The 72,089-nt window shown below is 38.1% G+C and overlaps 3 protein-coding genes across 13 annotated transcripts; 2 read left to right on the forward strand and 1 right to left on the reverse strand.

Moving 5' to 3' along the window:
* Positions 1-3,102: 3,102 nt before the first annotated feature.
* Positions 3,103-12,755, forward strand: LOC103716660 (probable methyltransferase PMT21). 5 transcript variants are annotated; one of them, XM_039118882.1, is made up of 8 exons: positions 3,103-3,319; positions 5,661-5,952; positions 6,740-6,888; positions 7,051-7,246; positions 8,228-8,438; positions 9,257-9,929; positions 11,096-11,173; positions 12,045-12,755. In XM_039118882.1, the coding sequence occupies exons 2-8, from the start codon at positions 5,683-5,685 to the stop codon at positions 12,256-12,258; spliced, it is 1,791 nt and encodes a 596-aa protein (XP_038974810.1). In that variant the 5' UTR covers positions 3,103-3,319; positions 5,661-5,682; the 3' UTR covers positions 12,259-12,755. The 5 variants fall into 5 exon arrangements, with proteins under 5 accessions (XP_038974810.1, XP_008802979.1, XP_038974809.1 ...); XM_008804757.4 differs by lacking the exon at positions 3,103-3,319 and adding an exon at positions 3,340-4,613; XM_039118881.1 differs by lacking the exon at positions 3,103-3,319 and adding an exon at positions 3,340-3,650.
* A 4,021-nt stretch (positions 12,756-16,776) lies between these two features.
* On the forward strand, positions 16,777-35,689 carry LOC103716659 (cyclin-dependent kinase F-4-like). Of its 5 annotated transcripts, none has more exons than XM_008804752.3 (19): positions 16,777-16,905; positions 27,000-27,235; positions 27,314-27,389; positions 27,502-28,088; positions 28,172-28,250; positions 28,340-28,408; positions 28,494-28,583; positions 28,664-28,802; positions 30,852-30,954; positions 31,036-31,088; positions 31,174-31,240; positions 31,852-31,960; positions 33,957-34,022; positions 34,142-34,210; positions 34,335-34,401; positions 34,490-34,609; positions 34,679-34,719; positions 34,792-34,870; positions 35,104-35,689. In XM_008804752.3, exons 4-19 carry the CDS (start codon positions 28,078-28,080, stop codon positions 35,352-35,354), a joined length of 1,413 nt encoding a protein of 470 aa, XP_008802974.1. In that variant the 5' UTR covers positions 16,777-16,905; positions 27,000-27,235; positions 27,314-27,389; positions 27,502-28,077; the 3' UTR covers positions 35,355-35,689. The 5 variants fall into 5 exon arrangements, with proteins under 5 accessions (XP_008802974.1, XP_017700575.1, XP_008802973.1 ...); XM_017845086.3 differs by having other exon boundaries at positions 16,781-16,905; positions 26,987-27,235; positions 27,314-27,400; XM_008804751.3 differs by having other exon boundaries at positions 16,781-16,905; positions 26,987-27,235.
* An 18,174-nt stretch (positions 35,690-53,863) lies between these two features.
* On the reverse strand, positions 53,864-63,508 carry LOC103699982 (protein Brevis radix-like 2). Of its 3 annotated transcripts, XM_039118883.1 has the most exons (8): positions 63,209-63,508; positions 62,936-63,024; positions 61,423-61,569; positions 58,682-59,118; positions 58,455-58,587; positions 56,818-57,233; positions 54,727-56,338; positions 53,864-54,654 (listed from the first exon to the last, which is right to left on the reverse strand). In XM_039118883.1, the coding sequence occupies exons 3-7, from the start codon at positions 61,531-61,533 to the stop codon at positions 56,260-56,262; spliced, it is 1,176 nt and encodes a 391-aa protein (XP_038974811.1). In that variant the 5' UTR covers positions 61,534-61,569; positions 62,936-63,024; positions 63,209-63,508; the 3' UTR covers positions 53,864-54,654; positions 54,727-56,259. The 3 variants fall into 3 exon arrangements, with proteins under 3 accessions (XP_038974811.1, XP_038974813.1, XP_038974812.1); XM_039118885.1 differs by lacking the exon at positions 62,936-63,024; XM_039118884.1 differs by lacking the exon at positions 63,209-63,508 and having other exon boundaries at positions 62,936-63,193.
* Between the last annotated feature and the right edge of the window lie 8,581 nt (positions 63,509-72,089).

Raw genomic sequence — 72,089 nt, forward strand, 5'->3', positions numbered from 1 at the left:
CATCTGATAATTTTTACAAGCGGCAAGTAATCTTAACCTTTTTTGAATCCTGGTAATCTAACATAAATGCTTTATAACACTGCTTTGCATAAAAAAAACTGTTATTTATTATTTATTCTGTTTTTGGTACTTGAATCTCCTGCCTCTTGGTATATTTTGGCATGCAGCCAATGAGAACGGTTGCTATATTGAGCTATTAAAAATAGACTACTATTTGACTTAGGTGTAAGCGTACTGTTTCAAGTGAAGTCATTGCTCCGAGTCTTGATGAACGTAAGACATATTCAGATAAAAATTAGACTAGAGGCCAATAATTGTATTTTTTGAGGAAAAAATAACAGCTACTAGTTTATTAGTCATTTTATTTCAAAAAAAGTGCAATTCACAAGAAAAGAAACCCATCGTCAATGCCTAAAGTTGTGTCACAATTATTCTAATCTAAATTACAATTTTTGTACGGACAATATCATTGCTTATAATGCCAAAATGGTGTTGTATCAAATAATAAATAATTTTATAAAATAAATTATTTTTTTAGATTTATATTTATTATACTTATATTGATGGTTTGTAAAACCTATATACTTCTGTACTTAATTAAATTAACAAAATTAGTGAAATCACTTACCTCATATAAAAGGTCGAAATTATTTTTGGACCAAAAAAATACACATATTTCCTTGAGTGTTTGGCTGATTGTTATATCACTTAAAATTATTTTAATTATTTTTAATTTTTTTCAGCCTACATTTAAGCTTAACGTTTTGATTAATATTTTATTAAGTTATAAATTAAAAAATTAGATAAAAATATATTTTAAAAGTACGAATATAAATTTTTTAAATTATTAAGTATAAATATATTTTAATTTACTCTCGACTGGCTCTAACCTGGTAGTTAATCTATATTTAGCATCCACCATCAGATTAATCGTGAAGTTTGGTACTTTTCATGCCGTTTTCGACGTGATCGCCGTCCAAGCGGCTTTCGCGGAAAGCGATGAACCTTTGATCAGACGGCCGAGATCGATATCCTTTATGATCATTTTACGTGCTTTGACGTGAAAACCATGCAGAGAGTGGGCCCCACACGGTAAGCTGACGCAAGATTTGCGGTCGCGAGCTCGAAGCGTTGCAACCGTCCAAGGAAGGGAGCGTTGGAAGCGTCGCGCTCGGTCTCCTGGAATTCCAAACGGAAATTATTGCCAGCGAGAGGGCGTGGACCATGGTTTATTTGTTCGTATTTTTTTAACGTATTGGATTTGCCGAGAATATGAAAAGAATTAAAGTATAGTTGATATCATCAAATATTATTTTAATTTGAAATTTTGTATTGATAAACTGCTTGACTTTGTTTGAGATACACGAAAAATGTCATTAAACTATACCGCACCTTTATGCAACGTAGTGTATCTTGGCTCAGTTGGTTGCACTCACCTTAGATTAATGTAAAGAACTATTGTACTTAAAAAAAAATCATAGAATTATTTTTTTTGAAAAGTACTAGAAGGTGTTACTAGGGATGTCAAAAAGAATAGATTCAATGTGGTTAACCAAAATCTAAATTAAATAATTTTTAAAATAAAAATTTACAACTACAACTGAAAAAAATCGCAAAAACGAAACTAAAAATCTAAAATTTTTATTTATTTTAAAATTTTTATATACAAATATTTAAATTAAAAAAATTATCTATAATTGTTATATAATTCATACCAACTCAACTAATAAATATGTCGAAAATAATAATACAGCTATCCAACAAACTCAATAATTCTAAAATAATAATATAACCATTCAACAAATATAATAATTCAAGTTAAAAACAAGTTCAACTACATCAAAAAAAATAAGTCCAACAATACAATAATCGTGAAGAAGAACCGAGGAGAGGAAAAAAACCACCTCTTTAGCATTTAGGGTTTTTCGATTTAGTCATTTACCCATCGATGGTCTATGAACAGTTTAGATTTAATGAGATGAGAGGGCTAGGTTTATGTTAAATGCAAATGATGCTAAAAAATATCAGTTATGTTCAGTTTTGAATTCGATATCCTGTTTGGTTCTGTTTGGTTCGAGTTCAGTTTCGCATTAGAGGCTTTAGTAGAACCAAAATGCAAAACTAAAACTAAACGGTTTTTGATTTTTAAAACAATAACTAAAACCTTCCTCATTTAATTTCGGTTAAAATCGCTCCATTCGATTCGAGTAAAATATTTGAATATCTATTTTTTATTAACATTCTTGGATGCTACATAACTTTTAGAAATTTTACGATCCTAAAGAATGAATTGTATTAATTGAATGGATTTTCGTTAAAAAAAAAAAATTGCACAATTGTTAATCCTTTATTAGCACTCATCATATAAATATTTTTTTTTAGTCAAAAGCAATAACATTTGATCATTATTTTGAATCTAAGAATTATTGGTTTAGTTGAATAGGACACAAAAGCAGAGCTTGCATTTAAATAATGTCCTCGGTTCAATTTATAGATATTGTTTAAATACTTTATAAAACTTTATAAATAGTTAAAAATATAAAAAAGTTTTCATGGTACATATTTGATTAATTTATTATTATTATTTTTTTGATTTTTGAATGAAAATCAAAAAAAGTAAAAAAAAATATGTTGCAGAAACATTGAGTAGATAGGGAGGCCAACCAGACTACAAATTGGGGCCTCATATATAGTCAATTACTATAGAGATATTCTATAAACCGAAAGAAAAAGCTGTTCGTTGGAATTTATTATTTTTTATTTTTTTTGGTTGCATCAATACTATAGAGTCGTCCGTTTTATATATATATATATATATATTGAGTTGTTCGGACTTAGGGCTCAGGAGGTGGCCCTGTGGGTGCGCTCAGAGGTCCGTGAGTTCATTGCTACTATTTTATCCGTAAACTTACGTCAATATTATTATTATTATTCCCCAAGTTTCCGCGTTGCTACCTTCTCTTTTAACCCGTCTGCATGACCGCGGTAGCTTCCCTCTTCCCTTCGCAATTTAACGCGGGAGAGAGGGTGGGAGCGGGGAGGGGGGCCGCACCGCCAAATGCCAGCTATAAAAGGAGAGAGAGAGAGAGGGAGCGCGCGCTAAAATTCTCGTTCCTTCAATCGATTTAGTTGAGATCTCTCGTTTTACCAGCCCTCATCTCCTCTCATCCCTCTATAACTACTGCTGCGGGCTGTGCCATCTTCTTATCTCAACCTCTCTCTCCCTTAGCTCTCCTCTTTTCTTATCCATTGATTGATTGATTGAGAGAGAGAGAGAGAGAGCGAGAGAGAGAGAGAGAGAGAGAGAGAGATCTTGGAGGTATTGTCTCTCGTCCAAAGTGCTCCTGCTGCTGCTGTTCCGCTGTTGTTTCATTACCTTGTTCTCGTTCTTGGTCTACTTCTCTCATAGATCTGGACTCGAACGATTTCGGAGTTCTGTTTTTAGTTTAATTCGGAACGGGAAAGAGATTTATAGCCAGGATCTCTGATTGATTGGAGATTTCTCATTTTGTCTGGTTCTTTTGAAGGATTTATTGGATTTAGTGTTATATTTTGAGTGGGTTCGTGGATTTTCTGGGGTTCTGTATGTGTGACGAGGGATTTCCTTGGATCATAATCGATTGCGTCACCGGGGTTCATTCGACAATCGGGTCGGCTGGATTTTTTTTTTTAATTTTCTGATTGTTAATCGAAGATGGGTTTTAGAATCGGTTTTTGAGTTCGAATGGGCTTTTATAAGATTTTCTTGTTTGAGTTTAATTCGTGAAAGGACGCAGCGATTCAGAGCTGGGAGCTATGATCGGACGGGAATTTCTTGTTTGCTCAATTTCTTTTGATGCATTTACTGCGTTGTAGCGTTATTTCTAGTGGATTTGTGGAGTTTTGAGTGGGAATTGGATTGGTTGGGTTTTTTCACTCGTATTTTCTTCCGATCTGGCTTTCCAAACTCGGTGCTCTCTTGCGGAAGTTGATGTCCGGAAATGATTAACTTTTTTATATTAGTTTGGCCGATCTTTTCCCTGAATCATTCACTTTAATATTTAGAAATATAATAATAGTCGAGCTTTGGTCTGAAGTTTTTGATTTGACTGGTGTCTGTGACTATGGTTCATTTCCTCTCTAATCTGGGGTAGGTGTTATTTCTGCAGAGTTTCTTGTTGCTTCTTTGTCTGTAGCATTTCTTAGTTTAGTGAGTCACAGTGTTGTTGACTTTTAGTACCTTTTAGGTCACAGTGGATAATTTACCTGTCATAGCATTTATGATCTTCTCGTGGTTGAGATAAAAGGAGGACCAGTAAGTTCAGTGACTATCGGTGTTGGAGTTTTGCTCCAAAGTCGGATCCCTTGACCAACCATCATTGCTGTCTACTCTGCTTTAATCACCAAACTGTTCAACCTTGTTGACAATTTCTGTAGACTAATTCTTAATTCTATAAATATTCTGTTGAAGCACTGATCATCATCTGATATTTATCGTTTTGGAGTGTCAAGTTCTCTGCTTCTAGATTCAGATTTGCGATAATTAGATCTATTGTTATTGGATCGCAACTCTGCTGTGGGATGGTCAGATCCATCCATGGATATATATATTGCTATTTTCTTCAACATAAAAGGTAGTAATTTTTTACTACATCTTTCATTATCTTAATGAATCGGAAGGCAACCCTTCCCTTATTTTGGAAAAAAAAAAGAACTGAAAAATCTAACTTGGAGTGGTGAACTTTTAGATCCATGGTGGAATTGCAATATAATTCTAACTGATAGATCTTGCCAATGGGATATCATTTCTCATGTTGAGTGTGTTTGTAAGAACATGTTAATTGTCTCCTTATTTTTGAGGTTGCACAAATATAATTACCTTTCCAGATCTGGTCTCTTTATTTGTATGAAGATGTTGTTTCTCAGGCTGAGTCTAATTGTTTCTGGTGCACTAGTAAAAGAATATAATTCTAAAAGTTTACGGGTTAATCTGTATATTTACTTTTAATACAGATACGAAAGTTGTATGCTTGTTTATTACTTTGTAACATAAATATTGAAATGATTTAGAGGTAGATTTGGCAAGTGAAATAATGAACTGCTTATTGTGTTTTGCAATCACTACTATTTACAGGCCAGAGTTATGTTAGAGTTTGTTTATCATAGGTTATGGGCCTTGCTGGTAAAGTGCAGCTGTTTATATAGTAGTATCCTAAAATTATACCTTATCAATCCAGTCCTTTAGGTTGTGTCATTATGGATTTATATTGGCATGCATTATGTTTGGTTTAATCTTACCTTTTTTCCTTGTATATTAAAAGAAAAAAGGAGTTTGTGAAATCCTATGCATAATTTTGTTCGTGAACTTCATACGCATGCAATATTATGTCCTATGTATTGCTGTGTTTTGAAGCTATTTTAAGTTCCTGAAATGCTTCCTCTGAGTGTAACAATTTGGCCTTTATATATGATGATCCTATAGATCCTCTCTCTGCCTGTTTTGTGCTTTTTATTCAGCTTAGATTACTTTTAGATCTCGGATGTTTTTCATGGTTATGCAACATTCACCATATGTCTACATGCCGCAATTTGTTTGCGATTGTATTTTTAACTGGAAACAGTCAAGGATTTTCAGTTCTGCTTTATACCATTATAAACTATATTGCCTTGCTTTCCTGCAGGTTTCTAATTTCAGAATATAAAATGAAGAATAAAGATCCTAAGCCACGAGCTTATCCTGATAAAAGTTCTGGGATGGTCCTCATGACCTTGATGTTCATAGTACTATGTGGATCTTCATTCTACCTTGGGGGCATATTTTGCTCTGAAAAGGTCATATTTTTTAAGAAGGATGGGACACCAGGGATTCAGTCTCGCAAGGAAACTGCTGTGGCTCCTCTTCAAATTAAGTCTGTTTCATTCCCTGAGTGTAGTAGTGATTATCAAGATTACACACCATGCACAGACCCTAAGGTATACATAATTTCTGCATTCCATTTTTTTTCCTTTTGAGTAATAGAAGCTGCACTATAAGGTGAAGCATGAATAAACTCAAAAGAAAGTTTCTAGTAAGTACTACAATGTAACAAAAGCCTAGATTGATTAAAAAATATGACCCATGATGGATACAAATGGACTGTAGGATTCAGCAAGACAACCCCAAATAAATGGGAAAAGGCATACTGGCTGTAAATTATTCAGTGCAAATACTTTTATCCTTCTTAGATATAAATTCCCGAAGTGGAATTAGTCTTTCAAGAGAACAGGATTTTGTATGTTCTTAAGCAAAAGGTATGGTTGCAAGCATGATTGCTTGTAATACTTATTTTCCTTTGAAAATCTAGTTTTCTAATTGTTTGTTTCATTAGAAAATTAACAAATTTGGTAATCTTACAACTAATTTTCTGGAAAAATTTTCATTTTCCACGTAAAAGTCCTATTGTTCCTTTTCCTCTTCTGTGGGTTTCCTTGCAACTAAATATACCCTAAGATTATTTTCAAAGCTTAAGTGTTTACATGCAAACATGCCCAAGGGTTGCTAATCTTGGTGCTTATGCATGTGTGCTTCTGCACAGGACACATTTGCATGTATGTTAAGATCATGGAGCTTTACACGGTGCACTTTCATCCACATAAATAGTATATATGTGTTGCTGAGATCCATATATTCACATTATTTGGTGTCTACAAAAATTTGTTTTGCTGGAAAGAATGCTGCATATTAGTATTAATTCTTCATGTCTTTTTTGTTTTTTGTCAGAGATGGAGGAAGTATGGTAATTACAGGCTTAGTTTCATGGAGCGCCATTGTCCACCAATGACTGAAAGGAAAGAATGCTTAGTGCCTCCTCCTGATGGATATAAGCCACCAATCAGATGGCCAAAGAGCAGAGATGAGTGCTGGTACAGGTATGTCATCATTTATTGATCTTTATTGTTCAATTTGTTGATTTGTTTGTCATCTTCTTGAATCCTTTTTTCTGTAATTTCTTCATAATTGACCATGAAAGCCACAGTCTTACTATTTGGTGGAATGATAAGTGCTTTATTCCTTTCATGTACATGGTTCAGAAATGTACCTTATGACTGGATAAACAACCAGAAATCTAATCAACACTGGCTGAGAAAAGAAGGTGAAAAGTTTTACTTTCCTGGTGGCGGCACCATGTTTCCTAAAGGAGTTGGTGCCTATGTTGACTTGATGGAAAAACTGATTCCTGGAATGAAGGATGGAACTGTCCGAACTGCCATTGATACAGGGTGTGGGGTAAGTTGCTTTTCAATATTTGCTTACAATAACAATTTGGTTTTTGAGAAGATAGCTATTACATTGCAGAGATGTATAGGAACAGCAGTCAAACCAACACTACAGTCACTTATCTCTTCCTGTATTCCTGTTTTAATATTTTCTTAAATGACTATATATGCTGGGAATAAATTCCCACACATCAGTTGATTGCCCATGGTTTCGTTTAGCTTTGAGTCTGCATGCTGACACTCTACTTAACCATTGGATTATTCTGTGTATGATATAATTCTGAATGCCAATTGTGGTCTTCTTGTACATACAAAAGATTCCTTAGAATTTCACTCTTGCACATGCTTACAAATTCTTTCTTGTTGTCCACGTTTTTTATAAATTTTGAGATAATGGACGAGTTGAGGGGGAGTCCAAGTGCCAATAAGATTCTGATAAAGTGAGTGGACACCCTTCCCTCAATTGATAAAGTCCCAAGTTTGACTCCGGCTGAGTGTACTGGTTTCGTTCTACTTATCCTGGCCTACCCACCATAACAACTCAACATGATCCTTTTCATTCTCTAGTGGTTCATTATTTGGCATTAAGGACGGAAAATCATCTCCAAATAGGTTCTGCACATATATCTAAGTAGCATCCCCCTCGATTGAAAAAGTCATAGCTGTTTTGTCATGTTCATGGTTGAACTTGCTTACATAGTAGGTGGTAAGGGAAGGGAATCAAATATTGCAGGAGAGATTTCATAGTCCCATGCTTCTAATTTTAGATATGTAGAGGCAATTAGCATTATTGTTTATTGTTTATGGTGCTTAAAATCAATCTTGTATATATTTAAATATAGCTTGTTCATGATGCATCAATTTTCTAGTGCTTAAAGCAAGTGGTTCAAATATCTTATGAGGGCCATTGTTTTGCATTTTTGTCAACGGCATTAGTCAAATTTATATTTGTTGTTCAAAACTTAACCATGTTGCCCACATGCTTTGTTAGGTTGCAAGTTGGGGAGGTGATTTGTTAGATCGTGGAATTTTAACTGTTTCTCTTGCACCTAGAGATAATCATGAAGCTCAAGTACAGTTTGCCCTTGAACGTGGTGTTCCAGCAATTTTAGGAATCATTTCTACCCAACGTCTTCCTTTCCCATCCAATTCATTTGATATGGCTCACTGCTCCAGATGCCTTATCCCGTGGACAGAATTTGGTAAATTTTCCTTTCTCTCATGTTTTGATGATCATGAAAGACACTTTTTTTCTGTAGTGGGCGATGCCATATCTCAAAAAGTTAAATTTTGAGGTGTCAGATATCACAAAGAAAATGTCCTAAAAGAAAAATACAGCATATATGCTGATCGTTGTGCACTTGAATGGGAAACAGTAATATTCTGTTGACCTCAATAGCTGAGAAGAAAGTTCAATTTTTTATCAGTTGCTTTGCACTAACGATTTCATTTTTAGTGAAAATTCATCTGATATATCATTTAAAAAATTCTTAAAAATAATTAAACTTTTTGGTGAGGATATATCCCTTTTTATTTTTTTTGGACTCGAAATTTCTATGCTTCATACATATAACAAATATCTTCGACAAGCTTGACTGTCCTTTTTTAAAGTTGGCATGCTCCCATGCTGCCTGATTTTCAATATATTGTAATGCAGTTATGTTCATTTATCCATGGCCTTTAGTGCATTGCACTATTAGGTTATAATTCATATCCTTGACAATGTTTCAAATACTTGTTTTTACTGCTTCTTGTTCCCCCTGTTGATACGGTATAGGTGGCTCCAATTTTTAGCACCTGGGTAATTCTTATGTTTCCTGTCATTTTTCTGCAAAGTAGGTATGCAGTTTTTTTCTGATATTTCTTTTATATTTTACATGTGTTTCTCTCTCTCTCTCTCTCTCTCTCACACACACACACACACCCCGAGAGAGAGAGAGAGAGAGAGGATTACCAGTTTTAACCTGCCAGATGTTTACATCGATATACCGTGCTAAATTTCAACCTTTTTATGTTTCAGGTGGGATATACCTGTTAGAAATACACCGAATTCTTCGGCCTGGTGGCTTCTGGGTGCTCTCTGGACCACCTATAAACTATGAAAACCGTTGGCGGGGGTGGAACACCACAGTGCAAGAGCAGAAAGCAGATTTTGACAAATTAAAGAAGTTGCTCATGAGCATGTGTTTCAAACTGTACAATAAAAAAGATGACATTGCTGTGTGGCAAAAATCTCCAGATAATAGCTGTTATAATCAACTCACTGCAGCTTCGTACCCACCAAAATGTGATGACAGCATGGATCCTGATTCAGCATGGTATGTTCCACTTCGCCCTTGCATAGCTACCCCAAGCCAAAACTTCATGAAGTTGGGGCTGCAATCTACCCCAAAATGGCCCAATCGGCTGCATATAGCTCCAGAACGTGTCTCCATGGTTCCAAATGGGAACTCTGGTGGGTTCAAGCATGATGACAGTAAATGGAAGGTGCGGGTGAAACACTACAAGACCTTGCTTCCTGCTCTTGGAAGTGATAAAATTCGAAATGTCATGGATATGAATACATTATATGGAGGGTTTGCAGCAGCGCTTATCAATTCTCCTGTCTGGGTAATGAATGTTGTCTCTTCTTATGGAGTAAATTCCCTTGGTGTGGTCTATGACAGGGGGCTGATTGGCACCTATCATGATTGGTAAGTCAATATGTTGATACATATTTATACCATTCAGACATGCATAGATATAAATATGTGCACCGAGCATGTAAACTTGTGCATAACTTTTTCAAATGATTATGCATTTTTACGTCCGGCAAGCTTAATGAAACAAACATGATCCATTTAAGGGGTTCTGTAAATCAAGAACCATAAAAAAAAATCTTATGCATCTGCATGTGTGCAAGTCCATGCAAGATCCATATCATCTGATACGAGACTCTCCTGAAGTGTCTCCTTTTTGGTTGTAGTAAATTCTCTCATCTTTCCTTCCTTTTTGACTTTTAAAGGATTCAAGAGTCATCGCTATTCATCATAACTCTATAAGAGAACTTTTGACTGCTGTAGTTGCAATTTTTTGCCACCATGAGATATCTTGTGCTTTAAGATTTACTAGAAATATTCATTGTTGATAATTTAGCCTTCCATTATTTTTGCATTTGGAGTTACTCTAAGGGGCACAATTGGAAAGGAACAGACTTTATTATAATCTAATTTCCTGCAGTACGTGTATCAGCCCCTTTTGGGACGGTTCTGTTAACTAAATTTTTACATTCTTAGGCCATGCATGTGTGCAGCCACTGCTAACTATCCTGAATTTGGAACTTACTAAGATTTCTTTTGCTCGTATTATGAACCATCTTTTTCATGACTCTGTCTACATCACTCGTTGCTCAACATATTTTATACTCTCTCAATTAAGTATATTTTATACTCTCTCAGTTAAGTATAGTAAAATTCTAGTTGTAACATGGCTGTTTTTTGTTTTCTTGTGGCTTTTTAATGGCAAAGTTATTTTATTCAATGATTGTGCTTTGACTCCACATGTATGTAATGTCCATCTATTTCTTCATACAGCTATCCTAAAGATTATTCCTGCGGAGCAATGTGGGCCTTTTTTTTCTAGATGCTTCTTTTTTTGCATTCCTGGACATTTTTGTGCTAAAGAATGCATGCTAGCTGGCATACTTCAACCGGTACTTATGCATCTCATATGTCTTGGTTGCATGCCAATGTTCAGATGCAGATAGAATTATGACCTACATATTCCTGACCTTTTGATAATATATGCACAACAGGAATTATAGTTATAGTAAATTGATTCGGTAGTTATTTGTCTTTTTTTTTTATAATCCTTTTTGTAGGTGTCAGGCATTCTCAACTTATCCTCGAACATATGACCTCTTGCATCTTGATGGCTTTTTTACTGCAGAAAGTCACAGGTAAACTATTAGAGTCTTGTTCCTCTTTTCTGTTCTTAAGCACAGCTTCTGTTCTTTAGCACAGCTCATTAATTTTAATGAATGTTCTGTGACTTTGTCATAAAAAGCATCACTAACCATTCATTTTGCAAGCTCATGAGTAACTTCCCAAACTCATTGATGCAATTTAAAAGGAAAAATCAAAACTGTCAGGAACAAATTTCAGCATAGCATGTAAAAGATCTTATATTCTTCTTCCAAATTGGGCTTCACTGTTTGTAAATGCTTAGTGATGATCAAGCTTTGTTCACTGTAGAGGGGAACTTTCCCTCAGGGGAGAGTTAATTGCTTCTGTAAACTTGAAAAAAGCACCGAAGGGAAACCTTAGGAGAAACTAAGCAATAATACCACCAGCGAAGAAACTAAGCAAGACTCCTGGTAGCAGCACATGAGAGACTTGCTGTGTGTCATTGATACAAAGGCACTGACACATTCCCTAGCATAGGAACAAATGCAGCACCATAAGCTCATTTTCGTACTTGGGTCTTATATTCATGAATTTATCAGGTCAGCTTCTATCTTGGTACAGAAGCACTATGAAACACCAATGACACATGTTGTTCATAGTAGTCGAGTCATGTTAATCAAAACAGTTTCTGCAATAATGATGGTGGATTTTCCTAAATTTTTTCACTTAGAAGATGGTTCTTAGCATTCATCAAAATAAGCAACCTCCTACTTGATAGTTGTTCTATTTCATTTCTTGTAAGAAACTCCCTGTTAGTTTCCATATTTTCCATTGTCTATTTTCTTTTCAATATTACATGTATTTACCAAGTTTGACTGCATCAGCATGCTTAACTACATGTCCTGGACTTCTCTACCATTCTAGCAGATGCGAGATGAAGTATGTTCTCCTTGAGATGGATCGGATCCTGCGTCCAAATGGATACGCGATAATCCGTGAAAATAACTATTTCATAGACGCTATAGCAACCATTGCCAGAGGCATGAGATGGAATTGCCAGAAACATGACACTGAATACAATGTAGAGAAAGAGAAGCTGTTAATATGTCAGAAGAAACTTTGGTACAGCCAGCAATAAGTAGGAGCCAAGGAAGGCTCAGCAAAATTCCAAGTAAAACTACAAGGTATAGAAAACCTTCAGATTCTTTAAATGAAAGTATTCAATTCAGTGCAGACTTCTCATAATTGGGCCTCATTTAAAGATTTCCAGACGGAGGTGTTTGCTTTATCCCCTCGGGTGGTCGAGAGTTTTGTCTTAGAACACTCAAAATAGATTACCCAAAATAGATTCTGGTTGTCAGATATTCTTTATTAAAGGACAATAGCAAGGGTATATTTGTAATAGGATTTGGGAGCAAGGCGCTCAAAATCAGTTGTACTTTATGCATGCTTGGATGAGTTTTGAGTGCTACTGATTCAGGGCATGCAAGTGAAGTGAAAGATCATTAGAATAGAGAAACATGCATGTCCAGATATTATTGTGTTTCTGTGTTTGTTAGACTTGTGAACATCTCTATCTTCTTCACCCCAGGAATTTTAAATATAAAGCCTAGAATCTCTCATTATTTACCATGATATATGGATCTAATGTTCATACTTTTATCGAGAAGTTCAACATCATCTGTACCCAAGAAAAGGAGAAAGCATTGAAGCCATCGCCTGCTTTAGGATTTGCATGGCTAAAGCCGAAGGATTTGGGGGAGGAACACCTCAGGTTGTAGCCTAACCTGGGAATCTAGGAAGTTCCTAAATTTAATTATGTAATTTTTTTCTCCCCTGATGCTTCTCCTCCGGAAATCACTACCTCATGAGCCAAGCCAGTGGTGAAGATCACCAAGGCCTTCCACCTCGACTCTGGGCTCGATGTCCTAGCGGGCATCAAGCGCAACTTACCATGTCATTGGAATGCTGCAAACTAGTACATCCATTTAAGGAGTGGTTGCACCTCAAACCTCTTGAAAGGTGCTAGGAAATAATATGATGCCACGATCAACTAAGATGTTCAAAGGCGTAGTGACGGTTTTCTAAGAATTGGAGTGATTTCCACAGTGGAACTTTATAAGTAAGGTCATTTATAGCGTTTTAGCACACTGGAGTTTGAACTCTACAAATATCTCTAACAAAAGGAGTCTGGCTCCTGTTTAGGTGCAGACTAAGGTGCACCTATTCTTTCTTTCTAGCCTCAGCATTCTTTTGACTTGTGAAGACAAAATCAATGCTTGCTGAAGCTCGTCGCGTAATAATGATTTGGTGAACTTACATATTGAAGATTCTATATGTATTTCATTTTACTTCGCCTAAGGTATCGTGCCTAAAATAAATTAGAGCAAAAAAAAGAAAGAAACATCCAATTTCAGATAAGATAAACCTTAACATGAATTTGAATAATCACTCAAATAACTTGGTTCAAGCAATAATTTTCTGAAGCCTTCTCTATGGGGAATATTAGCATCAGTCCTTAAAACCTTTGATGCAGATGCATAAGTTCTTATCCGCACAAAACAGCTCTATCTCACAATGTCCCATCTGTGATGCAAGTAGTCCTTCAGCTTAGACATCGACATGTCTTACTGTTTGATACCAATCACAAATCCACATTTCTTCCTTCAATATCGTCCATTTTATTTCTATCACAGTTAAATTCTGAAGAAGTTTTGATTCCTCCATTCAAGTCATGACCCATCTCTTCAATCTTTAGCAAAATTAGAGGGTGTATTCCAGCATTAGTTGGGTGCAAGTGGATTGCATGAGGCCAGGGTCTTGGCACTCAATTCCATTTTTTATTTCTCTACCAAAAAAAATAATTCTATTTTTTCTTTTTGTCCCCATTTTCTAAATTCTAATATATCAGATATATTGGTGACTGGCGTCTCAATTTACCTCTTTCTTTATGAACGATGGAAAAATTTAAAAAGAATTAAAATTTTTCCAAGACTCATCTCACCAAACAATTTAGAATTAAAATGTTGAACTCTCGATCCTCATGATAAATCCCGTATCGCGTTCAATATGTAGCTATTGATTTCAATTTTTTTAATTAAAAACTTATGTAAAGAAGGTAAAAGTTTCGGATTTATTAATTAAAAATTTATCTAAAGAAGGTAAAAATGAATAAGAAAAAACATATCAACCCAGTTTGTATGAGAGGAGGTAATATAGTTAAGATATTTTCATGCAAATCAGGATATCCAAGATATTGGCCAAGATGGAATGGAAGAAACCTTATGGTTTCTAAAGTCTACTTCAGTCTTACGTGGTCTGATCTAACATATCATCCATTTGAATTGTTAGCTAAGTTCCACCTACGCTAGTTTTGCTCCAAAATTTGGTCATGCAATGATAACAACCCGTGCGCTTACCGCAAGTCGCCATCGGGGATTTTGACGCCCAAACCAAACAAATATCGCCGAGACTTTCCCTGACGGAAAAGCGAAGACCCTTTTTTTTTTTTTTTTTTTTTTGGTCCACGAACAAATCTCGGCGGTCGATTCCTCCAAAGACCTCCGGTGTGGGTTCCAGTCACCATTTCGCTGACTCCTTGACGGAAATCGGGCCTTCCCCCCCGCCCCGGGCCCCATCGATCGTACGGTATCCCTTACACTAATCATAAACTTCTGAAAGAATGTCCAATAAAAACAAAATCATGCGGTGCATGAGAGTCTAGATGACGTCATTCTATAATATCTTATCGTCGGTTCCATTTAAGCAAAACTTTTGCAGAGGAACAAAGGAACTATCGGCTATTTTCAAGTTATGACGTAACGCCCGTCCCGGCTGCTCGCCCGTCCCACAGGTGCCACGTTTCATTGCAATTAGGTGTGGGGAGCTGTTCATAGATCTGACTACGGTTTGGTTCTAACCGAAGAACCGAACTAGAACCGAACTGAAAAGAATCGGACTGAAATCAAAACTGTGTCTCACGATTTTTAACCGAACCGGAATCTTGAGGAATACGGTTCGGTTAAGGTTTCAGATTTGACGGAACAGAAACCGGAACCGGAACCGGAACCGAAATCGGAATCGGCAGTTCGGTTCCGGTTCGAATCGAAAAATGACTATTTTACCCCTCCTAACAACTAAAAACGGCTATTTTGAGGGGCTTTTGGGAAACGACTATTTTACCCCTCCTAACAACTAAAAGACGGCTAGTTTGAGGGACATTTTGGAAAACAAAAATTATCCCCAACACTATATATACTTTTCCAAATCAATTTTTTCACCATACCACTCAATCTTCCAATCTCTCTCTCTCAATTTTTCACTCTCTCAATTATTCAATCTATTCCAATTCTCTACACATTCTATAACCTTCCCATATTTTCATTTTTTCCAATTCAATTATCAAAAATGTTTTCCTCCCACTCAAATAAAGGCAAGGAAATATATGTTCCAAACCCAAATTCTTGGGATCCAAATTACCGACCCCCCTCTATTGATGAGTAAATAATAAAATGAGGTACAAATTATCATTTTGTATTAATTACACAATCTAATTGTATTTAATTTTTTTTTTCAAATTAATTACACAATCTATTTTTTTCAAAATTTTATAACCGGAATCGAAACCATCTAGAACCGGAACCAGAACCGTCTAGAACCGGAACCGGAACCGGAACCGGCAGTTCTAGAACCGGAACCGAACCGACTATTTTCGGTTCCGGTTAATGTTCTAGGTTTTTGTGGAACCAAAACTGGCGGTTCCATAATCAGAACCGGCTGTTTCGGAACCATGGTCAGGTCTAGCTATTCAGCTATTACAGTTGGACGCCTTGTGATATGCTACAGTTATACGAGGGGATCCTAAATAACGGCAGTCATCTTGCTGCTATTCTGCTTTTTTTTAATTTTTATAAAAAGCAAATAATTTGTTTAAATCTATAAAGGTGTTTTTAAGCTGTATTTTTCTTAAAAAGTATAGATCACAATGATCTCAGATGAAAAGTTTTCGTAACGGCAAATAACAGTCAAATATTTTACTTCCAAACAAATCCAAACTAGCAAAAAACGATGTTGTTTGAATCAAACAGAAAAATACTAGATTAAAATAGGATTAAATATAGATCAGATGCTATACCTATATTTATATTTGATTTGTTTGATGAATATGAATAGTGCAAAAATTTATATTCATATTTGTTTCAATCGAATATAGACGTAGATTGGATATAAAAAATATGAATATAAATATGGATAATTTAACTTTATATCTACAAAATTAAAAATATTACAAAATAGATAATAAATTAAGTTAATAATATATTAATATGATCATTTATTTTTTAAAAAATTATAAGTATTATATAAAATTAAAAATAAAATTAGATATGAATTAGATAAATATCTATTTATTTTTTAATATATATATATATATATATAAAATATTAGTTGAATAGTTAAATTTTTATTTATATTTGAATAGATTTGGATGGGTATTATAGTCATTCCACGCCTAGAATATATCATGGGCTCGTACGGAATTTTTTTAGCATGACGATACGATGCCCACGACTCCTAATACAGACAAAAACATTCCGCAAGATTAGATCCCGATGACGTCATAATACAGAGCGCCGGTTAATTTAAGCAAAGCTGTTCTTGAGGAACAGAGGAGCCTAGGGTATAACCAGGCTGCTTCGCGTCTGATTTCTATATATCGCGGTTACGGTTGGATCGCGGCCTTTGCCTGCGGAGGGAGGCGAGGGAGGTTATGCCGGAGAGCGAACAGGTATACAGCATCCAATCCTCTCCTCTCTTCTTTCCCTCTTTAGATCCGAAGAGCAAACCCTAGAATTCGCTGCCCGATTTCCCAGGGATCGAACCCATGGTGCTTCTAGGGTTCCGGCTCTGGGGATCCTAGGGCTTGGATTTCGATCCAAGGCGGAGGAGTGCGGCCTCTCCGACGGATCTATCTAGGGTTTGTATTTCCCTTTTTTTCTTTTTTCTTTTTTTTTTTCACGCGGGGGTTGGGGGGGGGGGGGGATGTGGAGGGTGGTTCTTCTTGCCAATGGATCCTTCCTCCAGTCTAGGCTTGTGATTTGTTTTCGTGCTCGAGTCTGTTGGATGATTCTTTATGGGTTTGATGTTTCGATTTGTGGATGCTTGGTTAGTCTTTGTTTGATTATATCGGCCGTTCGAGTCGATGGATTTATTGTCATTGATGGATTGGGTTTTACGAATCAACGTTTTGTGTTTGGCGTTAATTAGAGATGGATCCCATTTTAATGATTTTGACTTTGAACTCAATTTGTTTGGACATTAAGTCAGAAAACAACTTGCTTGTGTTTAAGAGGTGCCTGATCGTGTCGTTGGTGGATAAGTAAGAAGCAATATTCTAAGCAATGAATTTTTTCATGGGAAGAAAAAAATTGAAAGATTTATCTTTTGATGAAAGAAGACGTTGAATTCTTTGTTGATTCTTATAAAACATGAAGCACGGTTTGTAAGCTTAATGAAATTCATATTTATTGACACCTAAAGGACCCAAAAACATGATTCTGAGTGGTAATAATATGTCAAGTACTCTTTTTGTCATGCCCCGGACCCGGATCCGTGATACGGCCGTGCTATTGCCGACTACCGCCCACAATAGCACGAAGCCTCATACAAGGGTAACAGGCAGCCAAAAGTAATCAAACTTTCATGTATTAAAATATTTGCATTACAACCTGCTGGTTGATACAAAATACAGAGCTTCTACATAGTTTATGTACACAAAAGTATATTTGTTTCACTCTCAAAATAAAGAAGCCCTGATACAAAAGAAAAATACGTCTGATGGCGATCACTGGTGAGGATCTGAAAGAAAATATAAATAAACGGGTATGAGCTATACGGCTCAGTAAGTAATCCTGTATAATCTTATCGGATCAACTAAAAGGCTAAACATGTTTAAACAGGGTTTGAGAAGCTGACATGTATTTTATTTTAACAAGTTATCATGACAAAATATTTATGCTGAGTAAACAAATTAGTATTTTATGTCAACAAGAATTTTCATGGAATATACATATGAAAACTGTACCCCCGGCATGCTGTGTTTCATACTCTCGGATGCTACTGCGAAGTCGTTATCGGCCACTGGCGGGGCCAGCTCAGTTTTTTATCAGCCACTGGCGGGGCCGGCTCAGTCATTCTCGGCCACTGGCAAGGCCGGCTTAGTTGTATTCAATCAGTAGCATCTTTAAGTCCATTAATAGTACCTCTTGGATGCTGGGCGAATTCATTAAGGGTCACTGACGGGGCCAGCTCAATTTTTTATCAGCCACTGGCGAGGTCGGTTCAGTCATTCTCGGCCACTGGCAAGGCCGGCTCAGTTGCATTCAACCCATATCATCAAGAGCCCATAGTACCTCTTGCAACAGTACCTTTAACTAGATGCAATTTGCTATATTAACTTGCATGCATGATACTTTAAAATCATCAGCATAAACATGATGCATGCATAGCCATAAATTATGAGATTAGGCATGTTACTTTTCATAGTATGCTACACATGAAGCATGTATATGAACAAATACTTAGCAAATCTTAATAAACATGATGCTTGCATGATTCATATTAAGATTAAAGAACAAGCTACTTGCATACAATAAGATGAGGACAAATAACTTATACTTGTTAATTCATGTAAGAAGACATAAACATAACATGATCCATAATAGGATTAGAACGGGTTACTTACAGAAATTCGTTATCCAATTTCTTAAGTCCGGGTGATAAATCTTTAATCACCTAAATTCGCATCATAGGAATCATGTTATTCTCTATTTATTTATTATAGAATTTAGCCCATCTTACTATGGACTTGCTTGGATCCCATCTAAGGATCTTAGCCTAATTCAATTTACCCAATTTGAAACCTTTGGGGTTCAATTAAAGCCAATTTGGGTCCATATGGTTTAATTGGGCTTTTTTAAAAAAGGGTTGGGCCTGATTTATGATTAAGTCCAGCCTTTTCTAGCCAATTTGGCCTTCTGCCAATTTAACTGAACTTGATCTGGGCCTGATTTAAAATTAATTGGTCCTGCTGAGATTAACATAGCATGAATAGGGTTCGGTCTCGGCTCAATTGAGCTTAATTGGGTTCGGATTTAACCCAATTTGCTTAATTGGGTTCGTTCAGGCTCAGTTAGGTTCAGATCCGACACTATTTGGGCTTAGTTTAATCCATTTCATTCAATTGGGCTCGGTTTAACCTTTTTATTGGGTTTACCAAACCCATTTTAAGTTATTTGGGCCTAACGGGTTTCGGACCCGAACCCGGATCCGACCCGTTAGGCAGACCTGTTTAAGGGTCTTCTCGGCTCTTCTAGAGGCTTCGACCTCTTCGTCTCCCGCGCCTCTCTCTCTCCTCCGATCTCTCCCTCTCTCTCGTTCTCTCCTTCGTCTCCACCGAAGCCCTCGCCGCTCCGGCCGAAATGCCCGGCCTTCTCCTCCTCCGGCCCCTTCCTTTTTCCTCGCCGCCTTCCGGCTTCTCCCTTTCCTCTCGCAGACGACCGGGGGAGGCGGGGCTCCCTCAGTCCACCAGCCGAGGCGGAGCTTCCCCTTGGGGCGATGGCGGACGGAAGGCCGACCCTTCCTCTTCTTCGAAGTGACGCCGGAGAAGAGGAGAGCCGGAAGGTGGAACCGGGGCCGGATCTCCTTCGGGAGGTCCTCACCTGCTCCGACCACGGCGAGGTAAGGCCGCCATCCGAGGATGAAGCCTCAAGGGTTCGCTAAGCTTTGTTTTTTTCTTTTTTTTGATTCTTCTTCAGCTTCCGTTTTCCCTCTTCTCTCTTTTTCTTTCTTTTTTTTTTTAACCACCTCTTCACCGGAGAATAGGTGGGGGCTCGGCTGGGGCTGGCGGCCTTGTGGCCGCATCTGTTGCCGGCTCGGCCAGACCTGGCGGCCTGTGGCCGCCCTTAAGCCCTAGGGTAGCCGCAGCCGGGGCTGCGGTGCCCTGTCAGCCGCAGGCCGAGTCCGGTTGGGCTCGGCTCGGATGAATAATGGGCCTGGGCCTGGGCTCGAGCCGTTCTCAGGCAGGCCCGCGGCCCTTCTCCCGTCTCCCCCGTGCCGGTCTTCTCCCCTGTACCGGTCTTCTTCCCTTTGTTTCACTGTTGAAACAGGGGGGAAGAAGTACTCCACAGAGGAATGCCCACCCTTCTTACTTCATTTAAACCTTATCTATCAGGTGAAACACAGCTTACTGCTTACCTTGCTCCGGTTGGTTGCAGTCGGGTAGTATCACCTTCACGAAATCCCTCCTCCCTCTCCTTGGACTTCAAGGTTCCTTTGGCCTCCAGCTCCAAGGTGTGGCTCTCTGGTGCAGTATTTCAGAGGGTTAGAGGTTAAGAGGGTATAGTAACAGTGGGTTAGCAAGCTTAAGGGTTATATAATGTGGATTAGGATTTGACCCCTTGGAGAGGTGGCATCCTCTCTTTCACCCTTGCTCCGGGAGCCACCAGCTGCCCCCCCTCAGGGCAACTCAGTTCTCCTTTAACCGAGGGTGAAGAGGTGGCGGGCTCCCGTTTTGCATGGTTAAGGCCTTCTCTCCGATAGCCAGCTGGGGTCCTATCCTTTCAGCCCTTAGGCGGGAGATGGCAGCCCTCCATGGGCTGCTCTCCATGAGCCAGTATGGCCCACTAACCACCTAGCCTAAATACTCTCTAACTGGGCCCTAAAGGTATTGGGCCCGGACATTACATCCTTCTCCCCTTAAATAAATTTCGTCATCGAAATTAAACATATCTCAATTCTCGAAAAGCTTGGGGTAACACTGACGCATCTCTTTTTCCAGTTTCCAGGTAGCTTCCCTTTCGGTGTGATTGGTCCATTGGACTTTAACGTAAGGGATGGTGCGCCTTCGAAGGATCTGTTCTTTTCTATCAACGATGCGCGGGAGAACCTCCTCATATGTCAAATCTTCATTTATTTGCAGATGTTCATATGGCACCATATGGCTGGGATCAGGGATGTACCTCCGTAGCAGAGAGACATGAAAGACATTGTGTATGCTTGATAGCTCTGGGGGCAAGGCCAACTTGTAGGCAACCTTGCCTATTCTGGCAAGAACCTTGAATGGACCAATGTAGCCAGGACTTAACTTGCCGTGTCTCCCAAATCGGTTAACACCCTTCGATGGAGAAATTTTTAGGAAGACAAAGTTCCCCTCCAAAAATTTCAAGGCCCTTCTTCCTCTGTCAGCCCATCTTTTCTGTCTGTCTTGGGCAGCCTGAAGCCTTTGCTTAATTAGAAGTACTTTATCTCTGGTGTGCTGGACCAGTTCAGGGCCTAGTAACTTCTGCTCTCCGACATCATCCCAATGTAGAGGAGATCGACATTTTCTTCCATAGAGAGCTTCATATGGGGCCATCTGAATGCTGGAATGGTAACTATTATTGTATGCAAACTCTACCAGAGGTATATGACTATCCCAGTTTTCACCTAGATCCATAGTACATGGCTATATGCTCTTAACATGTCCTCCAAAGTTTGGATTGTCCGCTCTGACTGACCGTCAGTCAGGGGGTGATATGCTGTACTGAGTCTCAATCCGGTACCCATAGCCCTCTGAAAGCTTTCCCAGAATTTGGATACGAATTGGAGGTCGCGATTAGAAATGATGTTCACTAGCACTCCGTGCAGGCGCACAATCTGATCAATATATAATTGAGCCAGTTTGTCCAATGGGGTACCAATCCTGAAAGGTAGGAAGTGAGCCGATTTTGTGAGGCGATAAACAATCACCCACACTGAATCATTCTTCCTTATTGTTCTGGGGAGCTCTGTAACAAAGTCCATAGTAATATGCTCCCATTTCCATTCTGGGATTTTTACTGGTTCTAGTAATCCTGCCGGCCTCTGGTGCTCTGCTTTTACCAGCTGACAGGTCAAGCATCGGGCCACAAACTCAGCTACTTCTCTCTTCATTCCCTTCCACCAGTAATGTTTCCGAAGGTCCATGTACATCTTGGTACTGCCATGGTGGATAGAGAAATGAGACTGTTGGGCCTCTTCCAGGATCTTCTTTTTCAGGTCAGCATCAACCAGAACATACAACCGGTGGCTGAATCTTAGGGTGCCATCTGGGTGGATCTGGCGCAACCCTTTCTCCACTTCGTCCATGAGCTGACATGTGTGCACATCAGACTGCTGAGCGACTTTTATTCTGTTGATCAGCGTTGGTTGTACTCTCAAAGTGGTCAGTAGGCTTCTTGCAGTTTGTGTGACCACCACAACCTGCAATTTGTCAAGATCCTTCCGAATTTGCGGTTGAGTGGTGAGTAGTGCGGCGGAGCCCACTGCCGACTTTCTGCTCAGAGCATCCGCCACCACGTTGGCCTTTTCTGGGTGGTACTTAATGCTCAAATCATAATCCTTCAAGAGCTCTGACCACCTTCTTTGCCTCATATTCTATTCTTTCTGGGTGAATATATATTTTAGGCTCTTGTGGTTAGTGTACACTTCACAGTGTTCGCCATATAAATAGTGTCTCCAAAGTTTCAAGGCGAAAACCATTGCAGCTAGCTCTAGATCATGGGTCGGGTAGTTCTGCTCATATGGTTTCAGCTGTTTTGAGGTATAAGCTACTACCTTGCCATCTTGCATCAGTACACAACCTAGCCCGTTCTTGGAAGCATCACTATAGGTAGCAAATTCTCCAGTTGAGGACGACAAAGTTAAAATCGGAGCAGATACTAACCTTTGTTTAAGCTTCTGAAAGCTTTTCTCACAATTGTCATCCCAGATAAACTTGGCCCGCTTCTTAGTCAAATGGGTCAAGGGAGTGGCTATCATGGAGAATCCTTCTACAAATCGTCGGTAATACCCGGCTAGTCTCAAGGAGCTTCTAATTTCTTTGACATTGGTGGGACGAGGCCAATCCACCACCGCTTCTATCTTCTTGAGGTCCACCGACACTCCATCCTTGGAGATCACATGACCGAGAAATGCCACACTGTCCAACCAGAATTCACATTTGCTCAGCTTGGCATATAGTCTTTTTTCTCGAAGAGTCTATAGTACCACTCTCAAATGATCTTCGTGTTCTTCCCTGCTCCTTGAGTAGATTAGAATGTCGTCGATGAAGACTATCACGAACTGATCCAAATGCTGCCTAAAGACTCTGTTTATTAAGTCCATAAACGCAGCCGGAGCATTGGTCAGTCCAAAAGGCATAACCAGAAATTTATAATGCCCGTACCTGGTTCGAAATGCAGTCTTTGGCACATCATCAGCTTTGATCTTCAATTGATGGTAACCGGACCGCAAATCTATCTTGGAGAAGACTTGGGCACCTTGCAGCTGATCAAACAGGTCATCGATCCGGGGCAGAGGATATTTGTTCTTTATTTTTATCTTGTTCAATTCTCGGTAATCGATGCATAGTCGCATACTTCCATCTTTCTTTTTCACAAACAAGACAGGAGCTCCCTATGGCGACGCACTGGGCTGAATGAACTTTTTGTCCAGGAATTCTTGTAATTGTATCTTCAATTCCCTTAGCTCAGCATGAGCCATCCGATAAGGAGCCTTGGAGAATGGTTCCACTCCTGGTGCGAGATCGATAGTGAATTCGATCTCTCGGTCAGGGGGTAATCCCGATAATTCATCCGAAAAACATCCGGGTATTCCCTGACCACTGGAATATTTTTCAGTTTGATCTCTTCTCGGGTATCCGTTGCACAGGCCAGATAAGCCGCACACCCCTTTCTTAGCGCCTTTCCGGTTTTTAAAATGGAAATAAAATGCTGTGTAGGATTACCTCGAAGGGGTGTGTCGCCCTGAAAGAAGAATTCTTGTTCTCCAGGTATCCGGAATACCACTCTTTTATGGTAACAATCAATATGGGCATGGTACTGAGACATCCAGTCCATACCCAAAATGATGTCGAAGTCTTGCATGTCAAGCTGCAGAAGATTTGTCTCTAATTCTTTTTCCTCTATCTGAATTATGCAGTCTTTGTATTTAGTGTCAACAACTACTTTTTTCTGAAGGGGTGTAGCAACATGCCATGGTTCTTCTAATTTCTTGGATATGCAGTGTAATTGTTTGGAAAAGCTAACTGATATGAAAGAATGCGTAGAACCAGAATCAAATAGAATAAGGGCATGAACCGAGTTGACTGGTAGAGTACCTGTCACCACTTGATCGCTAGCACTGGCATCCTGACGAGTCAGTGCAAAAACTCGAGAGTTACTCCTCGGTCTCTGGTCCTCTGGTGCAGAACGTCTGGGCTCATCCCTCTTCCGGCTCGGGCAGTCGTGCGCGATATGTCCTGTCTGTCCGCAAGTAAAACAAGCCCCGGTCTTCTTCAAGCAGGTCCCACTGGTGTTTGCCGCAGCTGGGGCAACCTCTGTTCTGTCTTCTTAGGCGCAGGCCCCTTGCTGCCTTCGGGCCCACTACTCTGCCCTCCTGACGATCTGGTCCTCTTCAGATTATTCCTCTCTCTGTCGGACCTTATCAGGTCAACCTCAACCTTTAAGGCTCGGTCCAACACATCTCGGTAGCTAGTGAATAGGTGGAAGGATATTCGGGACCGAATCTCGTATCTCAGTCCCTGCTCAAACCGGTTTATCTTGTTTCTCTCCTTCTCCATAAACTGGGGACAAAATCGTCCCAGCTCATTAAATTTGTTGGCATACTCCAGAACGGACATATGATCGGACTGGTCAACGTCAAAAATTCGTTTTGCTTCATCTGGCTGACTGAGTCCGGAAAATACTGGGTGTGGAATAACCTCTTAAAGTCCCTCTAGGTTATTCCATTGACGGCATAAGCCATCTCCATGGCCGTCCACCAATACTCGGCATTTCCTTTCAGCATAGGGATTGCCAGTCTGACCATCACCTCATCGGAAAAATGGAGAGCTCGAAACATTTTCTCCATCTCTCGGATCCACGCTTCTGCTGCTATGGGGTCGGGTCCACCATCAAAGATTGGTGGGTTCAGTCGGCGGAATCTCTCGTAGTAGGAATCTGCCGGTTGCATAGCAGCCATCTGCATCTGCTGCTGCTGTTGTAGTAGTTGCGCTATCAACTGGTATACCCCGGCGAGGTCTGCTTGACCTACTACAGAACGTGGAGAATCTTGGGAGACTGACTGATAGCTAGGCTCTAGGGAGGGTGGTCTCCTATCATCGTCCATGTCTTCTTAATGGTTACCTAGCAGTCAAAATTTAAAGTAAGATTACAATAAACTAACATATTATGACAATCTCTATAAGCTACAATATTCTTAACTACCCATTGCCCCAGATATTTTATGGTTATTTTCTTGTTTAACCTAGGGCTCTGATACCACACTTTTAGCCTCAATCACTTTTAGATATTTATATAAAATTTATATATGTGCCCAGTTCCACTACCTAAGTCTTCTGACTTTAGCTATCTTCGTTCTTGAGACCTAGATTCAACAAGAGACCAATAGAAAGAGTGAATTAATGAATGAAGTGTATATAACTATTCCTACTTAAGTGATTTAGAGCTTCTTCTCAAAAAAAAAAAAACTTTGAGTCATCTAGAACATCATGTTCCCTCAGTTTAATGCGGGTGTAATGAACTGATTAACCTCATTGACTGCATGGATTTGAACTGTCATACATTGTCTCCCATTATAAATAAGTTGTACAAAATTTCTCGGGCTTCAATCTTACAAGCTCCTTAACAACTATAATATGGTAACTGTGAAAAATCATCCCATGTTTGTGTACCTATCAGGATCCTAGGAATGTTTTTGGTTGGATAATTTTATGGAAAATCAATGTTAGAGGGTATTGTTGCGATTATATGCATAGAAAGCAGGATAACCTTTATATGTTGGAGGGCTTTGATTTTGGTTAAGAGATAGAAAATCTGTTGATATAATATAGGCATGTATGACAAATGTCTATGGAGGCTTCAGTAAACTGAGTTTAGTTTGTGTTGAAGGTTGTAAGAAATGGAAGGGATGATCTAAGCTAACATGGATGTAAGTTTTGAAAAAGGATATAAAGTTGGAATGACATCATAGGTGGTCCTAAATAGGAACACTTGGACACTTGGTGAATGGGTTCCACAAAGCCGATCTAAATAGTTGGAAAAGGCTGGATAGTTATTGTTATGGTTGTCGTTATTGATGAGGGAGATGACCTAAAATAACATGGACTGAAGTTGTGAGGGAAAATTAAAAATACTGGATTGACATTGTGAGTAGCCCATGATTAGGAGTGACCAAGGAATGCATCAAGCTGAGCTGTTAATTGGCAGATGGTATGGTTTACTTTGAAGCCCCTAGTTTCTGACTGTTGATAACTTAGCTAGATGAATGCTCAATTTACAATCCTTATATTTTTGAATATTATCAACTTTTTGTGTTATATCCTTGTAGATGCTTGCATTGGTTTTTTATGCTCTACTCACAAAATTGTGCAGGCATGTTCCATTTTGGAAGTACCCAGCCATCAAGGGTTACACAGATTTTTTCATATAAGTATTTGCTGATTGAGCTAGTGAACTGGCCATCAGAATTTTGATTACTTGCTTGTGCTGTAGGCATTTCGTATGATTTTGTAAGTTCTTAGATTGATTGCAATAGCATGGTGATAATTGTGGTTAGAGCCAGTGTTTAGCAATTATGGAGATCTTATTTTGCAAAATCTTGACTAATGTTGATAAATAAAAGTAATTGGGTGAGTTATTTACGAGTTCGCAGAGACTGCTAACAGTTATACATGTTCAATTAGTCCACCAACATTAGTTGGTTCACATGGCGATTATGTTGCTTCTGTAATTTCTATTCCTTCTCTTTTCTTTATTTATTTTCACTCTGTTTGATAGGCTGCGCTCCAGTGTGTTATTGCAGGCTTAATATATTTACTAGAGATATGGAACGTGCACATTGTTGGTCAAGTTGCTATCAGTGCAAAGTCTCGTTATTCCAAGAATTTCTTGGCTGGCGGTTTCTTGCTTTTGGAGACTTTCTGATCATCTCTTTTGTTAACTATACTTAGTGGCCAGCTGCTTTTCTATGTCCAACAAGAGCAGCCTGATGCAACTTTTTTCTGAAGTTGGTGTTGGGTCTATGTCACACTTCTACAAGTAAGCCAATTTCTTATGTTCTGTTTAAGTAAGTATTTTGATGGTGATGCACTCTGACTTTTTGTTCTCCTATGGCAGCGCATTCCCAACACAGCTTCTGCTTGGTGTAAATCTGAGGTCTCAGGTGCATGATATTGAAGAAGTAATCTCTGGGGTATGACTTAGGTTATGTACTAATGACAAGTCGACAACATTGATAAAATTGTATGAGGTATTTTTCTCTTTTTTCTTTCAGGAATTTAACTTTTTGGCCTTCTTTTCTCCAGGGTTAAATCTTCGAGCTTCAGCCACTGTCATCTCATTTTTCCTCCTTTTGGTCCTATAGCTAGTAGGCATTTTGTTTGCTCCAATTCCATTCAGATCCAGATGCATGTTTGGTGTGTTATTTGATATCAATTTCTTCAACTATGGCATGCACTTGACTAGTTAACAAGATTTTTAAAAAAGTGTAAACAAGTTATATGGAGAGTGCGAAGCTTCCTCGAAACTTGTTCCGTTAGGCTGTTCGAGGCTATTGGGAGTAATTTTCTCCAGCTAGGTTGAGCTGCAATATCTTGACTGCTGCTTTTTGTGAAGTGGAACGTGGTCCTGGAGCTTTATTTCACATGTTAATGGAAACAGAGGCTTTGAACATGACAATCAGAAAGACATCCTGGTGACATGTATTGCAAGTTAAAATTGATGGTGGATTTTTCTTGAAGTTTGTCCAAGTTTTATACAAACACAGACATTTCCTCGATCAAGTATAAACTCTTGTGAGATTTAATAGTTTTTCTTATAAATAGCTGTTGGTTCACTTGAATAAGAACCAAAGGGGGTATACTTGGCTTCAGCTGCTGAATATGATGGAACGGTGGGTATTTGTATTTTCCAAGTGCTTGCAGCTGCTTGAAAGCATGCACTATCATTATTTGAAAATGTTACCACCTGTTGCAGGTACAAGTTAATTAAGGAAGTCGGTGATGGAACATTTGGGAGTGTTTGGCGAGCTATAAATAAACAGACCGGGGAAGTTGTATGTTCTTATGGTGCATTTCACACTTTACTGCTAGGAAAATATAGTATCTTTTGTTAACATTATGAAATTCTATGCGATTACCATAGGTTGCAATTAAGAAAATGAAGAGGAAATATTATTCTTGGGAGGAGTGCATGAATCTTCGGGAGGTGAAGGTACTCTGGCTTGGAGATGTTTCTTAACTTTGTACTTTTCCCCTTTCTATTTTCTTTCTGACAAGTTTTTTTTCTTCTCCGGAAGTCCCTTCGGCGGATGAACCATCCTAACATTGTGAAGCTAAAGGAAGTCATAAGAGAAAATGATATTCTATACTTCGTGTTTGAATATATGGTATGACAGATTCTATGAAAAGGTTGCTCCAATGCAGGAACAACGACATTGAGAACTCATAGTTTTTGTAACATTTTCAGGAATGCAATCTCTACCAGCTTATGAAAGATAGGGGAGAGGTTTTTTCGGAGGCTGAAATTCGGAATTGGTGCTTTCAAATATTTCAAGCCCTTGCTTATATGCACCAGCGTGGCTATTTTCACCGTGACCTTAAGCCTGGTATTACTCTAGTTGTGAGGAAATGTTTTGTTTAATAACCATTTTCTCTTTGTTTTCATGTTACCATTCTGATAGGGTCTAGGTCCCTATTTGAGTAAGGCTTGCATTTGACATTTGTTGTTTGGTTGTGTTTTTAGCTGTTTATTTTCTTTTTGAATGCCACACTTAACTATACGCACTGGTCAATTATCATGGAGATCAAAAGTAGTGGGAAATTCATCCAACAACTATTGGCCCAAATCCAGAGCCTTTGGATTAAATCTGCTTGGTTCCTGTCTAGATTTTATAGTTTGTAGGTCCGTCTGGCCTGAGCTTTTTTTTTTTTTAAATAAAAATTGATTTCTTAAATAACTACTGGGTATGTTATGTTCAAATTTCTGTTTCTGACTGGACTTGGACAATTTGATCATGAAACAGTCATTGATGCTATTTGTTGACCAATTACCTTATTAGGATGCCAGACACTAAGGTTTTTAATATGGCAACTTCATACGGTTTTTCCATTGAAATGATATGGTATCCGTCCCGACGATACCTACCAAAACTAACATATTCCAGAAAATTGACAAACTATTGGTACTGACCGATATAGTTGGTATGGTACCATCAATATGTACCGGTATGGACTGATACCCGGCCGATATAGCTGGTACATACTGGTCTAGCTGTTTCGACATCTTGGCACTTGTACCAGGGCTGGCTTCATGCTAGAACAGGTATGATAGCAATCGTACCTTCCCATTTTGATGGTTCTGAAATGATGGTGGACACCAAATTCTAGTTGGATTAGATAAAGGCCAATGGATGGAATGAATTAAAGCAGTACTTGATCAAGTTTGTGAATAGCTTTCAAAATATTCTGACATTTAATTGTAAGCCTTTATTTTGTCTTTGCCTTTTCTTTTGGGTGATTACACCTATCTTCTAAGAAGATCTAGGAGATGCAAGCTTTCGCTCCATTAGTTTGAGTATGTTTTTTTTCTTTCAGTTTTTTAGTTGTAGGATAGGCTAAGAGATGAGGGCATCTGTAGAGGTTCAGCTTTTGTGTGATGATGGATTGTGTGGTGCTTTTGATCATATTACCTACATTGCTATACCTCTATCTTTCCAAAAGAAATAAAAGCATCCCTGAGGAAATTGAAGGACTTTTCTCGTGCATGTTGTGAAAACAATTTTTGATTGATGTTATTTTTTTAATTATCTGATTGCTTTATTGGAAACTTGAATCAGCGAGTTGGCTTTCTGCATTAGGAATTTAAACTCTTAAGTATTCATGAAAGGTCTTGGGTGAAGCTGTTATTGCAGAAGTTCTGTTACTTATCATTGAGAAGCCTGCAGGTAGTCTTTTCTAGTCGCTTTATATTTAGGACAAAAGAGTTGTAGTTTTAAGGATGGGCATTGGGCAAGGGATTGTAAAACTGATTGAACTTTGCTGGGCATGTGCTAAAAGTTTTATCTGTCAAGGTGTCCAAAGATTTCTGCATCGACTTTACAATCTTTACTGAAGCCATCTTTTAATAGCTTCTATGTGTAATTCTTGTTTGAGATATACTGTCATGTTTCAGCAACATAACTGTCAAGGAATGTTGTTTGACTTGAATCTTGGCTGAAAGCAAAGGGCAAGCTAGGAGGGAAGGGATGAGCATGTCTTGGGCAAAGATTTCCTCCCTTGAGTGTCGTGGTAGGGATGAAGTTGGCGTAAATTTTCCTGGGTCCAGTTCTTTTCCCCACACATCTTTCTTTCCACCCAATACAGTATGTTAGTTAAAGCTAGAGTCCCATCCAGTGTTACAAGTTCTCTTGCAATATCTGCTAGGCTGCATAACATAGCCCACTTATATTAGTATAGTATATTGACTATATTCTGAATTTAAAAGTTGCAGGCTATTATTAAACTCATTGTTTCGGTTTGTATGAATTCTAAAGTAGTTAATTTAGAATATATTTCTGATAGTCAACTATTAAACTTACCTTTTCAGGTAACTATTACAGATTTTTGGTAGTTATGTTTCCATGTTATCCGTAAACAACTCATTGAAATTTATGCAGAAAACTTGTTAGTAACAAAGGACATCATAAAAATAGCTGATTTTGGCCTTGCTCGGGAAGTATGTTCACAGCCACCATATACAGAATATGTCTCTACTCGCTGGTAATTTATTTTTATATTTCATACATTTATGCTGGGGTGATCACACTCATCATGACCATCCTATATTACTTGATGTTTAAGGTATCGAGCACCTGAAGTATTGCTCCAGTCATCAGTATATGATTCTGCAGTTGGTGAGTGGTTAAAGATATAAAATTATAATGATTAAAGGAGTATACCAATCAACATTGATGTTGTTACTTTCAATGCTACCTGTAGATATTTGGGCAATGGGTGCTATTATGGCTGAGCTGTTTACACTTCGTCCTCTTTTCCCTGGCTTAAGGTACTCATTGTTTGATGTTATCTTTGCCTGTGATTTTCCAGATTTCTGAAATGTTTCTTCTGCCTTTTTTTTTGAAAAAACTGTTTGTCAATTTTTATAGGAATTATCTGTATTATGAAAAGTGATTTTGGCCCCAAAAGTTGCAACTCAAGGGTTTGGTGTGTCTTGAATATATCTTTGTTTTTTCTAATTCCAGCTTGGAATCTTTCTCATCAAAAATATGCTTATGAATTATCAGTAAGTATGATGAGCCCAGAACATATCCCCCGCCCCCCAAAACCAAAAATAAAAAAAGGGAAAAAAGAAAACACACACACACACCCACACAACAAAGAGAAGGGAGACACAAAAATCCACCAGTAAAAGGTAGGAAAATGACATTGGGTGGGAAAACCTACTGAAGATGCTGCTTTCTGATGTTGCATTAAACATATGAAAATGCAAAAACTTTTGATTTTGTAATCAGGTTATCTGATGTATTCTCTTTTTTCCCCCTTTTTTCCTAAAAAAAATCTCTGTTATATATTTTTTCTCCTTTCTCATTATATGTTTTGCCTTTATTTTTGTGGATACTCTGTAATAGTGTTTTGATTTGTTTATTCATCATACAGTGAACCCGATGAAATATATAGAATTTGCAAGGTTATTGGTAGCCCGAGTGAAAATACTTGGGCTGAAGGATTGCAACTTGCAGGCACCATCAAGTATCAGTTTCCACAGGTTATATCCCAAGGCTCGTATTAAAGTTCTACTTAAATTTGGGTTCTGTGCCTTATACCTGTCTTATTATGATAGCACATAGGACTGATGCTGTTTAGGTCCTCACAAAGTAAACTAACTATCCACTTCGGACCTGCCTAGATTCCACCTAGGACCTGCCTGCCATGCACAGTGAACTTTGAGTTTACGAAATGGCTGCCTATCATGTTTCTGGCATTGCCTTCTAATATGCAATGCTGTTTCCATTTGCATCCTAGTTTCAGAAGGCCCCAAGTGGAACTTATCTTTTGCTTTGTAGAGGACCTAAACTGCAACCAAATAGGAGATCCATTATTTGCTCTTTGTATTCTAGTTCATGCTCAATATCTTATGGTGTGTTGCATGTTTCACTGGGGACAGAACTTTCTTCCAAACTTGTGCATGCAAATCTTATATGCAATCGCAGTTAAGCCTTTCAGATTATCCTTGTGAAACCATCTTGTCTTTTTCCATCATCACACCTAAGGAAAAGTGGTGTATGAGCATGAAAAATGCAGTAACAGTAAAAGACAACATGGACTGTATGCTGCAGCAATGTGGCTGCAGGATTTCCATTCTCATCTCTTTTTGTTGCCCTTTTTGGAGCTTCAATCTTATTATTGCAAGTTAATTTTGTACATTCCACTTCCCAATGTCGACAACATGTGCAGAATTTAATTAGAAACATAGTTCTCATGCACAGACCGAGTCTTGACCCGACCAAGGGGACTGGATCACTGGTTTGGCCATTGGGTTGAACAAGCAGGCTGATGTCATATAAAAATATTTAAATAGTTAAAAAATAAAATTATCAGTTATTGATAATTAAATGTTAGATAGTGGTGCAATTTATGAGGGTAAGCTTTGGCGCAACGGTAAGATTGATCCACTATAGTCTAGAGGTTATAGTTCAAAACACAAAAACAACCTCTCCAAATAGGAGGTATGGTTGCATACATTTGATCCTTTCCAAAATCTGCAATGGTAGGAGCCTTTGGACCGCCTTTTTTATATTTATGCTATTTGTAAGTGAATAAATAATGAATTTTACATAATTTTCATTTAAAATGCCAGGATTATTGTGGATTAGATTATCTTAAAACATTCTTTAATTCATTATAGAAATGACCAAAAATAGAGCATATTAGATAATCATAAGTCCAGATCAAACCCATTCTTGATTAGTTTTACCCCTTCTTTTCTGAATTCTTCAACACAAACGAATATACCCATCCTTATTGAAGTCTTCCAGATTGTTAATTAACATGCTCAATATCAGCTCAATATTCTCCATGATTTTTTCCTAGATAGCTCCCTTCATTTGGATCAATAGTTCTGTGAATATGTTTTGCATGCCCTTTTGACATTAATACATCTATATTACATGTATCTATATTACACACTCACACACATATAAATCTAAAATATACATGCATATGTATATTATATAGAGTTGTACCTTCTTTCAAATTGGATAATAGGGGTCCGACAGCAGGGACCCGAACCATTGGATGTGATCTACTATCGTTAAATTACTTATTCACCAAAAATCATATGACCTGGAGACCTATGCCTTATGCATCAAGTAGTCAAATTTTTCATGTTATTTATAGATCTCATCCAATAGCTTGGATCCTTGATGTAAGACCTTCATCATTGAATTCAAAAAATATCTAACTCTTATAGAAGTTAGACTAAATGTAACTTGAACCTGACCCTATCTATCTATCTATCTATCTATCTATCCATCCATCCATCCATCGATGCATATATGCATGTATGCATGTATGTATGTATGTATATTAGACAAAACTCAAGCATCCATTGACTTGCTGATCTCTATATCTGTTGTCTAATTAATTTTTTTGTTGGGTTAAGCAATTAAAAAGCATTCATTGCTATTGGCTTTACATTTTGCTAATTTATAAATCATACAAATTTAGCTCGGTGTGCAATTATTTTCTTTTCCTTTATGCAGTTTTCCGGTGTCGATCTTTCAGTGCTTATTCCATCAGCTAGCAAGGAAGCAATTGACCTTATCTCGGTAAGCCCTGCTTTTGAGAAGGATGCCTTCTAATCAGATGTGTGATATGAGAATAATTCTGGCTTGTTGGTATTTTAATTGACTGCGAGGAGTATCCTGATATACTTGTATGGATGCAGTCACTTTGTTCCTGGGATCCCCGCAAAAGGCCTAAAGCTGCAGAGGCCCTTCAACATTCTTTCTTCCAGGTAACGTTTGTAATCTTTTCTGCCATTATGATGCATAAACTGAGTCAAAAAATGATGCAGGCACACATGGCCTTTTGTTTTGTTATATGATGCTTATCAATATTGCATCCCCTTGATCTGGCAGTCCTGTGTTTACGTCGCACCATCTCTTCGTCCAAAAGTGGCAGCAAAACCGAATACACCTCCATCTGGTTTGTTGGCGCTCTTATACTTCAAATTTTTCTATTTGGATACTTTTTATGAGGCATCAGTCATGTTTATTACTTTTTATATCCTTAGTTGGGGTGAGAGGAGCTTCCGAGCAGAAGGGTGCTAGAAGATATTCAACAGGAACTCTATCCACAACAAAAGCTGCTAATAATGTCTTATCAGTGAAGTCAAATGCTTCTCTGAGGACAGGTAAATATTCTGAAAGCTTTGGCTTATACCTGAGATATTGTCAGACTGCATATAGTTGACGCAAACTAGTTGCTGCAGGTGCACAAAGAAAGCTGGAGATGGCTCATCAGGTAAGTTGCTCGATGTCTTGTTGACTTGATGTGATTTATTGGTGTTTGCATTCTAAGCTTTTCCGTTCACAGGCGCCTGAGAAAACTGAAAAATCCATGAAGAACAGCTTCAAACAATCTCCATATAGGCCACCAGCAAGAAACAACCCAGGCAAGTGCGAGGCTTTAGCCGGCGACTCTTTTCAGCAACTTATCATTTTATTGGAGGATATTCTCAGGAAATCATGGCATAGCTCATGCAGTTTTACATTTTCAGCAACTTGTCATCATTTTACTCCTATTTTTCATTTTGGATAAACTCCAGCTTTGCCATATTCTAAGGGGCTGTGAGTAGGATCATTCTCCTGTTTATTCTAACGGGCTTATTTGCCATATTCTGAGCAGGAGCCTTTGGAAGAAGCTCTCGCAGGATGGCCGACATACCCGAAAAGACTTCCAATCGAGCTGCGACCTCTGCTAAGGTTTCAAATGTGGCCGAGAAGCTGGGGAAGATGTCACTGAACTCTGGTCCGCAGCATGCCGGGAAGCAACCGCCCCCTTGGATGAAGGCAGGGGGTTGGCACAGCCAGACTGACCTCCTCGCTCGGTCGCATGAACTGCCTCCTAGAAGATTTACTCGCAAGGTTGTGGGATGAAAGTTAGGGGGTTGTTCCTAGCAGCATGGGTCTATCTCTAATGGTCGCTGCGTGCTGCCTGGTATTTTCCGAGTGCTGGTTTGGACCATCGAACTGCCGTGTCTATAAAGCGTTTGCCGTACTGTTTAACATTTCTACTATGATTTCGGCATTTGAATCGCCATTGGGGGTGTTCTGAATACCTCTGCTCGCACCAACTCTGGTTGGATTTCAATAATTTATGCTGCACCCTTTGCTCTTAACTGATCTAGCCTAACCAATTATGTTGCAGAGGACTCTTGTTATGCATCTTGTTACAGTTTGGATTTATCATTTTTAAATTTTCTGTCTGATAATTTAGCTCGCGAACAAGATGATCTATATTTTGCAAAATCAACAGCCAGTCAAATTTACGAATAATTAGCACTATCGATTATAGCTCGACGACTGCTCATCTGCGAATCATACAATTATAACTTTGCAAATTTGTATTTTCTCCTCTATAAATACCTGGCATAAGGATCCTCTAAGTATGACAAGAAAATCTAAATGTCATACTTTCATATTTTAATCTTTTTTCTCTTTTTTTTTTTGTTTTTTGAATTCTATCCGACTTAAGCATAAGAGGGTTCTAGTTTAGATATATTTCAGCAGCCTCTTGACCATTTTTCTATGTTTGCATATCAGGTCCAATGTCGTACAATACTCTTCTAGCCCAATTGAGTAGAGCAACTTCGTTTGTCAGCTTGTCTATCCGTCAAGTTAGGTTTTAAGCGATAATAGATTGGCGCTAAAGAAAGCATCCTTTTCTTTTTTGAAAATTTAAGATGGATAAAACCTCGAAGAAACAACACCATTCCACCGACCAACCCCAATAGGAGTCTAATGACTGCTGACTTAGCCCTCAATGGTCTTCGATTCCGTAATCGGCTCCTGAGATGGCAATGACCGAGCAATTTAATTTGCTTGTACAACAAGTGCAAACTCCAACGAAGTAGTTTGAGGTATGCAACACTCGAACTAACAACCTACCATCGCACCACTAGACCGCTAGGGCGGCCTGACACAACACTGCCCATCTCCTCGAGAACTCCAACCGACATTGTGAATACGATCATCTGGTGCTCATTTCGAAATGGGCTCCAGCCTAAGAGTTTCGAAATCCCCCAAGCCAGAAAGACTCTTCAGGAGAGAAAGCCGACCTCGATCGAAGGATCAAGATAAATAACAAACTCGAAGCCTTGGGAGAAGGAAAGCCGATTAGTGAGAAGATCTAGAGATTACAATCAACCTGTCGTTCTCCAAGGCTACTATAGAGGAATCATTGCTGAGGAGATTCAAAATGCCCCAATTTGAGGCGTAAGATGGCACCTCAGGCCCGATGGACCATCTTGAGAGCTTTAAGGCCCTCATGATGTTACAAGGAAAAATAAATGCATTTTTTATGCCGAGCTTTTCCAACCACTTTGAGGAAACCAGCTCACCTATGGTATTTTGATCTCCGACCAAGAATTGTTCATTCCTTTGATCAGCTCAATCTTTAGTTTGTCGCTCACTTTGTGGCAGAAGAAGGGTACCACTAGAATGTTCGCGATGAAGAAGAGGCAAGATGAGTCGCTTAGAAGCTATGCCAATCGCTTCAATAAGGAGATGCTGGGGATCTATAGCCTTGATCAGAAAACCGCTGTGTTGGCAGAGTGCAGTGGTTTAGAATCTTTCCATTTCTACTTCTTCTCGAAGAAGAGAACTCTCAAAAATTTGGCCAAATTTCTATCCCAAGCCGAGAAATGCATCAAGGCTGAGGAGGCCATGGTGGCATGGAGGGAGTTAACTAAAAGCAAAAATGGCAGAAATAGGGCCAAGAAGAAGAGAAGGATCGAGAAGGAGTCCTAGATGTGAGGGGGAGAGCCATCGAGCCCATCATTGAGATTTCAAAGGTATGCTCCTCTCGACATGCCCAAGGTTCAGATCCTGATGGAGATAGAACATCGTGATTATTGCCGGAATTTCAGAAAATATTGTCGGTTTCACAAAGACCACAATCATGATACCCAAGAATGTGTTAAGTTGAAGGACGAGATTGAGGTTCTCATCCGTCGAGGACATCTTAGTCGGTATATAGAAAACCGACGATGAGAAGGAGAGCGGTGGAACATGCGCTCATCCAAGAAGTTGGAACACCACCAACCCACCATAGGGGTCATAAATACTATTTCAGGTGGACCTGTAGCTCTAGCAGACAGGTCAAGCTCGTCGACCTAAATATGCCTGAGCTGCCCTAGCAGGAGTGTTGCCCAAGGTGACAACCCAAGAGGGGGGGTGAATTGGGTTTTCTAAAAATTATGTTCCCTAATTTTTACTTTGAATAGAATGCAGCGGAATAATAAGATGTTATTTACTTAAGCTCTAGGCAATTACAAGTAAAGCAGTGGAAGATTAAGCTAGAGCAATTATACTATGGCTTTAGGGTGCAATTGATCTAACATTAACTTATAGTTGTATGATCAATTTTAATCTATGTGTATGGTAAGAATGGAGTGGAAGCTAAGCAAATCACTTATAACTCTATAGAAACAAATCTAGAGATATTACACAATCAAGCATGAATGGAAGGCATGAAATACAAGAGATAAAGCATCACAAACACAAAGATGTATAGTGGTTCGGTGCACCCCAGCACCTACATCCACTCCCCAAGACCTCTTGGGAATTTCACTATAATCCCTTAGATTACAGTCGGTTGTTTTACAAGCTCACAACCCAACTTGTTGTTTTGCGAGATCACAACGAACTCGGTCGGTTTTCACAGGCTCACCGACTAGAACCAACCGATTGTTTTCACGGGCTCACAATCCAACCCAGTTGGTTTTCCCAAAGGCTCACCAACCACAACCTTACAATGATTGTTTTCCGGGTTCACAATCAACCCGGTTGGTTTTCCCCAAAGGCTCACCAACCACAACCTTACAACGTTGGTTTTTCCCTTTGGCTCACCAACAAACCTTAACCCCTTGATTCAATCCCTTGATTGAATCAAGTTACAAGATATTAGAACAAGAGTTTAAATCAAATACAAGCTTCTCAAATAAGCAAATATAGCAAATGTAAATAAGTAAAGAAAAGAGAAGAAGCCCTCAAACTAATTTGTAGATGGAGGAACTCGGCTTCTTCTTCACTTGCCCCCTCTTCTAATTTTGCACGAAGTAGAGGATCTCCGAGGCAGCACACGGATGGAGAAGAAGCTTTGGGATTCACTTGGATGCTCTTCTTCTCTCTATTTTACTTTGAATGGCCCTTTTGTGCTTATGGAAGATTTTCCTTGTAATCTCTTTCAAATCTCTTCCCTAAATGTTTTCTCCCACTTCCATACCTTCTCCCCTAGCTCTTCTCTTGATTTTATAGCTTTAGAGGGAGTCCCAACAAAAATCTAGCCGTTAGAGACAAAAATAGAGCCGTTGGAATCAAGAAAAAACTAGCCGTTATGCCTCCCAGCGTGCTCGAGTCGACTCGGCTGAAGTAGGAGTCGACTCGGCTGAAACAGGAGTTGATCTGTGAATAGTAGTCTGCCGGCACTGTAGCTGGGAGTCGACTCCTGAAGTTGGGAGTCGACTCCTGAAGTTGAGAGTCGACTCGAGATCACTGTAGCGCAGAAAATCAACTCTCTGTCTTTTTGTTTGTTCTCAGTCGGAGTCGACTCGTAGAGTCCCGGAGTCGACTCGAGCACTGTTCCTTGAAACTCTAGAGTGCCAGAGTCGACTCGAAACTTCCAGGAGTCGACTCGAGGACTATTCTTTTGAATTTTTCTTTGAATTTGCTCCTTCAACTTGAATTCTTTGAACTTGAAGCTTGGGCCAATGAATTGTAGCTTTCTTCCAACTTTTCTTGAGAACTTTGGAGGCCTTCTTGTATTCTTCCAACTTGCTATGTTCCTTGCAAAATAAATATCTTTCTCCTTGCAACACAAACATTAGTATTTATACTTCAAGGTTTTGTGATCATCAAAATCAATCTTTGAATCAATCTTTGGGTCATCAGTCTCCCCCTTTTTGATGATGACAAAACTTGGAGTATATGCAATATAAAAGATATTGTTTTCTAGAAGTAATACATAGCAAAGTTGCATGAAGTAGAAAACATATATATTTAAAAAACATACTTCATGATAATGCTTTAGATTTAATCAACTTAAGATAATCAATATATGTCAATTCCAGCTGATTTGTATTCAATTCAAAACATAAAGCATTATGAGCATATACTTAGATATTTCTCCCCCTTTTGACAACATCAAAAAGATAGGAAAACATTAAGCACAAAGATCAGAATACTCATATATTTCTTTTCTTTATTGTACTCTGATTTGAATGTTAAATTATTGCAAGGATATGAATCATATAACTCAAGGCAATAATATTGGAATCAGATTAATGAGCACAGATCAGAGCCAATTAAGATAATTTCAGAACAGAACACATTAAATGTGATTTCAAGAAGTTTTCTAATTTGATACCACAGATAGTTTTCTATTCAAGTGTAGGTGGAATCTTCCTTAGGTTAATCCAAGAAGTACTACAAATGATATTCAAAGAAAACACGAGTGGAAATCTAACCTCTCTTCAATAATAAGTATGAAAGCTTGTTCATTTAAGACCTTTTGCCCAATCTATTAAGTATTTTATCAAACATGAGAGCAATTTTAGTTAATTTTCAGAGTAAAAGATCAAAACTTATATATTTGAGAGACATATCATCATGTTGGATCATTAATTTTTAATGTCTTCAAAGTTCTTTTATTCCTTTAGAAAATAAGCACAATTTGATACATATATAAAAATATGAATTGGCACAGAATTGACGTTCTAAAGAGCAAGCTAATTAGGACTTATTAGTGAATTTCAAAATAAATTTTCTAAGAGATACTCAAGACCATTCAACACGTTATTCTCCCCCTTTGTCATTAAGTTAAAGGCTCTTAAGATCAACTTGCAATTTGGTTCATGATTTATGCATAAGATATACTAACCAAATAACACGCCTCAAGGTGTATCATAAAGGTTTTCAGATTTAAATTTCAGATGATACATATTGGAGAGTATTAGGATCACTTTTCATTTAGTATTCTTTCTCTCTCCTTTATAAATTTATGCAATTAAGTTCCATCAGACCTCTCCTTCTGAAATTTTCTTTCTCCCCCTCAATTGATCATTCCATCTAAGAGTTTTAAAATTTGAAGATAATGTTCAATAAAATCGTCAATCTCAAAAATATATTTTCTATAAGTTTCAGCTTATTTTCACAAGACTCAAGGTTTGAGATAAGATAACCTTTATAGAACTCATCTCAAGGTAATTAAAGCATGTCTTGCAATATAAGGAGGTTCATCAAAATCAATCCATAAAGTGCAAGGTATGCATCAAATTGAAGTGACTTTAGGATAAGATACTGAATATCTAAAGCTCCCCCTTAAAAGATGCATTCTTCTTTAATCTTTCTTTTCTTTTGTCGAATTTCAGATTTTAATGATAAACGTGAATAGAGCTGAAACTTTATGATATCAAGAATGTAGAGTGATCTAGAAATATTCACAATTTATAGTAATCACTCTTTTTAATCTTTTAAGAACAAGTTATGCTTTCTCCTAATCTTAGAGAAAATGTATGAAAATATTAATCAAAAGTAATTCATTTGAAGCTTAGTTTCTTTCAAAAGCATTTACATTTTCTTTCTTTTAGATCATTCACTCTATTGATGAAAGTCTTTAATGATATAGGAGAGAAAAAACATATAGATGATCATGGAAGTATATGTATTTATAGAACTCAATTTCTTAATCACAATTTTTCAGCAATGTATACATGAAACTCAATAAATTTTTAAATATTAAAATAAAGTCATATATTTTAAAAATATTTACTTGCAATCAAGATCATTGAAAGACACATCATTTAGACCAATATTGGTACATTTTAATGATAAGAAAAGATATGTTTCGGATGCGTATCGGAGCAATCTAAATAAATTCTGTTTTTCTTACATTAACATTTTATTTAGTAATCATATGGAGTTTAAGCTTTTATACAAAATCAAATTCTGAATTTCATAAAGATTTTCAATAGAGGCCTTTTAAGTCATAATTTGAGATATGTATCTTTCACATTGTGGCTCATCTTAAATTATTATGATTGAAAAATACATATTTCAATACCATTAAAGCACTTTCAGAATCTTTGTGTTTAATTTTGAGTTTCGATACAAAATAAAGGATATTTTAACAAGTATTAGGACATTATGTATCAAAGTTAGGCGAGTAGAAAGATAGATCAAAATCAATTTATTTTCCCTAAATAGAGATATTCTTCTCTTCTCCTTTCTACAATTTTATTTAGCTTTCAGATTTTAACAATGATTGTGAATGACAAATCTGAAATTTCTTTTCAATAAAACTAAAAAAAGATGTTATGTAGCAATTCATGCATTCAATCAAATTGTCCAAGTATGAAACATTACAAAATATTGAGAACCCATAAATCAAGACATCATACTATATGCAAAATATATTAAGTGTTAAGTCATGCATTAAAATAATAATAACAAGCATGTCAAGGATCAAAGTCAATTCTTTTCAAATACACTCCCCCTATTTAAATATCATCTTGCATTGACTTCATCCTTATGGTGTGTTTCCAAGTGACTAATAATTAGACTTGATTCTTCTTATATATTTTCATTTACTTTGTCTTTCATTTTTAACTTTCTTATGCTTTATATTCTATTTGCTCCCTATCCGGTGGAGTTGGGAAGGGGCACGAGGTACTACCACTAGCCTCCCTCTTGTGCCGTCCCTAATATGCCCTACACCGAATAGTTGGGTCAAATAGTGCCGGGTACTACCACTAGCCTCCCCATTGGCACCATCCCTATGATGAGCAATATAGAAGGATTAAAATGTTTGCTTCGAATTCTCCCTGTTTAAGTGTAATTAATTATGGATTTTATCCCTTCCAAATGTGCCAAATATATTATGCTTGTTTTACTTTTCCTTAAGATTGGAGTATTTGCCTTTGCTTAGATTCTACACCTCTTGAATAATATTCATTTTCTTTTCTTTATCTCTCTCTCTTTTTGTTATTCTCAAGTAATTTACATGAAAGAGCAGAATAAAGAATTAATCTTGTGTATCATATATATGTATATCATGCAAACAACATTTTTATTATGCTCATGGATTCATAACTTCTCACAAGTTATTTTACATCAAACTTTTAAGCATATACTTGTGTATTTCATGGTTATGATATAGGCAAAGAAATCATTTAGTTTAGGCAAACCATGAAACAATTTCTAAGAGCATAAGTCAATCAATATGTATAGAGCCATGATATCAAAAGTTAATAATTAAAGAACTTAATCATGCCATAATAAGACTTAAGTTGTTGACTTTGCTCAAGAAGTATCTAGAATTACCAATCCATTCTGCATTCTTCAGTCAAATACCTACTAGATTTCTTATGTATGAACCTTTGACTGAAGAAGGTCCTCTCTCTTGTTTGCAAGTGAATGTTTATTGTATCTTACATGGAGATATCCTTCAAGTTGAGATCTCTCATTTTCTTGCTCAAGGATCCTGCATTATTAACAAACTCCTTTTCTTTCTTGAAAGAAAGTCATTGGTTTCTTCAAGATACAAAACATTCATCCAACATATTTTTTTTTTTTTTTAACTAGATGACTCAATATAAGATATGACAATAGTTGAATATTGAGTCACTTTACGCCAGAGATTGCCTAAATATAAGCAAGCACATATCACTTGAACTAAAGAGATAGTTTCATTAACCAAGATGGTTCAAGGACAAGTATGTGAGGCAATAGGAAGTTTTATCAAGGTCAAATCAATTTCTCAAAAACGATTTAGTTTAGATTTTATTTGCTTAAGATAATTATTAATAAGACATGCTAGCTAAGTTTTAATCAACTTATCTTAAACAGTTGTTTCTATCAAAATTCAGATTATGATTTATTTGTTATCAATAAAATATGATTCATTAAACTTAGATTGAAGGCTTGCACAAGTGCACATAATGAGCATACAATCTGGTCTACTAGCTGTATGATAAAATAATTATTCTATCATGCTTCACTACAGCTTTAAAATAATAGATCTACTTTGCTCATCCTTTTCAAATTCTACAAGATGGGATTATAGACATACCTTCTTCATGCCAATCTTCTATAAGAGTTTTCTTGTGGACTAACTTTGGTCAATGAAGATCCCCTTTCTTGTTTGTCTTAATTTAGAGTTTGAGAGAAGATGTTAATTCATTCATCATACGTATTTCAAACTCACCTTACATGAGCTCAGTAAAATCTTCATATAACTCTTCATTAGTAGAACCAAAAATGATGTCATCAATGCATATTTTGAGCAAATAAGATATCACAAATTCTTCTTTTTGATGTGTAGATTTATCACTATTACTTTCTATCAAAAAGGTTACTTAAGCTTTTATATTATGCTTTTGATGCTTGTTCCAAATTATATATTGCTTTATCATATTTGTAATGAGTGTTTTCAAATATGGTGGTTATTTAACATATATCTTCTTTAATAAAGTAAGCATATAGGAGTCCATTCTACACACTCATTTGATAGAATATAAAGCTCATAAAGCAAGCAAATAATAATGGTGATCTTTACTTCTAATCATGCAAGAATCAAGATCTATTTCATCTTCTAAGCAAACAATTTTTCTTCATTAAATGTATTTCTGAAAAACTCAATTTGGTTATAATTATTAACAAGTTTTTAGATTGTTATATGTAAAAGATTAACCATATACATATATAATTTAATTTTAGTATTTTGATAATAAATCAGTAGTCTCATAAAGAATAAGATACCTTGATATTTTTGCACCTAAAAACTTTTCATTGAATACTCTATATGCATTGCTTGATGAATGATATCCAAGGGTAGACATATCTCTATCAGATTTGGCATTATTTTCATAAGAGCATATTAAGCATAACATGTACGACTGAAAAATGTGAAAGATATGCAATGGTTCATTTTTCATTTTTTCAGAAGATCAAAAGGAGTTTTCATCAAAAAATAGATCTAATAGAAATCATATGTATGACAAGCAGTGATGATAGCTTTTTTTAAAAATTATTTAAGTAGATGACTATCATACACAATTGTCTTTTTCATTTCTTCAAGAATTCTATTAACCCTATTTTACTTAAGGTGTCCTTGGTGCTGAAATAATTAATTTCTGTATAAACTTTATCAGGATTTTGGTTTTCAACATTGTGCCATGATACTCTTTATCTTCACAGTTTGGAAACCTTTATCAGGATTTTGGTTTTCAACATTGTGCCATGATACTCTTTATCTTCACAGTTTGGAAACCTTTATCATTTGAAACATTTTTACATGATTTAGCAAATACAGAAAATATTTTAATTTTATTTGCCAAGAACAAATCCAATGTAAGCTTTTGAAAACTTAGTGATGGAAACAACAATTTAGAAATTGATTTTTATTTGTTTCCTTAGTTAGCATGCATAGCAAACTTTGACCTTTCAGAAGATAATCTAAGTAAGCCAATGGCAAGGTCTTTTGAGATTAAGTACATACTAGCATGAGTTGATTTTATATGCCAAAGATGGTTTCTTTAATCTTGGTATTCATAGTGCATATATTCAAAAGCACACCAAGTACACATTATCATATCTATGATCAATAAACAATAATGCCATGGATAAAAAACTCTCAATCAAGCATATAGAGAATTCATAGAGTTATTTTTAATAAATTGATTAATCATTTAGCAACTTATCCAATAGTGAGTAAAGTATACTATAAAATGAAGTGATTTGATTATATTTCCAAAAGTATTTTCTATATCATAAAATTGATCAATACTTGCAATTCATATTTTAATCAAATACTAAGGCAAAAATAATGATGAGATGCAAGGATTACTGATTTCATTATTATTATTATTATTATTTTTTATTTAAAAATTACTTTTCATAAGTATGTTTTAAGTTTCATTTTTTTGACGTGTGTCTAGAACACCCATTTGTATGAAAGTTCTATTTGTTCCATGGGTATCTTGGCACACCTATGTCTACATCCTCATATTTTTATTTTGGGTACCCAAGCTTGCTTGGGTCCTTGAGAGTTAGGACATATGGTTCCTTTTGGAACCCAAATTTGTTTAATTGTAATAACTTTACTACTTGATTTAATTATGTTAGAACGATAGGTAAAGTTGTTATGTCCATTCTTTTCATGTTCGAAATATGTTATCTTATTTAATGGTTTGCTTGATAAATTCAAAACATTTTTCTTTAGGGATTCATTGCTAAGTGAAGGAATCAAGCCAAATTTTGATTTATCAAAATCAGCATGTTGGCTTTCAAACATCATTTTTAATCTTTCTGAACTTACAGTGAACTTGTTAATAAGAGATTTCAGTTGGTTAACTTCTTTACTCAAGTTTTGGTTTGTTTTGATTAAGCTATGATTTTTCTGAATCAATTCTTCTGAATTTAACCTTAAGCTTTTATTTTCAGAATTTAGTTTGTCTTGTATTTCAGCAATAGAATTTCTTTCTTTTGAAATTTGCAAATTTAGCTTTTTAAGATTTTTATTTTTCATAGCTAATTTTCTACATTCACCATACAAATCATGGAAAGCATTTAAAAGTTCATCATAAGAAAATTCTTCATGAAATTCACTAGATTCAGATTTTACTTTATTTTCTAGTGCCATAAAACATAAGTTAGTTACCTCTTGTAGTTCATTGTTGCTTCTAGCTTTCTTGCTTTTTATCTCTTTCTTCCTTTCTTCTTGCTTCCTCTTCTTCTTTGACTTTAGGAAGCTTTTGAATTTTCTTGCTGTTATTTCTTCCTCGAGTCGACTCGAGTTTACTTGGAGTCGACTCGACTGACTTGAGAGTCGACTCGAGATCTTCGGGAGACGTCTCGTCCTCAGAGGCCTAAAAGATGATTCTCTGTCTTTTGAATTGTTCTGCCTCGGAGTCGACTCGGGCCTTGTCGGAGTCGACTCGGCTAACTTGGGAGTCGACTCGGAACTACTTGGAGTCGACTCGTTCACAGGGTCTTCAAGACTGTGTTTCTGCCTTTCAGACTGTTCTTCTCTAGGAGTCGACTCGGACAAACTGGGAGTCGACTCGGCTACTGTGGAGGATTCTGCAATCTCATTGTTAGTATGCAATTGAAGCACATGTGAGCTAATCTGAGATTTATCATAAATATTTTCTAAAGTATCCCAGATCTCCTTAGCAGATAAGCATGCAGAAATTTCATTAAACTTCGTTTCATGAATAGCACAATATAATATGTTCATAGCATTAGCATTCAATTGTGCTAAGTCCTTTTCATTAATAGTTTGAGAGAGTGTGTGAAGGTCATTTATTATGATTTTCCATAAATAATAGTTTTGTGATTGAATAAAAATGCGCATGCGTGCTTTCCAATATGTGTAGTCTATGCCATTAAACAGTGGAGGCCTATCAATTAACTGTCCCTCTCCTAGAAAACTATCTATTTGAGTTGTCATGATCTTTGGCTCTTGATCGTGAGATCAACAATTAATCTTGAGCACCTGCTCTGATACCACTTGTTGCCCAAGGTGACAACCCAAGAGGGGGGGTGAATTGGGTTTTCTAAAAATTATGTTCCCTAATTTTTACTTTGAATAGAATGCAGCGGAATAATAAGATGTTATTTACTTAAGCTCTAGGCAATTACAAGTAAAGCAGTGGAAGATTAAGCTAGAGCAATTATACTATGGCTTTAGGGTGCAATTGATCTAACATTAACTTATAGTTGTATGATCAATTTTAATCTATGTGTATGGTAAGAATGGAGTGGAAGCTAAGCAAATCACTTATAACTCTATAGAAACAAATCTAGAGATATTACACAATCAAGCATGAATGGAAGGCATGAAATACAAGAGATAAAGCATCACAAACACAAAGATGTATAGTGGTTCGGTGCACCCCAGCACCTACATCCACTCCCCAAGACCTCTTGGGAATTTCACTATAATCCCTTAGATTACAGTCGGTTGTTTTACAAGCTCACAACCCAACTTGTTGTTTTGCGAGATCACAACGAACTCGGTCGGTTTTCACAGGCTCACCGACTAGAACCAACCGATTGTTTTCACGGGCTCACAATCCAACCCAGTTGGTTTTCCCAAAGGCTCACCAACCACAACCTTACAATGATTGTTTTCCGGGTTCACAATCAACCCGGTTGGTTTTCCCCAAAGGCTCACCAACCACAACCTTACAACGTTGGTTTTTCCCTTTGGCTCACCAACAAACCTTAACCCCTTGATTCAATCCCTTGATTGAATCAAGTTACAAGATATTAGAACAAGAGTTTAAATCAAATACAAGCTTCTCAAATAAGCAAATATAGCAAATGTAAATAAGTAAAGAAAAGAGAAGAAGCCCTCAAACTAATTTGTAGATGGAGGAACTCGGCTTCTTCTTCACTTGCCCCCTCTTCTGATTTTGCACGAAGTAGAGGATCTCCGAGGCAGCACACGGATGGAGAGAAAGCTTTGGGATTCACTTGGATGCTCTTCTTCTCTCTATTTTACTTTGAATGGCCCTTTTGTGCTTATGGAAGATTTTCCTTGTAATCTCTTTCAAATCTCTTCCCTAAATATTTTCTCCCACTTCCATACCTTCTCCCCTAGCTCTTCTCTTGATTTTATAGCTTTAGAGGGAGTCCTAACAAAAATCTAGCCGTTAGAGACAAAAATAGAGCCGTTGGAATCAAGAAAAAACTAGCCGTTATGCCTCCCAGCGTGCTCGAGTCGACTCGGCTGAAGTAGGAGTCGACTCGGCTGAAACAGGAGTTGATCTGTGAATAGTAGTCTGCCGGCACTATAGCTGGGAGTCGACTCCTGAAGTTGGGAGTCGACTCCTGAAGTTGGGAGTCGACTCGAGATCACTGTAGCGCAGAAAATCAACTCTCCGTCTTTTTGTTTGTTCTCAGTCAGAGTCGACTCGTAGAGTCCCGGAGTCGACTCGAGCACTGTTCCTTGAAACTCTAGAGTGCCAGAGTCGACTCGAAACTTCCAGGAGTCGACTCGAGGACTATTCTTTTGAATTTTTCTTTGAATTTGCTCCTTCAACTTGAATTCTTTGAACTTGAAGCTTAGGCCAATGAATTGTAGCTTTCTTCCAACTTTTCTTGAGAACTTTGGAGGCCTTCTTGTATTCTTCCAACTTGCTATGTTCCTTGCAAAATAAATATCTTTCTCCTTGCAACACAAACATTAGTATTTATACTTCAAGGTTTTGTGATCATCAAAATCAATCTTTGAATCAATCTTTGGGTCATCAAGGAGATCCAACCTCGAAGAGACCAAGAGCTGAGGAAGTCATATCATTCTCGAATACCGATCTAGAGAAGTACAAACCTCTTATAATGATGCAGTTGTAATATCTCTTATAATAGCAAATTTTAGTGGATAATGGAAGTTCTTCAGATATCTTATTTTGTGAGGTATTTCAGAAAATAAATTTAATGGTAGATCGGCTAAGGAGAATTGATCCTCCTTTGGTTGGTTTTTTCGGAAAGCCTATACCTTTAGGAGTAATCATCTTTCCAGTCATAGCAGGTCGAGAATCTTGAAGGTGACCGTCATGCTAAACTTTCTGGTCATCAAGGTCCCCTCAGTGTATAACGTCATTCTTCATCGGCTCGGATTCAACACAATGCGAGCTGTGGTATCCATCTATCACCTAATGATAAGATTCCCCATGAGGTTGGCAAAGTTGGAGGCGAGCAGGCAATGGCTCGATAGTGTTACGTGGCCACCCTCAGAAGAAATACCAAGCCCTTATAAACATTGCCCATTGAAGGTCTGGACGTCCGACATGAACAAAAAGATCAGCATGGGGAACCCGCCAAGGAGCTCACCTCCATCCTGCTTTTCGACGAAGGAGACGACCGAGCAATCCATATTGGCTCATTGCTCAATGAAGACATGAAGAACCGACTCATCCAATTCCTCCACTCCAATGCCAACATATTCGCTTGGTCGGCATCGACATGCCAGGTATAGATCCTTATGTTGTAATAGTTTGAATGTAGACCTCAAGAGTCAATCGATATGGCAGAAAAAGAGGAGTTTCGCCCCTAAACGACAACAAGCCATTGACGAAGAGGTCGTCAAACTCTTGGAGGCCGGGAGTATCCATGAAGTTGATACCCAGAATGGATAGTTAACATGGTGCTCGTTAAAAAAGCTAATGGGTGTTACAGAGTTTGCATCAACTTACCGATCTTAATTAAGGCTGTAAATAGGCCATGTTGACCCATGACCCGACCCGACTTGCTTAGACCCGACAGGACCGATTTTGGAGGATCCGTGGGGCCAGGTCGGATCCTAAAATTAGATTTGTTCTATTTTTTGGGTCGGGTCTGGGTTTACTGAATTCAGATAGGACCCGACCTATTTGAAATTTGGGTAATTTTGGATTTTCAATCTTACGATCTGAATTGAATTTGTACAATTATTTGGCCCCACGGGCTGCAGTCCGTGGGGATGCAAATACAAGTTCTGAAGCCATGGATGGGTTCATCTGAATTGGATCCGACCCAGTCCTAAATCAGAGCCGACTCAGACCTGAATTGGACTCGAATTTTTTGGATTGGGTCCGGGTTATACATGGACCCGACCCGACCCGAATGATCCATTGGGTCAAAAATTGTAGCGATGGACTCGATCGGACCTGATCTTCTATCGGATCGGGTCTGGGTCCAAAATTAAGACCCGAACAAGAAACCGGGTTGGGTCGGAGTCACTCATGATCCGACTCAACTCGACCCATTTGCACCCCTCATCTTAATAAGGCTTGCCCGAAGGACAACTTTTCACTATCAAGAATCGACCAGCTTGTTGACACTACCTTTGGACACTATCTCCTCAATTTCATAGATGCCTTTTCAAGATACAATTAGATCAAGATGTCTCTTGAGGATGAGAAAAAATCGGCATGCGTCATTGACAAGGGGATATATTGTTACCGGATGATGCCATTTAGATTGAAGAATGCTGGAGCTACATACCAACAACTGGTCAATTGTGTCTTCAAGGATTAGATCGGTCGAAATATAGAGGCATATGTAAATAACATGCTTGTAAAGAGGCAGAGGGCTGAATATCATGTTCACGATCTACATGAAGCTTTCCAGCTGAGGAAATACTGTACGAAGCTCAATCCAAGCAAGTATGCATTTGGAGTCACCTCGAGGAAGTTCTTGGGTTTTATGGTAACCCAGTAAGGAATTGAAGCCAACCTAAAGAAGATTTGAGTAGTGTTAGGAATGGTTGTTCCAAAGACATTGAAGGAGGTCTGACGACTTGCTAGTCAGGTGACCACCCTTAGCCGATTTCTATTTAGGTCAGAGGAAATGTGTCTCGCCTTCAAGGTTCTAAAAAATGCCAGAAACTTTGAATGGACCAAAGAATTCCAATTGGTGTTCGATCAACTGAAACAGTACCTCGGACCCCCTCCACTTCTCACTAAAGCCAAGGTCAAGGAGAATTGTATCTTTAAATGGTCATCCTCCCTTGGCAATCAATTTGGTCGTCATCAAGGAAGAGCATGGAAATTAGAGGCTAATCTACTATGTCAGCAAACTACTTTCGGATATCGAGACAAGGTACCCAAGAATTAAAAAAATAGCCTACGCCCTGATTATTTCAACATGAAGTTTGCGACCATACTTTCAAGCTCATACCATCATGATGATGACCGATTAGCTACTGAGGTAGGTAGTGTAGAAGTCGGAAACTTCTGGCTAACTAGTTAAGTAGGTCATTGAGCTTGGAAAAGTTGATATAAATTATCGACCTAGATTTTCCATTAAACCGTAGGCACTTGTTGACTTCATTGTCGAGTGCATTGTGTCGGAAGAAGCCAAGACTGAGGATAGAGTAGAAGTCGAAGCCAAGAATGAACAAAATGAGTTAGAGACATGACCATTCTGGACACTCCATATTGACGAGTCCTCTGATGCAGCTGGATGTGGGGTTGGGTTGATTCTGACTAGCCCCGAGGACATTGATGCCGAGCATGCTTTGAGGTTTAACTTCAAAACTTTCAATAATGAAGCAGAGTATGAGGCACTAATCACCGAACTAAAATTAGCCCGAGCTATCGGGGTAACCTAACTCATGATCATTTACAATTTTTAGTTAGTAATTAATTAGGTTGGAAGAGAGTACGAAGTCTAAGACTTGACCATGATAAAGTATTAGTAGAAAGTGAAGAAGATTTCCTCTACCTTTGATAGATTTGACATCCAGCAGATACCTCGGGAGAAAAATATAAAGACGGATATTCTATCCAAACTAGCCAGCTCAGAATGCTCCGACTTGAGTAGAACACCTTATTTTGAAGTGTTTGATAAGCCTAGCAATGATGAAATTCATAACCAAGTATTTCAAGTGGAGAACAAACTGAGATGGATGGATCCCATCATCCATTATCTCCAAGAGGGAGGACTCCCCATTGACCAAAAGGAGGCCTGCAAACTTAAACAAAACTATCGGGAAGAGGAAGTTCCTCATTGTTGCCTTTGATTACTTCATGAAATGGATCAAAGCAGAACTTTTAACTCGAATCACAGAGAAGAATGTATCGAGTTTCATCTAGATATATATAATTTGTCGGTTTGGAATTCCATGGGTCCTCATCACCAACAATGGCCAACAATTCGACAATGCTCGGTTCAAAAAATTCTACAACGAGCTTGCATTGACCATTGACTCACTTCGATCAGTCATCCTCAAGCCAATGGAGAAGTTGAGGTAACTAACAGATCAATATTGCAGAAATTGAAGACCATACTTGATCGAGCCAAAGACTTTTGAGTAGATGAGCTACCAAGTATTCTGTGGACCTATTGCACAACTCATCGGATTCCGACCAGAGAAACCCCCTTCATCCTCTCCTTCTGCATGAAGCCGTTATCCCTGTGGAGATCTCCGTGCCGACCTGGACTTGCTAGAAAGGAATTATGGAAGTCATCAAACCTAGTGCTTACAAACTTGAGCAACTTGATGGATCACCGATACTTCGAGCATGGAATTTAGACAAGCTCCAAGCATACCATTAGTAGAAGTTGTAATTTTGAACACTGTACTCCTTTATTGCTAATAATAAATGAATTTTGTTTCGTGCTCTACATGCAACTAAGTACTACAGGTCGGATGCAACAATTATCGATCAAGAAAATTTCAAAAACAACTAATTGGATGGGTCTCTTATAGACCACCATTCACAATTTCCATAGGCCTGGTAAGAATACCAAATCGTTGATCACAAACGAAATATCAAACGAGTCTCGCAAGGACTACCGATGGTGCCGCACTTGAGTGTCGCAATTCAAACGAGCCTCACAAGAGGCCACCGATCTATTATCCCCATGGATCTGGCAAGGATGTCAAATATTAATCACAAATGAAATGTTAGAAGAGTCTCACAATGACCATCAATGGCACCATAGGTTAGATGAGCCTCCCAAGAGCCCGCAGGCTTGTTATCAGCCAAGAGCCGATGAAAGATCTGGTTGAAACTAGGCTTGGAAGAAGCATGCACATCCTGATCAATCGGTGCTAGGTATCCAAAATACCCAACCAATCAAAGATCTAGAGAGCCAAACTATTCGCCTCTTCAAAAAATGGAAACCAAGCACCGGGATCGCAAGCTGATCTCTAACTAGCCAACCAAAAATCTAGAGAGCCAAACTATCCACCTCTACAAGCAAAGAAAAATGGGTACCAGGATGACGAGCTGATCTCCAAAGATCTAAACGATCAAACTACCCATCTTTTTAGGAAAGGGGAATCAGACACCAGGATGATAAGCCAAGCTCCAAACAAATGATCAAAATTCTGAAGGGCCAAACTATCTACCTTTTCAAGAAAAGGGAACTAGGCACCAAGGTGATAAGCCGAGCTCTGACCAAACAATCAAAGACTCGGAAGGCCAGATAACCCACCTCTTCAAGCAAGAAAATAAGGCACCCAAATTGGAAGCCAAGCTACAAGTGACAATGGAGTGGGCATGACCCACTGACCAAAAATAGACTACGAGCAAGGGGCAAGGGTTTGAAACCACGAACATGTCTATTGGAATCTACTTATAGACATCTATCCTAAGTCTCCGACCTCCTCAGGTCCGAGTAGGGACCCGAAGGGAAACTCCAATCTTCGATCTCCGACTTACGTATCTATGCTAAAAAGGTCTAAGTCTACGACCTTGGCAAAGCGATGCTAAGAATGGAGGGTAAGACCCCAACTCCTTGCAAGCAACTCCTATCTTGACCTCCTACATATTGGTCCAAATAGATGATGAGCTGCCAAGGCCGTCTGATCAAAACTCGGCCAGCTCAAGCATACAAAAATTAGCTGTGAAACGTAAAGCTGCCAAACAATCATGGCAAACAAACACAAGGAATGAACAAAAGTACTTTCATCAATGATTGAAAATTACAGGGCAGAAGTAGCTCGGTAGCCAAGCCATACAAGTATGGGGAGATCCAACTACACTAGATCCTACGAGGTCAATGTCCTTGAAGAAGGTCAAGCTCACCAGGGGTCACCAATCTCAAGAAGCTATGCTTGGCCTCGCTCTACACCTCTATGGCAGTGCCAACAAGCAAAAGAAGATGTACACCAAAACCTATTGCTTAGGACTTGGTGGGGGGACCTTGGCCACCTAAGGAAGGTTGGCAATAGGTGCAGTGGGATCAGCAGCATCTTCGCCCCAATGCACCTGCTCAGTGTTACCCTCCTCCCGTTCTACAGCCTCAGGCTTGTTTCTTTCTTGCTCCTCGGCTTCCTTCACCTTATCATCCTCAGGCAGGGCAACACAACTAAAGTCAAACTTGGGAAAGTGCCTCACCTCTCGACACTGGCAATTGTAAGTCGTGCAGGCAGGAATCGACGGAAGCTGAAGCAAACTTTTTCTAAAAATCTTGGGAGGCCTTATATACCTCCACAGCTTGGAGGACTCGCTCTTCAGCAGAAGCCACTCGCTACTCGACCGCCAACTGCTCCTTAGTCTCGACAGCTCGAAATCGAGCCGCCTTGCATTGGGTCTGCAAGCCCTTCAGCACGACAACTGCTTCAACTATGCCTCTAGCTCGTCCATTCACTTCTTCACCTCGTTCCACTCGTGCTCCATCTCTTGAGCATGCGCCGAAGCTGGTAATACTGCTCATGAATGAGCATAATGCAGACAACACTCTGAAAAAATAGACAATTGTTAGCGATACAATAGCTTGACTAAAGATTAACGGAGAATATGATGGTGCTTACCTCGGCAACAACTCGAAAAACTCCATCGAAAAGGCTCCCCATGTTCATATCTTCCAACCTCTTCCAATCGGTGAGACGACGATCCCCTTAAGCAAGGGCCACATTGGATTTGTTAGAGCTGAGGCTGAAGATTTCAAGGTCTAATTAGGGTGGTGGACCTCCTTCTCAGAAGCTGGGTGCGAGGGAGGTGTCGGCGCCTCGGGAGGAATGGACCGAGAAGTCGGAAAGATCTTCACCTTGAGGTCCGTTCTCTAACTTCAATCTCTCTTTCATCTATCTCATTTTCTCCTAAAACTCTGTCTAGCTTAAGCACCAGAGGGTCTCCGACTGGATACGTTCCTATGACCCCCTCATCATTTTCTGTATTTGTAGATCAGCTCCAGCACCGTACAATGCTCCTCCAACCTAACTAAGTAGACTAACCTCGCTCATCCATCCGTCAGGTCAGATTTTGAGCCACAATACATCCAATGAATATGAAGCTTCTTTCTTCTCCTCTCTCCTTTTTCCTAGCTATATCATGACACAATCCATATGCTTCACTTACAATACAACCACCTTATATAAGGATGTGTTCAACTTATACTTTTAAAATTGCTTTTTGAATAGAAGAGGAAAAATCAAAATAAAAATATTTTGAAAAACTTAGAAAACCTAGTTTTTCACTCTCAAAATCAGAAGCAACATGTAAAATTTCATCAACTATTGGATCAAAGCCTTGACTTGTGTCCGACTTGAAAATTCAGGAAAATAATTGGATCTGAATTTCAACTAAAAGCTAAAAGTCAACCTTAGAAGACAAACGTAGCCCATGCAGGGTAAGTACAATCAATTTTTGCCATATTGATCTAGGATACTTTGTAGTGCGCAGTGCAGTATGCATTATAGAGTGTTGTACACGGCTTAATGGTTGCCATCAAGAGATGGATAGCTATCAACAGCGATGCGCCATGTATGGCATATAAGGCTGTCTTGTTGGATAACTATCCATTTTTCATTGGCGGCCATCGAGTGATGTACAGTACTTTGCGGTGCAAATCGCGCATTAAGTGCAAAAGATCGGTCGGTGCTCATGCCATGCAAAACTTTGAAGCTAAAACGACTTGGGGGTTGTTCCTGTTAGGTAAGCTTATGCCGCAAAGCTTGCTATGTTAGCCTCTAGATCATGTTAGGGAGTATACAAGCTACAGCACTATGGATACATGGAATATAGTCTGTGAGCACAATGGCCTTCAAATGCGTTCGCCACGATACCCTCGGCGTATAGAATGTATTGACTGGAGGTTTTCGGTCGGGTCAAGTGCGAATAAAGGAAACACATAATAACAAACTAAATACAGCCTAAATATGGATAGGAACAAAGTGAGAAAATCCCACAAAGTGTTACACAGAAGATCAGTAATGAGCAACCATGCTACAGTGAGGCCAAAGGGTAAAATATCTCCATATTTAACTTATCTTCCTATCTATTTCTAATTTGTGTATTATATTCTTAGGAACAGGCTTCATACCCGAGAGACTTCAGGATGGCTTTCAAAGGTACTGAACCTGTATCCTCTCTCTGTTCTCCTCCCACCACAGCTTGGCGTGCACCTCCCCAAACTTTTCTCGGCTGCAGCACAGACACAGTGCGCACAAAGGGTTAAATTAAAGCAAGCACTAATCGATATTCTACGCGTGCTGCACTGAACTATGAAAATCGAAGCAGATAAGTAGAGTGATACGCCCAAATAACAGACACTATCTCAAACCGTTATGTTGCAATATAATAAAATAAAGCTGTTATTTGCACAGTTCAGCCCTTTTCCATATATTTTTCACTTGGATAAATAATGGCTGTTTTATGACGGTTATGTACTTTTATAAGGGAAAAAACGAACCGCAGAATAAGAACTGCAATATTATGTGCTCAATTTGCTCGTCACCTTTAGTAATTAACAGTAAAAGAGTCAATTAATGACTATCATGCCATATATATATATATATATATATATATATATATATATATAATGGCATGATAGGAGGCCAGCAAAACTGTTCTGGTAATATAGCTATAAGGGCTGTTAGTTTGAAGTGCGCTAGTTTAGTTACCTGAATCGAACCCGACGAAGCTCACGTGTCCCGTCAGCCAGCTCTCGGATGGTGATGAAAACCCCAGGCTCATCCTGCTCCACCCACTCAGTCGCCTCCAGATCACCGGCATTGCTGAGGGAGATAGAGGCCTCGTCCCTGGAGGATGTAGTTGTTCTTGTTGCCTCGACCGCAGAGGCCTCTCCGCACTTGATACCCGAAGTCCTCACAGCTCCAGCTCCAGCAGCAGCAGCAAAAGGATTGAGGTGATGAGGGAAAGTATGCTCTGAAGGGTCAGGCACCGTCGGATAGTACGTTCCTTTACCGGTGGCAGCCGAATGAGATCTGTATGTGCTTCGAGAGAGCCGCTCTTTGCCTGGAGGAGGGGTGACGGGGCTCTCCCTTGTCGACCCCACACGCGAATAGAATGCTTCTCCCTGCAAGATCCATCAGCAAGATGTTATTGGTCGGTTGCAGAGCTAGCAGCAAGAAAGAAGGACGTTGTTCAGAGAACGAAATCGATGTTGTAACTTCTAAATAAAAAAGATCATGTATTGTGATGTGATCACACACTCTGGTATCAAAGAGGACGTTGTTCAGAGAAGAAGGGCATCGATGTTGCAACTTCTAAATAAAAAAGATCATGTACTGTGATGTGATCACACACTCTCTAGCTTGTATCAAAGAGGACGTTGTTCAGAGAAAAAGGCCATCGATGTTGCAACTTCTAAATAAAAAAGATCATGTACTGTGCAGTGGACGTTGTTCAGAGAAGAATGGAATCCACAAGGCTCCGGAACAGGTGCATGGACTAGGGGAACAGGAGGGGTAGTCATAATAAGAGAAGGCAAGAGAGACTACGTGAATAAATAAATAAATAAACTGGTGCCCAGAGCCTCAATAACGTTAAAAGCTTACAATAAGATCGTTATTTGCAGCAAACAATGCGTTGTAATGGTCCTTATTAAATGTTAACGGTCAAGAACATGAAGACAGGGCTGTTCTATAAATCTATTTATGGAAATAAAATATTTACCTTCTTCTGCAGATGTCAAATAATTGTCGTCATTCCTGTCATTTAAAGGCCTGTACCAAAGGATATCAGCTAATGTTGCAGCCAGGGGTTTTTTGCATCCTCATAAATATCTGATATTGTGTATATACCCCTTGCAAATTTTTCGATTAATATTTATACTTTTTATAAACATCAGAAATTGCATTAATGTCTTTATATGAATTATTTCTTTTTGTATATATACTCTCATAAATTTAATATTTTCTTATATCCTTAATTATGAATTATTTCTTTTTATACATCTATCTTTATTAAGGGTTTATATATATATATATATAAACAGAGAATTCGCATTTTCTAGGAAAGACATACAATTTCAGGCATTTATAAATATATATATATATATATATATATATATAATAATTTATAGGAATTAGTAAATTTTCTAGGATACATATGTAATTTCAAATATTTATAAGGATAAACATGTAATTCAATATTAACGTCTGGAATGCCGTCTTTGGAGACATTATAATGGTTGTTATTCATTTAAAACCTTTGAATAAGAAAGCATGCTTTTTGTTGTTCATAGTTAGCAGCAAATGTGTAGTAGCAGCAAGGACTTAGAAGGGTAAGAACAAACCCCGCCATCATCAGACCTCAGCGGAGTTGGGAGTGCCTGGCGGCTAAACCTCTGCACGTTGTAAAGCTCCAGGATCCTATCATAGTTCTCTCCCCACCACCTCTGTGCTTGCCACTTGTTAAACATCTCCCGACTATAACATGAGAACCAAAGCCAAGAAAAGAACATTAGTGCCTAATCTTAACCAATTAGCGACTAGTAGATCGATCAAAGATAGAATGGAGAACCTGAAACGGATGCGCTTGAGGTCGTTGCCGGCACAGCCAGGGAGAGAAACAAAGGTGATGTGGACGCCGGGCTCAACCTGAGCCACCCACTCCTTGGGCTCGCCGTTGTCCTCCTCCAGCACCACCTCCTCCGCTGCTGCCACCACCCCAACTCCCGGCATCCACTTGTGGGACTTGAACCTGTCATCATCCCTGTCACCGGCAATACTCGTGAAGTCCCACGCCGGGGTTGAGCTTGAGCTCGCAGCCTGCAGGAAGGCGTAGTGGCCACCACCTCCACCGTCAGAGGCCGCGTCATCGTCGATGAGTGGGAATGAGCTGCTGGCGCCACCACTGTGATGGTGGCGGGGGTGGTGGAAGCTCTTGCTCCGGTGAGACGAGCTGCCACCTTTACAATGCCGGTTCGAGCCAGAGAACTTCAACACCATGTCCTTTATCTGCCAAGCATGCATGTCCACTTTAATGAAACTGCTTACATATTTGGGGAGCAAAGAAATGATATCAGCCGGGTTGTCCGTCCTACTAAACTCCAAAACCAGACAAACAAGCAGCCGGCACAATCTCTGATTTGCGTAGACACATGTGCCATATATATGACATTATAATTAACAACTTGTCTGAGAACCTATACCAAAAAAAAAAAAAAACTACTTGTTTGAAGCTGCTTTTTCTCCCTTCTTTTTGGGTGAAAGAAATTTCTCATTACTTACCACCGGATGGGGCAGCTGAAATAGAAACCTTGCTCTCTTTTTGTATTTATTATAAGTACCACCATCTTCACTGCTCATTTATCAATATTTCTTTAGTCTTATTCTTGGCCAGTCTATCTGTTATATTTCCTATGGTTTTGAGGAGAGGATGAAGGAATAACCACTGCAATAATTATGACTTGGATGAGCACATTTTCAGTTTCAGGAAGCTGAGTCGCTAGTTCTGACTAAAAAAACACTGGTTGCAACCTGAAAATGGCTACCCAGAACTGTATAGTTCATCCACCATTGCCATCTTTCCTTGTCTAATAAGTGTTGAGCAGCTTAATCGAGCCTCAATATAAACTATTGCCACTGCAGGTAATGAAGTAACGAAACTGTGATTATTGTGTACCTTTTGATGGAAGAGTTAGGTTACCGTAATTGGATAAGGATAACTTCTTCTAGCCTCATGTGGTGCATCACATGAAATAAGAAAAATGGTCAGTTAAGCAGCAGTATAAGATAGTGCTACCCTCTTTGTACTTGAGATTGTAAGTTCGATTCTAAAATAACTCATGTTCAAAAGCCTTGCTAGGTTAAGAAGCTTAGGGCTTGAAAGTGTACAAATAAAAAACTATGCCATAGGCCAAAGCCATTCCGACTAGTGGCAGAGCCTTCTAACAAGAACTAAACAAGTACCATCATTTAGTAATGAGGTCAGACATCCTGAGCCAAGCTTTTGGAATAAGTTGAACTGGTATCATATGTCATGATATGCTTCAAAATATAATTATTGGTAGCTAGGTTAAAGTGAAAGTCATAATTAGTCTGCATTAAAATCATGCGGGATATATAAATGGAGAACAAGGATTCACAAAGCTAATAGGTTAGTTACAATTATCGTCACATTGAGAAGATGGAGCCAAATCAATTCGGTCATAAATTAGTCTAGAATTTTTCATGTCACTTGGGTTGGTCTTTGCCATGGATTTCTACAGGAGAGCTTTCGGAAATAAGTAGGTCCATCAGCTCAGTGGTGGACCAATCCAACTCTGAACCATCAATGCACAAAGACGGAATAAAATAAAAGCATACACATTTGCGCATGTTGATTTGCGGTCGGACTGGTCACCAGCTCATGGTTCCCCATGAGGATGCCTAGCTTTGGAGTCGCACCCATAGGTTCAAAGGCAAAGGAAAGTAGAGTCCAGTCCGGACCGAACCCAGCCAACTCAATCAGGTCGAGGACCATCGTGCATCCTTTATTCTTTTCGTGGTACAACGACACAAGGCCAAATCTCGTCCTGGCTACATCCAACGGATCTCTTTCCACCAGAGCGCGGCTTTTTAAAAAGACCCGAACCTTAGCTTCTTTATGAGAAAAGACACAGAAAACCCAGAGGCATGCCCAATTGAACCCCCCCAACCCCACTCTTTTAGGATGAGCGAATCCCTCCTCAAAACCCCAGGGAATGACAGAAAGGGACCTCCCCTCGTCCTCCCCCCTTGACCAACTTTATCCAACGTTGGACCAAAGGACCTTTTTGTAATTTTTGAATCAACTAGTAGGTAGAAAAAGAAAAAGAAAAAGGACAGCAACAAATAAAAAACTGATCTAATTACTACTGGCCTACTGCTATCTTTTTTGGTGCGCTAAAATGGGTGACTTGGTGGCTTAAAAGAAAGCAATATAATTGCCACCGGCTAGCCATCTCTTTTTGAGGATTTTTTTAACCATTGTTCTTGCCGTGGGGCAGCTTTGCTGCCTTTGCAGTGCAGCAAAAATGAGTCGCTACTCACTACTTAGTGGGGGCTTGGACCAAAAAGGAAAAGATAAAAAAAAGCAAAATATTTACTGCCGGTTATCTCCTTTTGGATGTTTTTAAACACTGTACTGGTTATAAGGCAACTTTGGGGGTGGTGCAGTAAAATGGTTCGGTGGGTCGTTTTCACCACCTTCGGGTTTACCCTCTCCCACGCCACTTTGAATCCAAAGTCCTCGGCCACTACCAAATGGTAGTATGGGTACAAAGTGAGAGAGAGACATACCTGGGAGGTCAGGCTTTTGACGGCGTCTTTGGTACTTGGGGTCCCAGCACGCGCGGTGTCTTCAGCCCCATCTTCAATCTCGTGCTTGGAACAAGCGATGCAGGTCAGCATCTCTCCAGCAACCACAATGCTCTCCCGAATCTACCTCTGCATATTAAATTAATTCACTTCACTGTCCTTCTAAAAAAGCTGTGCCATCTCAAAAAAGAGATTGCTCGGCCATAACTGATGTGGTGCTCCTAGAAGAAGCATTCCCAACTCATAGTTCACTTATCATTATTATATAATCCAACAATGTTAATTGCCAGTGCAATCTATTCTTAACTTAATCTCAACATAAATGAGGTCATACATGGTTGGGAAATATAGCAACAGTGTACCAGTTACACTTATTTTAAAAGTATACATAATAAACTATCACTTATGCCAATTTTCTATCTTTCATAAACCACCATATTGATGTTAATTCCATCTAAAGTTTATTTTCAAAAGTATAATCAAACAAAAATTAGAATAACTTGCATCATAACTATTCCAATAAACAAAACTTTTCTTTCCTTTTATGATAGAGAAAAATACAAATAATTTAAATCATATTCGTTAGATAAAGTCAATTAATAGAAAATTCGGGCGCATGTGCATGTGCATGTGCATGCATATGTGTACATAGGAGGGGCAATTTGGTCATTCCGGTGCCAACACGTGAGGCCTGTTGCTACTCCGACTAGCGGATACCGTACAAGGGAGAGCATGGACAAGGACAGCTCTAGCCAGTAGCCAGCTCTAGCGCCTGCCGCCTCCGGTTCTGGCACCGGGAAACGAGATGAGAAACGGGAAACACCGACCGAAACAACGTCGAAGAGGATCTGTGGAAACGGAGAGAACAAGCAAATCAACCCCCATCCCAACACGAGTCCTTCCAGAATTCGGGACTTTCGGAAAGAACGAGTTTTTTAATCACAACGAATCCGGAGAGAAGCCGGTGTTTTGTCCGAAACGATCTCCGCACGCTACTTGGAGATCGTACTGCAGGATAGAACGAGTAGACATTGGCGGAACAAGGAAGCTCCTGATAGGATTAGGAGCCCAAGCAACGGGACAACAGGAATAATAGCGGTAATGCCCACACGAAACCCGAGGCAAGGTAAGGCTTCTTCAGAAAGTGTAGGTCGAGAGAGAGGAGAGAGTATTGAGAGAGAGAGAGAGGGAGGGAGGGTCCCAGGTCCAGGGATTGGAATCTCTTCGTATGGGTGTTTTAAGGCTTGGATTGGAAGCTGCAAAGCCCTGTCCGTCTGCTCTGCGCCTAGCCCGTTTGATGAAATGGAAAGCAGAACCCGGCAGAGGAAAGAGAAAGAGAGGGAGGGAATTTTATAGCAGGAGAAAAAAATATTAATGCGGAGGAGCAGGAGCACTGCTATCACTTATTCTCTATCCTCTTTACAAGCGAGAGGAAGGCAGAAATTTCCTAAAAGGAAACTGAACAATAAACAAGAAAGCGATGCTTCATACATACCGAGGCCTTTTCTAACTCGATTTCTTTTGGATGTGATGGAATCGATTGCCCAATTCTTTTGGGTTTTTTTTTTCAAGTTCTCTCGATTGCTGCTGAGAAAAAACAGAGGAAACAAGAGAGATAATCTGAAAGGAAACTCATCACATGCAAAGGAACATAAGATAATTCTCTTTTTTTTTTGGGCGATAGAAGTGCGATCAAAATCTACTCAAAAGGGCCAGAAATCATTGAAATCTAAACGACAGAAGGCGATCGCATTCAACATTTTCTCACCTTCTTCAACCCCAACAGCACGAATCGCTGCAAGAAATCCTCGAAAGAGACGTTTGCAGCGATCTCTCCTTGCCTTCTTCGCTTCAAGAGGCGAAGAGGAAAAAAGAAGAAACCCTCGCTCTCTTTCTGTTTATGTCTAAATTAAAGTAGAAAGCGAGCTCGAGAGAAGCGAAGATATAGGCCGATCGGGCCGGAGAATCGGAATGCCGGCGATACCCCGGCGAGATTTCGGCGGGCTTCCGATATTTTTGAAACAAAGAAGCCGCCCACTGCTGTCCGCTCTCCGTTTTCCCCGTTCCGACCCGGACGGCCAAAATAAATTGCCCCTCTCCCCGCGGCCTATTTATAGCCCCCATTAACGGCCGCTATCTTTTCCGTCAATCGACATCTGCTTTTTATATCCCCACTCGATCGATCTGGGCCGTCCATCCTCTGGTACACCATCCCGATGCCACCCGTTTGATCGGTGGATTCCGGAACTGGAGGAGACGAGCACGTTGTTCTGCTGAGCGATTGACGGGAGAAGACATGACATTTGGACGGCTGGGATTTATTATCCAGACAGCCATTAATGGCTTAAGGAAAAGCCCAAGCGATTTGACGCTGGTTTCTTCAGACCTGAGTTGTCTAATCATCAGATTTTGGACGGTTCTGAACCATGATATATTCTAGTCATAAATTTAGAGCAACAATGCAGCCGTGGGACTGCTCGCCGTGTGGTGAGAGGACCAGATTGGTGCGAGAAAAAAAAAAAAAAAAGCCAACAAATAGTATTTACTGTCTTATAATAATAAGATTTTATAATTTTTTATGAGTGAAGTCTATTTGGTCAGGTAGATTTTTATTTGATGTTGTTATTAGGACATGGTGCCTAAAATATGGGATTTCATATCAGCCTGCATGGATGCATATGCAATGGAATGGAATGAAGCAACAAGAGCTATATTCTAGTTAATTATTTTTTTATTAAAAAAATAATTTTGTTGCTCGTAAAACTCAACATCTGCAATGTATATAAGCATAGTATGGTGTATCGGTCCGAACCGAACAGTACAGAGCATATTATGCTGGTTCGGTACTGGTACCCAATATGAATGGCGTACCGATATTCGGTATGTCAAAAAAATTCTGTATTGGACCGATATTGTATCAAAAATAGAGACGAAATTAGGTCAAGAAATCTCTACTTGTCACGATGATGGTAAATAAATAACTAAAACTACTATAAGCTTTCTACAATAGGCCCAAGATTTTTATTTAGGATGCAACTCTCATTTCATCTACAATAAGTTGTACATGTATTATATTATATGAGCTACATTGCAATAGCTCACACTATTTGAGCTACATTCCATTTGTAGGTGCTCTATGCCATCTCTTGATCTAATAAACATATACTCGTATAGGTTCACTTCTTGCTTACTGGGAGCTCTAGGCAAGAATGAAAAAACTCAAAAAATGTTTATAAAATAGATATCACTATTTTTCTCTTTGCGTGATGATGATTTTATATCACTTCCATTGCATGTAACATATGTTGGTGCAGCCTATATTATACAAGTCAAGTGTTCTTGTTGCTCAATGAAAAAAAATCTCAATTGCACTCCTTGTCATTGCAACTAGTCTGTTTATTAAAGATTGTGCATCAAATTATTGTATTGGAGTGCTTTTTTGGTAAGTCAAGATAATTCTTATATCTATGTAGCAAAAGAAACACAAAACAAGTATAATTATTACGAGGAGAAAGGGGAAACTTATTCATTAATTTAGCATCTTTGATGCATCTATATCTAGGTTTTAGGAGCACTATGATCAAAATTATTGATGCCAATTACACCGATTAATGCCCTAATCTATTTAGAATTTTTTGAAAATAAAAAAATTGTTATTATATTATAACAAGATCAGCAAGTTAAAATTCACTATTTCAAACCTTGGTTTTTTCCGCTAATCAAATAAATGAAAAATTTTCAAGAATAATATCCAAAATAAGGGTGACGGTATATGCTATTCCCCTTTATTATAATTCAAAATCTTTTCACACAGCAACAAACATTGTCAAGAATTTAATCAATAAAAAAGAAGCAACCCTAAAATTGCATGATGAAATATGATATAAATTATATTATACTAGACGTTACAGACATCTAGTATTGGAATGGTCTGCAGTGGGGGGCCGAGATTAGGAGGGTCTAGCCTTTCCGAAAGGGCTTCTCAAAGTTGTTCTCGCCCATGGAAAAGCAGTGCACAACATCATTTGAAACCGCACTTTCTCTTTCTTATTTTTCTTTTATTATAATGTATAATTTGCGACATGACATTATCTTTTGAAGGTAAAGCATGATTGTTTTAACTAAACGCTACGCATTTGGATTTGTTTTTACTTGATCCGAGCCAGGCAATTTACACATTTCTATGGGATATAGAATCACTAATGTACCTGGACTAGTTTTAAATTGGATTTTCTTTTACATAAATACCTTTATAAAAATTTAAATTTGCATGAATTCCCTATAAAAATTTGTATGAATTTAAATTGGACTAGTCTTTTATTTATATATGCACCTTTATAAAACACTGTTTTTTATAAATACCCTTATTATAACGATTCTTGTAACAACATTAATGAAAACTATCTTTATTTTAATTAAAAATAAAATATAATTTTGAAATTATTTTTCTTGTCTCCATCTCGTTCCGCTCGCGATCGCGATCCCCTTCTTCCCCCGCTATCGCAGTTGCGATCCCTTTTCCGCCACTATCTTGATCACGATTGTCTTCTTTCCCCGCGATGCCCTATATGATCCCCTGAAACAACAGTATTTGATGGTTAAAAAAAAAATTCCTCGCTAATTCGAAATCTCTCCTCTCTCGAATCCAATCATGGACTCGATCCATCTTCCGAATCTCTCCTCTCTATTTACATCTTGGCCGCAGAAATTAGTCCGGAGATCAATCACTAGTCTCCAAACAGTGTTCATCTTTAAAAAAGGTATTTCAATGTCGACTTTTCCTCTCTTCCCTCACGTTGATGTCTACTATTTTTCTCGTATTAAACTGAACCAAAAAAAAATACATCATTACAAGTGTTAGAAGAACAATAATTATTGTTATAGCTGATTTTTTTTCATTCCTATTTCTAGCCTTGAACCTATTGAAGTTTTGTTTTTGGGTTTCTAACGGCCTACCCATATACCTTATTTGATGGTAAGAGAGGCAGAGTGTCACCTATTTTTGATTGCTGAAACAGAGTATAGCTATGTACTATTCTTTTTTTCTTTTATTTTGTTAGCATAGTTTTGGTTGATAAGCACTCTCTGTTACAATTTATATTGTTCATATTTATTTATTCCATGTACATGGTTCTTAAATGGAGCAACAACTATTTAAATTGAAGGTGAAATTTCGGAGATAAAAGAGTTGGTTAGTTGATGTTGACTGCTATTGTTATAAGGACCTATATGATGGTATAGTGCATACCTTCAAATAAAGCTTGAAGAAACTATAAAAATTTGGTATGTGATTAGACATTTAACGCTTAAGTCTTAAATGATATTAGACACATATCGAAAATTGCTGAGTTTGCTTGAGGAGTACGAGAATTTGAAAGAGTGCTTCTTATTTATCATAAAAGAGACCAATATTATACAACTTTCTCAATCAACACTAGGCAACCAAGATCAAATGGAAACATGTAGAAGTACTGCAACTGCAATAGAAAAGATTCAAGTGGATGAAGTAAGAGAGAACCAAAGGCACAATGAAAGCTAGCATTTAGCTACAATAGATATTGATACCTTAGCTACTGCTATTGAAAATAATGACTATAGTGGGGTATATGATGAAATTTTATTTTAAGAGGAATAGAAAACAAATACTGAAATTTATGGTTTTGAGAGTAGCTATCACAATATTTATAATAGTGATCCTGATGATGATGATAAAAATATCATAGACTAAGAGAGAGAGACATATGAGATGGATATTGAGAATTCTAAAATGGCCGTAGGGGCAAAATATACAAGTTGAGAATAGTTCAAGGTGGCACTGAGTCAGTATACTATGTTGAATGAATTTACCATAAGAGTTCTCAAAATCAAGCCAGGTAGAATGACAGTGAATTGCAAAGATGAAGCCTGTAATTGGAGGCTTCATGCTTTACTATTATGTGATGATCATATATTTCAGGTATTACGGTTGAAATATGTTAGCTTTTCATTATAGTGTTTATGGAAAATATTGTATGTATTAATATATTGTTCTATTTGTATGTGCAAGTCAAAAAATTGAAGGAACCTCATACATGCTCATCTATAAACAAATGTGGCAACAAGATAGCCACACAATTTTGGATATGTGATGGGATGATTGGTTGGCTAAGAAAAGAGGCTGACATGTCGCCTATTGAGCTAAAAAGGAGATTGTTGCAATTTCATCATCTTGAGCTTCCATACCACAGAGTTTGGCGAGGAAAAAAGTTTGCCACGTCCTTGATTCATGCTAATTGGGCAAATTCTTTTGAGTGAATGGAGGATTTCAAGGAGGAGCATTTGAGAAAAAACTCAAATAGTGTAGTAAAGCTAAGGTTAGATGTGGTAGGTGACAAGCATTACTTCTACCGCTTTTTTATTTGTCTACGAGCTTATAGTACAAGATTTTTAGCTGGTTGTAGGCCTAAGGGAGATGGTTCAAGAGGAAGAGTGTTAATTACAGGAGGCACATATGTAGCGTTCAAAGTATCAAGAGGAAAAAAATAAAGGACAACCCCGTAAGCAAGCTGAAAGAATGAAAACTTTAGAGTGAAGAAAATAATACCTACCCACAATCTTGATTGGTATATGATTGGTAGACGATTGGATATACCTATCCCAATTTTTGCACCTTATTTGCTTTCAAGTTATTTGGATCACTTTTAGTATTATTACTAAACATAATTTATTGGTTGATATAGAGTTAATTCTCATACTTATTTTTTTTTATTTTTTTGCTAATTGCATATTTGATTGCATGTTTTGCTGAAGCAGTGGAGATTATGTTGGATATGGATCTAGTTTTTTCTCTAGCAATGTATTTTATTCTACAATGATCAAGACGATATTTTGTTCTACAATGAGATAATCTTTTTTTTGATTGCAAAAATGTGAACAAATTTTTATTTATCAAAAATATTTACTTTTCCACCTTATGTTCTGCTTACTATGCTTGCATTGCAATGTGGCTTTATATTTTCCACTTGTGAAGAGACACAACAATAACTTAACAAAGTCTTGTAACAGAACTTCCTCTAGGTTGTTAAAATCTATAAAATACAAAACTGAGGAAAAACTACTAATAGCTAAATGCATGGATAGAGCACACATGCCAAATTTCAAGTCCTATCCATAACCATCTTGAACCCATAAAATATACGTTGCTGATATGAATCAACCAAAGCATCCAGAGAAAGAAAACAAATTGAATTAACGAGCCTTTTTTTTTTACTTTTTCTAGACCATCGACATTCTCTTCTTTGCGAACATGTCACCTTGCAAAGAGAGTACAACTTTCCTCCATAACTCTTAATCTTTCTTAGATTTTTATATGAATACCCTCATAAATATTGAATTTTGCATGAATACCCTTCCAAAATTGATATTTGTATGCATACCCTTATAAACATTTGTTTTGCTATTCTACCATTTTTTATCCTTATTTTTGCATATGTACCCACGCCATCTAACGTTATTAAAAAAAATTAATGGTTTCAAATTAAAATAACTAAAATATACTTAATTGGTAGATGTGTATAAAGAAATATTTATAAGGCAATCGCGATGGAAGACAAAAAAGTAATTTCAAAATTTTATTTTATTTTTAATTACAATAAATATGGTTTTTATTAATGGTGTTAGAAGAATCGTTATATTAGGAGCATTTATGTAAAGACAGTATTTTACGAGGGTACAAAAATAAATATAAATTTTAAGAGTGTATTCATGCAAATTTAAATTTTTAGAAGGGTATTCATACAAAAAATCCATCTTTCTTTAACTATTTCAAAACTATCAATACAAGAGCAAGCACTTAAGATGTTGAGACTGATATTAATTAATGACGTATTAATTCATCCTACTTGTGTAGAGGCATAAATTCATGACTCTAACGGCTATAACAATAATTAATAAATGTGAAATTCTGAAGGCTATGATATTAACTAATAAATGCAGAATTCTGAAGGCTATCATATTAATTAATGTGTCTAAATTTTTTCCATTTACTATTATTCTCTTTTGCATATATACCATCGTAAATAACAATATTGCATGAATATCTTTATAAAGTTGCTATTTGCTTGTATACCCTTATAAATGTTTCTTTTTGCACGTCTACCCATTAAAGACATTTTAATCATTTTAATTTGAAATCGTTAATTTTTTAACAGCATTAGATGATGTGGGTACACATGCAAAAACAAAGATAAAAAAGGTAGAATAGCAAAACAATTGTTTAATGAGGGTATACATGCAAATATCAATTTTGGGAGGGTATTCATATAAAATCTGATATTTAGAAGGGTATTCATGCAAAAAATCTTTTTAAGTTTTACTACTAGAAGACTTGTTGGTCATTGTTTAAATAGAAGACATTATACAACAATCTCATTACGCCAGAGAATGGCAGAGCCATACGCAAGAATGCATTTGTAATGTAAGATATGGTTGTTTGTAAATGCTTTATATATCATTCATAACAGTTGATACTTTGTAGGAATATATGCTTTTATATTGACATTTTTCAGAGCATACAAATAATAACTTCTAATAAATACTGATCATTTATTTATGATATATCCATGTAATTTCATAATAGTTGGCCAAAAGATTTAGGATGCAAATAATAGAGCAGGCTCTTTAGAGGGAAAGAAAAATCTGCTGTGCTATTGTTATGGCATGTCATGGTTTTTTTGGCCTTAGTTTTTCTACAGCAAGAATGGAGTTGCTTAAAACATTCTAAACTGCAACACAGACTAGTACATGATTGCTTTGATTGATTATGTATTCTATTGGTTTTCATCATATAGTGTGATGGTATGTGTTAAGATCATAAAATTCAGTAAAGATATGTCAAGTATATGTTAGCAAAGTAATTATTTGCATTTTTTCATGTGTAATTAATTATAATGACTCATAGCCCTTCTCGAACTTAGTTAGTTTTAACCTAATGAAACTCTCCTCACCGGTGCTTTACTTAAAAGCCACGGTTCGGTTTCTTTAAATTTTCGCAAACATATGTGTAGCAATCCTTGTGTAACAAGAACTCATGTTGATTTTAGAGTAATAGGTCTTGATACAACTGCTCCATAACATGAGGTGTGCAAAATAACTAATAAATATTTGCATCTCAAGGGGTCATGTAGAAATTATTTCAGATCATTATTTGACCTTATCGTTTGATCGTGAAAATCTTGATCCATCAACCCAAGTTTAACTTCAAAAAAAAAAAAATAACAACACTGTCTTTCTAAAATGTCTGGGTCTCGATCATTTGGACAAAATACATCAACTAAACATAATCTTGATTAATGTTGAAAGTATCACACTAGCCTGCATAAATCAATCCAAACTCTGCAACATCTGGCCTTGTCAATCAAATTCTGAAATCAGTTATCTACGAATGCAAAATAATATTCCTAATTAAGTCACAGATTAGAACCATGTCAAGACTTGAAGCATGAGCTTAAGTCACAATGTACTTAGTCTTCATGCAGACCCATCATACAATCACTATCTCTGAGCCACAACTAATGCATGGATTCCTTGATGGGCTGAAAAGAAACAGTTAAGGAATCAAGGAAAGAACCATCAAACTGAGCCTTCTGATAGAGAAGGTTGGGCCCTCAAGCTATCAAAGGCATGGTCATATATGCTCTAAAACCTTGGGAGTGGCCTCTTGAACCTTGAGGGGCCACCTTATCTACTATCCCGGGCCCTGGCACACCAGTTGATGCCTCAGAAGAGGCAGTGATCAAGAGTCTCACTTTGATAGTGTGGATCCTCTGGCCTTACTCGTGAATAAAGAATTAAAGTACCATGTGGACATGGTGACCTAATCTTAGAACCACTATGTCCATGAAATGGCCTCGCAGCCTATCTCTTATTAGCTATGATGGAGATGGAAGATACCATTGGTGACCTAGGATGGACAAAAAGACTTAGGCAAAAGTGCAATGCAGATTCTTCAGGGAATGCAAGCAAGCAGGGTCTTTGCTCCTGTGCACTCCATGAGACTATGAAGCTGGCTAGATTCAAAGTCCATTTTTCTTGTATTGAGACTAGTAATGTCAGGCACATATAATAGCAGGGCTCTTTACTCTGATTTCTGTGTAGTGTACTTCTCATGCTTCTCTCTCTCAAAGATTGATAGGTGTGCATTGCCAGACAGAAGTGTAAATATGCAGCGCAAGTTCACAATATGAGCTGATTACAACAAATGTGGGCAAAAAAGAGCTAACCAATTTACTTTCCTCCCCCCCTCTCCTTGAAAGAATGATGGAAAGCCATCAATGAAACAATTCATTATGAGACTGATGAATTTAAGCTCACCATTAGTAGTGGCTACAATCATACAAAAAGGAGGTTAGATGGAGGGGAGGGAATAGATAATATCAGTACAAGGATAATAATGATTTTGTCTCTAATTTAGGCTTAAGAACAAAGATCCATAAGGATATGAAGGAACATTACTCTTCTAGCACACTCCAACAGATGGACAAATATTCTTATCCGCCAATCTATTCAATGCTGGAATCCGACCCGCTATTAATGTGAGTATTTCTGTTTCCAGAGTAGGATCTGCAGCTCAAATTAAAGCCATGAAATAAGTAGCTGGCAAATCAAAATTG

The sequence above is a fragment of the Phoenix dactylifera genome, unplaced genomic scaffold, assembly GCF_009389715.1.
Source record: "Phoenix dactylifera cultivar Barhee BC4 unplaced genomic scaffold, palm_55x_up_171113_PBpolish2nd_filt_p 000437F, whole genome shotgun sequence".
In the NCBI taxonomy this organism is placed as follows: domain Eukaryota; kingdom Viridiplantae; phylum Streptophyta; class Magnoliopsida; order Arecales; family Arecaceae; genus Phoenix; species Phoenix dactylifera.

Bases quoted from the DNA above. Each gene is read 5' to 3' on its own strand.
- LOC103699982 (XM_039118885.1), bottom strand. From the start codon at position 61,533: ATGCTGACCTGCATCGCTTGTTCCAAGCACGAGATTGAAGATGGGGCT. The intron at 58,588-58,681 runs GTTCTCCATTCT...CTCATGTTATAG, and splicing joins CTCAAGCGCATCCGTTTCAG to TCGGGAGATGTTTAACAAGT. The intron at 57,234-58,454 runs GTTTGTTCTTAC...TGGATCTTGCAG, and splicing joins TGAGGTCTGATGATGGCGGG to GGAGAAGCATTCTATTCGCG.
- LOC103716660 (XM_017845085.3), top strand. From the start codon at position 5,551: ATGTCTACATGCCGCAATTTGTTTGCGATTGTATTTTTAACTGGAAAC. The intron at 8,439-9,256 runs GTAAATTTTCCT...TTTATGTTTCAG, and splicing joins TATCCCGTGGACAGAATTTG to GTGGGATATACCTGTTAGAA. The intron at 9,930-11,095 runs GTAAGTCAATAT...TCCTTTTTGTAG, and splicing joins ATTGGCACCTATCATGATTG to GTGTCAGGCATTCTCAACTT.
- LOC103716659 (XM_008804752.3), top strand. The intron at 34,402-34,489 runs GTTTGTTGGCGC...TTATATCCTTAG, and splicing joins ACCGAATACACCTCCATCTG to TTGGGGTGAGAGGAGCTTCC. The intron at 34,610-34,678 runs GTAAATATTCTG...GACGCAAACTAG, and splicing joins AAATGCTTCTCTGAGGACAG to TTGCTGCAGGTGCACAAAGA.